The following is a 72,089-nucleotide window of genomic DNA, read 5'->3' on the forward strand; positions in this document are numbered from 1 at the left end:
CTTTTTCCCACACCCCTAAATCGTGAAAATAGATGATTAATAGTATTATTGAGCAAAATAGGTTCATTATTCATCAAATCCCTCTCAATAAAAATCCTAGGCTTCAACATTCAACTTTAAGAATCCCCAAATTCCACCATTCTTTTTCCAAGATAGTTCAAAATTAAAAGTTTCCAATTCAAGAATACCAAGAATCAATCCTCAATAGCACCAATAGGAACACAAAATCAAGCTTCTTCATTCTATTCATCAATTATGGTATGTGGGGTTTATTAACAAGGGTAATCCTTTTACCCTTGTGCTCAAAACTTGCTTTAAATTATGTTTTTACATGAATATACATGAATTTCAATTCATGGTTCATACCCAATGATTATTATTGAAGATTTTGCTATTACAAGAGATTTAAATGATGATTTGCATCTTTATTTTTACATGTCCATAAGTCTGGCTTGTTTGACATATATTGAGAATTTAATTCCATTATTATGACTTGAATTGTGCAAAGACTTTATGAATTTGACTATTGAGCATGTTTTGAGATACTTTGACATAAATTTGAAATATGGGTTATTAAGTCCTAGCTTTGATGCTGATAATCCAAAAAATTATGCTTTTAAGCATCCCATGATATTTTTACAATCAACTTTGAATAAAGGTTTGATTTTGATCTTTAGCTAAAGATATGGAATCCACTTATAGCTTAAATTCAGTTTTTAAACAAACAGATGCACAATTAGCTTTCGGTATGAATCATTATGTCATTTAAATCAGATTTCCTACAAAATGAGCATACAGATTAAAGGGAGTAGTATTTAGCACCAAGAGGGAAGTGTGGGTTTAGAGCATCCTACTTTCTAGAACTACGAGCCAACGTAGGTGCAGTTTTAGATTATTTCCATTTCTATATGGATGACAGTTACAGATATGATCACTTAGCTTAGGTTATACTTCCTGGCAAGAGTATGACACCTCTTCCCAACATGAGGTTTTTCCCTTAGGGGAACTAGATGTTAGACACCATGATAGCTCACATGGTGTATGTCGGTTAGAAGAACCTCCCTTACAATAAGCTTTTAAAAGAAACTCCCTATAGCCTAAGTCCTAAACAGAATAATAGTTCAGCTTTTAGAATCAAATGTGATGGCTCACCAGATTTTTATAGTATGTTTTATTATTCTTGTTTCATGATTTTCAGCTTGTGGTTATTCAAGCCAATGTGAGTCATTACATTTAGCATGCATCTTTTATGAATTTTGATAAGCATAAAGATATTGTTTTACTTATGCATTCACCCCCACATGCTTAGTACATTCTCAAAGTACTGATCCATATATACGTCTATGTGCTACATTATTTAATAATGTAGGTTCAGGTGCTCAGTCTCAGCAGCGTGAGTGATTTTGGGCATCTCTATCTACATCCTAATCGTTGGTGAGTCCTTATGGTTCGAGGACCCATTTATTCAGACATTCAGTTTTCACAGTATTTGATTAGTTGTTTTCAGTTCAGTTTGAGTCAGTTGGAGGTCTGTCCCAACAGATCTTTAGTTCTTGGTAGTAGAGGTTTGTCAGACTGCTAGCTAAAAATTTAAATTTCTAGTATTGGTTGTTCAGACATTATGTTCAGTTAATTTCAGCTCAGTTCAGATAATTCATTATTTCAGTATTTTTACTTGTTTATGTTACCTTGATATGAGTTGCAGACTTAGTAGAAGGCTTACAGGGTTAGCTTGAGGCTACTTGTAGTCTTGAGCATCACGTGACGTCTCGTGATCCGTTTTCGGGGCGTTACACATTAGTATTGACTTGGTCTTTATTTGAGTTATTAATATATGGACTATAAAACTTATTGGATCATTCAAAATTCTAAGTTTAAACTTGAAATAATATATTGAAATATTAAGAAAATAAAAAAGTTTAAGAAAGATTTATAAGTTACATAACAATAAACATTTTTATGTATTAAATATTTTTAAAAGTGGTATAAATGTAATATCGGATTGGTTCGGCTTCGTTTAGCATTTTTTTAGTTAAAACCAAATCAAACAACCTATAGTCAGATTTTTTCAACGCCAAATCAAGTCAAACCAAACCACTAGTCAGAGTTTTTGGGGGGATAATTTTAAATATATACAAAAAAATTGAATAGTTTACAACAAAAATAGTGAAGTTTATTGTTTACAAGAAAAATAATCATTATGCCATTTTCTTCCTTTTTTGAGTGTTAATTTTCTTTAAAAAAATTATCATTTTTTTTTTCTGTATTTTTTATTGAAATAATATTTTTTATTTTTTCAATCTTTTTCTGTACAACTTTTATTCATGTATCAAATATTGTATAAATGGTGTATAAACACACACACACACATTTATATATATATGATGTATAAATAGTTATATAATGCTTCAATATTATAAAAATAGTTATGTAGTATGTATGTAATTTATCAATATTGTATAAATAGTGTATAAATATGTATCAATATTGTATAATGGTGTATAAATATGTATATATAATGGATAAAAAGTTGTGTGGTGTATACTTAATGTATCGTTATTGTATAAATAGTGTATAAAAGTGTATCAATATTGTATAAATATGTATTGATCTTGTATAAATAGTTATATAAAGTGTGTGTGTGTGTGTGTGTATATAATGTATTGATGTCAAATAAATGGTGTATAAAATTTGTATAGATGATATATATTGCAGCAAAAAATTGACTCTTTTCTTCTCCACCTAGCAGTCAAACATACACCACCACCGAAGACAATAGCCACCAATTGTTCCACCGCCACAACCTCTTTCTCTATCTTCCTATTTTTCTTGAGTTCCACAATTAATTGTGAGCTCCAAGCTCCGACTACATTGAAGGCCAGCAAAAACAACAAACAACATAATCAATAATAAATAGTTTTCAATAACAAAGAAAACATCAATAAATCAAAAATAACCGTCGTCTCTACTGAGGTATTAATTATTACCCACGCCAGAGCTCTGACAAACTTTTGAGACAACTCTCAATACCAAAATGCTCAAGAAAAAGAGCTAACTTTTGCTACAAATCTCAATACCAAAACGCTCAGGGAAGAGTTACAGCTCGCCAACTCAAAAACCTCATTTGAATTGGAGCACATTTTGTCGAATTTAGAAATTAGGGTTCCCAATAGTAAAAAGAAATTCAAATTCAGGTGACAGAGCTTCCACCAACGAAATGCAAAACTTAGTCCTAACTTACTCAAGATGTAGATGGTAATGTTACCCTCAAATGAGCATTAACAACAGCAAATAATCAACCAAATACATATTTTAGTAACCTATATTGAAGTTCAAATCGAAGCGAAATGCACATAAAAACAACAAATGATCAACAAAAATGAAGAAATGTTCCTACTTTGAAGGTCAATCAAAGGAATTTACATAGAATTTGAGGGGGAAAAGAAACAAAAGGCAGAAATTAAATTAGGAAAGCTTAGAGAGAGATGGAGTAGTTGGTAAGAATGAATAGATAATAAATGTATGTTATTATAGAAAATATACAACATTAGCTATTTTGGGTAATCTTTACAAATTTAGGCCGTTTTACTTGTAAATAATTGCAGTGATTTAACATTCTGCATAATTTCCCTCCTTTTTTGATTTGATTCAATTTGTGATTTGATTCAGTTTATGGTTTGATTTTGTTCACCCTTAACGACAGATACATCATGCATCTCAAATAATAAATTTTATGGGAAAAGAACTATTCATGCAACATATATATGATAAACTATTCACTGTATAAATTAAAATAGAAGTCAAAGTGAATATCTAAAATCATAATTCCGTTGAACGAACGTGTAAAATTAGATGGAAAGTACCAGTTCTCCCTCCTTTCCACGTTCATTTTAATAGAAGCATTATCATACTAAAACAAAATTATGTTGATGAAGCTTTTGAAGATATCAGCGTACTCGAAACTGCTCAATTTTATGAAGGAGTGTGGAAAAGGGAAAATGAGATCCTTTAAGTAAAATCATTAATCTATGATTCACTATAGTATTGTAGAAAGTGTGTAACAAATAACTTGATGCGACAAGTTATTTTATATGCTCTGGGAAGAGGTTGGGGTAAAAACCTCATGCATAAGACGACCCAACTTTTATCAGCCTAGTAGAAGAAAAAAATGTATAATACTATCTAATATCTAATTTGAAAACTGGATATAAATTTTCTTTTGTTGTAATTTAAAGATAGAATAATAAAACTTATTACAAGGAACGAAAAGAGAAATAGAAAGAGATCTAAGCATATGTAAGCAAAAGAATAAGATGAGTAACTTAGTAGTAGTATTTTATTGATTGTATATATTTTTTACATGTGAAGTTGGGGGGATATATATATATATGTATAGGCATTATATACCTTGGAGGTATGGGTAAACATACGGTAAGTGATCCAACGTAGGCAATCACTTACTTATTTCACAACAAAGTTACTGATGGGCAATCACTTACTTGTTCAAAGTAAGTGATGGGCAACCACTTGTTCACAACACTCCCCCTTGGATGTCTATGTACAAGAAAGAAAAAATTAAAAAGAATAAGACGTAAATAAATGTTTGTAATACGCTTTGTTTGCTGTCTCATTAAAAACCCAATGGGATAAAAACCTTGGTTAAGGAAAAAAAAGTGCGGCGCATATTTACTCCCCCTGATAAAAACATCACTTAATATCTAGGAGACGACACATCCAATCTTGAATCTCAACTTCTCAAAGATTGATGTTGGCAATGCTTTAGTGAACATATCTGCTAGATTATCGCTTGAACAAACTTGCTGAATATTTATTTCACCCATCTTTTGAAGATCATGAGTAAAGAATAATTTTGATAAAATGTGTTTTATTTTATTTCCTTTGATGTATTCTCCTTTTAATTGAGCTATGCATGCGGCGTTGTCTTTATACAATATTGTCAGAATATTCTTTTTCAAAGTAAGGTCACATGTTTTCTGAATGTGTTGAGTTATTGACCTCAATCAGACATTCTCAACTTGCTTCATGAATGGCTATTATCTCTGCATGATTTGAAGATATAGCAATCATGGTTTGTTTTGTTGAATGTCATGATATAGTTGTACCTCCACATATAAACAAGTAACCTATCTGAGATCGACCTTTATGTAGGTCAGACAAATATCTTGCATCAGCGTAACCAATTAATTGTGAATCAGACTCATTCGAATAAAATAGTCTCATATCAATAGTTTCTCGGAGGTATCTGAATATATACTTAATACCATTTCAATATCTTCGTGTTAGGGAAAAACTAAATCTTGCTAATAAATTTACAACAAAAGATATATTTGGTTGTGAATTACTAGCAAAATACATTAATGCCTCAATTGCACTAAGATATGATATTTCAGCTCCAACAAGTTCATTATTTTTATGAAGTCGAAATGGATCTTTATTAATATCAAGTGATTACACAACCATCGAGGTACTTAATGAATGTATTTTATCCATATAAAATCTCTTTAAAACATTTTTATATGTGGATTGATGGACAAAGATTTCATTCATAAAATGTTCAATTTGTAGACCAAGACAAAATTTTGTCTTTCCGAGGTCTTTTATTTCAAAATCCCTTTTCAAACGTTTTACTGTCTTTGACAGCTCTTCAGGAGTTCTAATGATATTCAAGTCATCAACATATACAGCTGTTATGATAAATTCAAATCCAAACTTTTTAATAAAGACACAAGGACAGATTGGATCATTTTTATATCCTTCTTTCAATAAGTATTCACTAAGGCGATTATACCACATGTGGCCTGATTGTTTTAATCCGTATAAGGATTTCTGAAGCTTGATTGAACAATTTTCTCGAGAATTTTTATATGCATTAGGCATTTTGAATCCTACAATTTTTTTTTATATAAATAGCACTATCTAATGATCTATATAAATAAGTTGTGACAACGTCCATCAGATGCATATCAAGTTTTTCACAAACTGTCAAATTAATAAGGTACCTGAAGGTGATTGCATCCACCACTGGAGAATATGTCTCCATATAATCAATGTCAGGTCTCTGTGAAAAATCCTGTGCCACAAGTCGTGCTTTATATCTTACGGCTTCATTTTTCTCATTTTGTTTTCGCACAAAAACTCATTTGTACTCCACTGGCTTTATACCTTCAGGTGTTTGAATTATGGGTCAAAAAACTTCGTGTTTTTTCAAGCAAAGTCAATTCAATTTTGATTGCATCTTTTCATTTTGACCAATCATTTCTATGTCTACATTCTTCGATAGATTTTGGTTCAACATCCTTATCTTGTTGCATTATTTCATTAACAACATTATAAGCAAAAATATTGTCCACAATTATATCATTTCGATTCCATATTTCTCTTGATGAGAGATAACTGACTGAGATCTCTTTATTTTCATTATTTTCAAATATCTGAACCTCTTCTGAGGTTTTATCAATTGTTATGTCTTGTTCTTCTTCTTGAGCAGCTTCCTCCATATTACGATTATTTTGATTATTTGCTTTTTTTTTTAGGATTTTTAACTTTGGAATTGATTGGTCTACCACATTTTAAGGGTGGTTTAGACTCATTTGCATTAGTCGATTATCTTACCTGGACATCAACTCGAATGGGAGTATTAGCAACTGGAATGTGAGATTTTGTAACTCTTGATAGGTCAGTGAATGCATCTGGCAGTTGATTTACAATATTTTGTAAATGAATTATCTTTTGAACTTTCAGTTCACATTTTTTTGTACAAGGATATAAGTGAGATAATGTTAATGATAATGCATTCCAGTTTTTTTTTCAACTGCTTATTTTCTCCCCCTAATATTGGATATATTGTTTCATCAAAAATGACAATCAACAAATCTTGCCATAAATAAATCTCCAGTCATAGGTTTCAAATATTTTATAATAGAAGGAGATTCATATCCAACATATATCTTAACCTTCTTTAGGGGCACGTTTTTGTGCATTGTGATGGAGCAACTGGAACATATATCGCACATCAAAAAATTCTTATATGAAAAATATTCGTCTTTTGACCAAAAATCAACTGTAACGGAGAGACTTTATGATAACTTGTAGGCCTTATCCGCACAAGAGTTGTTGCATGCAAAATAGCATGACTCCATATCAAAATGGGAAGTTTTATTCTTATAAGCATTGGTCTAGCGATTAATTGGAGGCGCTTAATCAATGATCCTGCTAGACCATTTTGAGTATGAACATGGGAAATCAGATGTTTAATTGTTATTCCGGTTTATGTACAGTAATCATTAAAATCTAGGGATGTAAACTCAGCAGCATTATCAAGACGAATTATCTTTATTGTATAATCTGAAAATTGTGCCCTTAACTTTATTATTTGAGCAAGTAATCTTGCAAATGCCAAATTACGAGTTGATATACATGTGACCATCTTGTAGATGCATCTATTAAAACCATATAATACTTAAATGGTTCACATAGTGGATAAATGGGCCTATATATATCACCCTCTATACGTTTCAGAAATGCAGGGAATTCAATTCCCACTTTAATTGTTAATGATCTAGTAATTAATCTGCCTTGAGAACAAGTAGCACAAGAGAATTCTTTAAATTGAAGAATCTTCTAGTTCTTCAATGAGTGTCCATAGGAATTCTCAATTATTTTGCGCATCACATTAGAACCGGAATGGCTCAATCAGTCATGCCAAACAATAAATTATTTCAATTAGTACACTTCTGATTTACTATGGCATGTGTCTCAACAGTGCTAATACTTGTGTAGTATAAACCGGAAGAAAGAGCGGATAATTTTTCAAGTATATATTTGTTACCCGGCATTATTGTAGTAATGTAAAGATATTCAATCTTACCATCATTTGTAGTCTCAATATGATAGCCATTTTGGCGAATGTCTTTGAAACTTAATAAGTTTCTTTGAGACTTACTACAATATAATGCTTCATCAATTATCAAACTTGTTCTTCCGATAAGTAAAGTTAGCTTTTTCAGAGCCTTCAATTAATCTTGTACTACCAGATATAATATTAATATTAGCTTCTTTCATCACCAAATAAGAGAAATATTTCTTATCTTTTAAAATAATATGTGTGGTAGCACTATCTATAAGACATATATCATTGTAATTGATTTTGGATCCAACTGATGATTGGAGAATTTCCATATTCTTAAAACAAAAAGGCATACAATAAGAAATTTGAAAAAGCTAACATAAAAAATTGCGTTAGAAATGTAGAAATTAGATATACATAGTACTTTAATAAAATAGAAAAACATAATTGCAAACGAAAGAAAACAACTTCTTTCTTTATAACTTCAACTTCTTTCTTTATAACTTATTCTCCAATAAGGTAATCAGTTCTTCAATCAATATCCTCATAGAAATCTTCAACTCTCAAATGAGTAATATCTGAGAGGCCCTTAAAGTCATCACCTTTATAAGCAATGTTTGCCTCAATATTATTATATGTATTTGATGGAGCTGCTTCATCATCATCACTTTGAAAGGTGAAGTGCGCTTCCACATCATTTTCTTTTCTTTTAAGGGAAGCTTGATAAAGTTTGACAAAATGATCAGGTATACGACAAGCACATGCCCAATGACCTTTCATACCACATCAGTGACAAATATTAACTTTACTCTTTAAATGATTATTTTGAGAACCTTTATTGTTCTCATGTTTATTTTCACCATTATGACGATAATTATTTCGTCCTCTGTCACGTCCTCGCCCACATCCACGACCATGGCCTCGACCACAACCGCGATAATAATTTTGCCTTATTTCAGGCTGATCATGCACTGCCACAAGTAGGCATGTAATCAATTCAGAATATTTCTTAAATTCCTTTTCACGGTATTGTTGTTGTAGCAATACATTAGAAGCATGAAAAGTAAAAAAAAATTTCTCTAGCAAATCCTCATCAGTGATGGTTTCTCCACATGATCTTAATATTGAACTTACTTTATGAATAGCAAAATTATACTCAACTACGGTCTTAAAATTTTGAAACCAAAGGTGTATCCAATCGTATTTAGCTTTCGATAATACCATCGATTTTAGGTAGTGATATCGATCCTTCAAGTTGGTCCATAATTTAAATGGATCTTTCACAGTTAATACTTCGTGGAGGTGATGATGAAGAAAAATCGTAGCTTTTGCCTTATCTTGACTTAATGTGTTATTTTCTTGTTTAATAGTATCCCCAAGACCTCTAGCTTCCAGGTGAATTTCAGCATCAAGGACCCATGATAAATAATTCTTTCCGGTAATGTTGAGTGCAACAAACTCAAGTTTCGATAAGTTTGACATAGTAAAACTATCATAAAAAGATTAATAAGTTAGATACAATGATATTTTCAAAAATAAAATAATCATCTCAAATAAATTTAAATAGAATCATATATTGTTAATAAATTATTATCAAAAGTTGATTTCCTTTAGCAATTTATCTATACATTTTTTTTGTGTGCGTGTTTAGAATCTAAAAACAAATAATTACATAATAAATACGTACCTTATGAGGGATCTCGTGCTGACGTGTTGTAATTTAAAGATCGAATAATAAAACTTATTACAAGAAAAGAAAAAAAAAATAGAAAGAGATTTAAGTATATGTAAGCAAGAGAATAAGATGAGTAACTTAGTAGTAGTATTTTATTGATTGTAAATATTTTTTACATGTGAAGTAGGGGGATATATATATATATATATATAAGCATTATATATACCTTGGCAGTAAGGGTAAACTTACGGTAAGTGATGTGAAGTAGGGGGATATATATATATATATATATAAGCATTATATATACCTTGGCAGTAAGGGTAAACTTACGGTAAGTGATCCAACGTGGGCAATCACTTGTTTCACAGCAAAGTGATGGGCAATCACTTGTTCAAAGTAAGTGATGGGCAACTACTTGTTCACATCTTTCAAAATACTTCATATATCAAGGAAGTAATTTTCTCCAGCACTGGGGGATTCGTAATAATTTCTGCTATTTCAAGACTTACACTACTGAAATATGTCTACTTTAGAAACAGAACAAATGCAACAAACACAGGCATTTTGTATCAGAAGTGTTTTGGGTACAAAATTGAAGCCATTCTAGATAAAACTTCACAAGCCTCATGGTGGTTATAAGTTCTGACTTTTCTTTTCCACTGTGGGGGTAACTTGGGGCCTACAGAAGGACGTATAGGTTATATAGAGTTCTCTTGTCATATTTTGCCTTACTCTCCACAGTGTCCCAGCCTACAACTTCTCTACACTAAAGTGTACATTAATCAAGAAACACTGGCGGATTCATCACTTGAATTATCAGAATCTGACCCGTTCACCATCCTCTCAAGTGAATCCATGTTCCCAGCTTCTGGGATAGTATGTAACCGAAGCTTTTCAGCATCCTCACTGAGAAATATTAGGCAAGGAAAAGCAGAGACTGATTAGCTGAATTCTACTCTCATACAATGATTGGCTAAAATCTTGGAAAAGGTCACTTACTCAGCCACTCCAAATATTTCCTTAACAGTTAAGGAGCTATCCCTTGAGCAGAATTCTGGAAGCTGTTTCACAAATAGAGCAAGACAATCAATTGAGATCATAATGAAATCGGTTAGAATATGAGTAGGAATAGGAATAGCATATAGAATTCTACTTAAAAAAGAATTGTAATGTAGTATCCTATTAGGAAAAGGATTGGAACGTAGTGTCTAAAAATTATAAATAGAAAAAGGATTGGAACGTAGTGTCTATAAATTATAAATAAGGCTTCAATGTAATAATATAGTTATAACAATTCAATATTATTTTTTCTCCAATATTTCTCAAATGGCATCAGAGCCTACGGTTCAAAGCTCCAATGATTTGGTGAAACGAGATTAAAGACCAGTTCAAAGCGATTTCAAATTAATATGCAATCAATTTGATGATAATGAAGATTTTTGTCCAATTACATGTCCATATTTTCAACAATCTCATTGCTCTATCTTTAAAAAAAATCAATTTTCAACCCATTCTTATGAGCTCCAACTTTCAACTCCTGCTTACTTTTAACGTTTAGGCTCCTTTCAACTCGGGCATATACTTTTAACGCATGAGCTCCACTTTTAACCTGTGCTCCCTTTCAATGCACAAGGATCCACTTTCAATCCTGTTTACTTATAACACAGGGCTCCAATAATATCAACTCATGCTTTTATTTTTAACGCATAGGGCTTCAATTTTTAAGCCATATTAACTTTTAACCATGGTAAATAGTAGTGATATATGAAGAATATGTGAAGAACGAAGATCATGCATGTGAAGAAGGCGGATCAAGTCAAGAAAATCAAGCCAAACAAGGAGAGATTTGTTAGGGTTTCTGCCTTGATTTCTTACCGAATCTAAGTTTTACTTTTTTTTTTTAGAAGGAAAAGAAAAGTAATACCATAATTACTTTAATTTTCCTGAAAGAAAAATATAATTGTTTTTCATATTTGGCTAACCTCTTTTTTGAAAGAAAGATTTTGAAAACCTATAAATAGAATAACCCTTTCTCATACAACAACACAGTAGCATCACAATGTAGTCGTTTATGAGTCATGTTTAGGGGGAGATTTTCTCCTAATAGTTTTTATGTTTTTTTTAATATTAGTTTTCAATATTTAGGTCGCTTGACCAAATCACATCAATAATATGGTTTTTAGTATGTCTTTTCTTTATTGTCTAAATTATCGTCTCTATGATTTACAAACTATTATATTCCGCATGACGTCCTCTCGATTTATAACTCAACAAATGGTATCAGAGCCTCTACGATCTTGGTAGAGAATCAAAGAGCTTTCGTTGCCGGCAGGCGGTTGTTACAAATATGTCGCTCGTCTAGCCAATGATCATGTTAGCAAAAGTTGGGTCACCATGCTTTTCGGTTACTATTTTCTCATATTTGAGTTGCGTAGCACTGTGCATCTTTTCAGTGATTACTTTCTCATATCTGATTTGCGTGGCACCGCGCATCTCTCCGGACTACTTTTGATACTTAATTTATGGAGTAAAGTGCATCTTTCCGGACTACTTTCTCATATCTGAGTTGCATAGCACCGTGTGCCTTTCCGGTGACTCCTCAGATCTGATTTGCGTAGGGTTGTGTCATCATTCCGACCCTACCCATATAATCTCTCTTTTTCAGTAGGGTTATGCCATCATTCCGACCATACCCGTATAATTTTTTTTTCAGTAGGATCGTGCTTTCATTCCGACCCTGCTCATATAATTTTCTGATCCATATAATTTTTCCCCTGACTGTAGCAACTTTTCAGCCGTCAAATCTAATAATCTGGCATATGAGCATGTTTCGGACAGTTCTTCCATGACTTTTTTGTTCAAGATCCACTCATCTCTTGATTTCGAGATGACCCATATATTTTATATTAGTTTTGATAATTTCCAGCGACGATCGACTTTCCATCGATGTTTACTACTTTTTGGATGATTGTTTCAGTTTTTGGCTTTTCAATCGAGGTCTCACGAATGTCCAGAGAAGTCCTTATTAGTTTTCTTACAGATATTTATCACCAAGTCTCTCACCGATCGTCTTATTAATTACATCCATAACAAGCTTGGTACATATGTCTTGTATGCACCAGCTTGAGAGGGAGTGTTAGAATATGAGTAGTGATAAAGAAATGGACCTTGAGCCTAACTCAACCTCAAAAGCTAGCTCATGAGGGGAGGATTGCCCAAGACCATATAAGGAGATTAAGGACCCTTTAACCCACCGATGTGGGACTTCAACACCCCCTCCCCCAGTGCACGCCCAGGGCTGGACATCTGAAACATGGACAATATAAGACGGGGGGCTTAACATCAGAAACAATGAACTGGGTGGGCCCAGCTCTGATACCATGATAAAGAAATGGACCTTGGGCCTAACTCAACCTCAAAAGCTAGCTCATGAAGGGAGAATTGCCCAAGACCATATAAGGAGACCAAGGACCCTTTAACCCACCAATGTGGGACTCCAACACCCCTCCGCATGCCCAGGGCTGGACATCTGGTGCGTGGACAATATAAGACGGGTAGACCAACATCGGAAACAATAAACTGGGTAAGTGTGAGAAATATAGGAGAAAAAATTGTTGTCTCTAAATTATTACATTGAAACCCTATTTATAGACACTACATTCCAATCCTTTTCCAAGTAGAATTCAATATGTTATTCCTATTCTTATTCTAACACTCCCCCTCAAGCTGGTGCATACTGGTGAGGGACTTGGTGAAAATATCTGCAAGTTGATCACTTGACTTCACAAATTTTGTAATAATATCTCCCGAGAGTATCTTTTCTCTGACAAAGTGACAATCAATCTCTATGTGCTTGGTCCTCTCATGGAACACTGAATTAGATGCAATATGAAGGGCTACCTGATTATCACATACAAGTTCCATCTTACCAGTTTCTCCAAATTTTAATTCTCTCAGCAATTGCTTGATCCAAACCAGCTCGCAAGTTGCTACAGCCATTGCTCGATACTCTGCTTCGGCACTAAATCGAGCAACCACACTCTGTTTTTTACCCTTCCAGGATACCAAATTACCTCCTACTAAAACACAATATCCAGATGTAGAATGTCTATCAGAGAGTGATCCTGCCCAATCAGCATCTGTATATCCAATGATATGCTCATGACCTCGATCCTCGAAGAGTAGCCTTTACCTGGAGATGACTTTATATATCGCAAAATCCGAACTGTATCCCAATGACTATCACAGAGGAAAGTCATAAACTGGCTTACAACACTCACAGGAAAAGAGATGTCAGGTCTAGTCACTGTGAGATAATTCAACTTTTCAACCAACCGCCTATACCTTCCAGGATCACTGAGTGGCTCCCCCTGTCCTGGCAGAAGTTTAGCATTTGGATCCATAGGAGTGTCAATGGGTCGACATCCCATCATTCCTGTTTCCTCAAGAATGTCTAAAGCATACTTGCGTTGAGAAATAACAATACCTAAGCTGGACTGAGCAACCTCAATCCCTAGAAAGTATTTCAATCTGCAAAGGTCTTTAGTCTGAAAATGCTGAAAGAGATATTGCTTCAAGTTAGTGATACCATCTTGATCATTGCCGGTAATAACAACATCGTCAACATAAACCACCAAATAAATACACAGATTTGGTTCAGAATGACAATAAAACACTGAATGATCAGTTCCACTACGAATCATACCAAACTCCTGAATAACTATGCTAAACTTTCTGAACCAGGCTCAAGGGGATTGTTTCAAACAATAGAGTGACTTGCGCAATCGACATACAAGGCTACTAGACTCCTCCTGAGCAACAAAACCAGGTGGTTGCTCCATATAAACTTCTTCCAGAAGATCACCATGCAGAAAAACATTCTTAATGTCCAACTGATAAAGAGGCCAATGACGAACGGTAACATAGAGAGGAAAAGACGGACTGATGCTATTTTAGCCACGGGAGAAAAAATGTTATTATAATCAAGCCCAAATATCTGTGTATATACTTTGGCAACAAGGCGAGCCTTCAGCCGATCAACCTGACCATCTGAACCAACTTTGACAGTATAAACCCAACGACAACCAACAGTAGATTTACCTGCAGGAAGGGAAACAAACTCCCAAGTACCACTCGTATGTAAAGCAGACATCTCATCAATCATAGCCTGTTTCCATCCTGAATGGGGAAGTGCTTCACTTGTAGTCTTAGGAATGGATATAGAGGACAAAGATGATACAAAAGCATAATGGGGTGATGACAAACGATGATAATTCAAGAAAGTATAATGTGGGTTAGCATTACGAGTGGATCTTATACCTTTTTGAAGTGCAACTGATTGACTAGGAAGAGGCAGGTCCGCAGTAGGGGAAGCGTCAGGCGAGGAGATGATTACATGAATCATCTGGGAATGATACTGGACGTGGGCGCCGGTGATAAGTCAAAAGTGGTGGCACTGTGGCTGGAGATGGAGAAATAACCGTAGATTCCTCAAAGATTGGTGTAGGTAAGACTGGAGGTATGGGTAAAACCTCAGAGATATTAAGATGATCAAAAGATGTATAGTAAAGTTGAGATTCAAAGAATGTGACATCAGTGGACATAAGGTAGCGACCCAGATCAAGTGAATAGCATCGATACCCTTTTTGAACTCGAGAGTAACCAAGGAAGACACATTTGAGAGCACGAGGGGCTAATTTATCTTTTCCTGGGGCTAAGTTATGAACAAAACATGTGCTCCCAAAAACACAAGGGGGGATAGAGTAGAAATGTGACTGAGGAAATAGTATGGAATGGGGAACCTTATTCTGGATCGAAGATGATGGCATTCTGTTAATGAGATAGCAAGATGTAAGGACCGCATCGCCCCAAAAACGCAGTGGAACATGGGATTCAATGAGAAGAGTGCGAGCAGTCTCAATGAGATGCCTATTTTTTCTTTCTGCTATACCGTTCTGTTGAGGGGTGTATGGACATGATGTTTGGTGAATGATTCCTTGATGAGTCATAAACTCCTGAAACTAGGAGGATAAGTATTTTAAGGCATTATCACTACGAAAAGCACGAATAGAAACACCAAATTGATTTTGTATTTCAACACAAAAACTTTTGAATATAGAGAATAACTCGGAACGATCTTTCATTAAGTAAACCCAAGTACATCTTGAAAAATCATCGATGAAAGTAACAAAGTAACGAAATCCTAACGGTGAACTGACTCTACTAGGACCCCAAATATCGAAATGAACTAATGAGAAAATAGACTCTAAGCGACTCTCAACGTGAAAATGTAGCACGGGTGTGTTTCCCAAGTTGACACGACTCACAATCTAATGTGGATAGACTAGACAAACTAGGCACCATCTTTTGTAGCTTGGATAGACTAGGATGTCCCAAACGTTTGAGAATAAGGTTGGGAGGATCTGTAGTGAAGCATCCTGTGAAGGAATTTGAAGCGGTAAGATGGTAAAGGCCTTGTGATTCATGTCCTATGCCAATTGTTTGTCCCGCTTTGTGGTCCTACATTAGAAAAGAATCATCAAAAAAAGTTATATTACAATCAAGGGCACGTGTCAAACGACTAACAGATGCAAGATTAAAAGGACAACCAGGGACATAAAGAATAAAGTCTAGAGTGACAGAAAATAGGGGTTTGGCTTGTCCAACTCCTTTTGGCTCTGTTCGAATTCCATTAGCTAAAGTAATAGCTGGAAGAGATTGTGAATAAACAATATCTGACAAAAGTGAACAATATCTGACAAAAGTGATTTATCACCAGAAATAAGATCAGAAGCACCTAAGTCCACAACCCATGATCCAAAGGTAGGAGATTGTGCAGTTGAGGCTATTGGTAGAAATATATGCTTATTTGCTTGATACTGAAGATACTCATTATACTCCTTGTCAGATAAATACACCCGTTGATCACCTGTGGTGTTAGACTGAGCAATATGAGCATTTTTAGTTGGTCGACCATGCAAAGAATAGCATATTCCATGAGTATGTATAAGTCTATTACAATAACTATACTTAGGTCTAGAATAACATATGCCACGAGTATGTCCAAGCCTTTTACAATAACTACACCTAGGACGAGATCTTCCAAATCAACCTTCCCCTCGTCGATTCTTCATGGACTGTGACGTTTGATTTTCTGATCTTCTCATTAAGGGCTCAGATTTAATCATAAGACTTGAACTTCCAATTTCAATATTTTTGGAGCCCAAAAAAAATATCATGCCCAAAAGATATCTTGGTAATTTGACTTAAATCCCAAGAACAAGATCTGAATTTCTGAAAAAAAAAAAATCCCCAAAAAAAAAATTGATGTCGCCAGAATTAGGGTTCCGGCGGTCGGAATCTCAAAATAATTGTCGGAATCTGAAAAGGAGCAAGTGGTCGGAGTCCGAATAGACCGGCGACCCAACAGAAAAAGAAACAACTCAAAAATCGACCAGAGATAGGTTCACGCGCCGACGCGTGACGCAGATCTCGCCGGAATTTCTGGATTGCGGCTGGCGCGTGCAGGGTAATTTTCCGGCGGTTTTCGTCGGGTTTTTTGTCGCCTAATCTTTCCGATCCTTTTGGTGGTGGTGTATTTTTCACACAACCCACAAAATAAAAATTGACCCAAATCAGTCACCGGAATTGGCGCACGATGACTGAGTTATCTTGTCTGATACTTCTAACTTGCTCTGATACCATGTGAGAAATATAGGAGAAAAAATATTATTAAATTGTTGTCTCTAAATTATTACATTGAGACCCTATTTATAGACACTATATTCCAATCCCTTTCCAAGTAGAATTCAATATGTTATTCCTATTCTTATTCTAACAAGTAGGAATAGGAATAACATATAGAATCTTACTTGGATTGTAATATAGTGTCCTATCAGGAAAAGGATTGGAATGTAGTGTCTATAAATAGGACCTCAATGTAATAATGTAGTTACAATAATTCGATAATATTTTTTCTCCAATATTTCTCACAAAATCTAAAAAGTTCTATTGTACAAGAAAGCCTAGAGTGGGTTCATCTACAGTACCACATTCTACATCATTAACCAAGACAGAGTAGAGTAGGAATAACAATCTATCAAAACCCACGAAAATGCAGAGCCACTACAAAAATTGGACGCAAATATTCAATATTCCACAAATTACCAAAACAAGTAGTTCAGATAAGTCACTCTATCTGATTTTAGAATCCCCATTTGACCCATGACTGATGCTAATTAAATAGCTAAAAAAAAGTGAGTTGTTTAGTAATTCCAAGGGGAAATGCGAGAAACATACTTATTTTGAATTTAGGATAATAAAATAGAGTAAAAGTGGTATATTATAGAGTAGAAATGTATCTTAGGTACCTACGAGTTAAATAGCAAGCTTTTCTTTTTTAAGGGCAAAAATGAAAACCATTTTGTGACAAACCAAAAGGAAATGAGGACACTATTTGGATAGAGGGAGTACTTTTTTATCTGGGTCAGCAATTATCTGCCTTGAATTGAACCTGACCATGGATGCTAACAAGTTATATTATGTCTTTGTCCCAGAACAGAGGTTGTTCACACATCCTACTTAATCTTACACATTAAATGAAACAACTGAGCAAGCAAGTTGAAATGCAAATGCTATTGTCCCCAAAGTCACTAGTTCTCTACATCTCATTATGAAGTTAGATCATTCAGTAAAAGACAAAAGCAAGCTTGAAAAGGAACACATTTAACAAGCCAACTGACGGAAAGATACTTTAACATAGTCAATATAGTGAGAAAAATTATACGACAGATTTAAAAGGAAGGTATTAAATACGAGAAATTAGGAGAAGAAACTCTTCAAATTCAATATAGTAAAGAAAAAAGAATTACTAAGCACTGTTATTCAAGAATTAAGGGATCGAGTCATGAAATAATCAATTACAACCAGAGGTAACGAAACATCTGAAATCATTCTGAAGCAGAATATGTTACAAAGTAGGATGTGGTCCTCATTTGATAGAGAGACTTACCTCAGAAAGATAATAAATTTTCCCAAAAAGAGCTTGCACAGCAAGTTTTCTCTTCAAACCCTTCTCAGAATAGCCTGATATATGCATAACAACTGGACCTGAAAGTTGAGAGACTTGTTTACAACGAATAAACTGCTGCAGAGATACAAAATTTTAGTAGATTATGTACACTATGAAGTGCTTATGGGAAGGAAAAACTCAAAGAACAAAACAACTCAAGACTATCATATGAAGTCCTTTCGGCCAAATGGTAAAATAACTAATAAATGATGTCAATATTGAGTTGCTTGTTCAACAGATTTTAAACCCAACCTAAAGGAACGCCCACATTGCAATGAAAATCTTTGTTGGCTTTAGGTCATTAAAATAGTAATTTAAGTGTAGGGTTTTGGTCTAGCGGTAACTCAGGTAGGAGTGCAACACATAATGTGTGGGCTAGGGCGCACTTCACGGGTTCAAATCCTTCTGCAAACAAAGAAAATAATAGATCTTTTGTTGTTGGTGTTCATGTACTTTTGACCAATGCAAAGAACGCTAGATCATTGGAAGTGTAGGTTCTCAATAAAGAAGTCCAACCATAAGCCACAAGGTAGCTTCCTTGGCCATATAGAAACATGAGTTTCTTCTAGGTAAATGAGGAAGAATATTTTTGATACTTATTCCCCATAAGTGTGTAAATGTGTGAGAGGGTGCTATATACCTTTTCTTTTGAGAAGTGTAGATCAGACCTTATCTTCTAAACTAGAAGAACATACAACAGATCATTCAAGGAGAGAAACAATGAATGGTTTGCAAGAAATCCAGTAAAACCAATACCTTTGTCTTGAACAATTCGACGTGAAATTTCATTCAGTAGTCCAGCTACTTCAGAATCAGTCAGCAGTGATGCTTTCCTCAACTGAATTAAATATGCTATTAAATCCGGGGTAAATGGCTTCTCATTCAAGGAGTACCGAATATATTTTCGGAAAATCTCCTCCATAGCAAAGCCTGTCTGCAAATATTACACGGTTTAATTCAAGACTCAAATGTCTATAATGATCAAAGATATCAATAACAGGAAGATGACATTTTAGATTACATATATTAAAAGAAAAAGAAAAGAAGTGGCGATTAGAAAAGGATAAAAAGAAAAGAAGTGGCGATTAGAAAAGGATATGAAGAACCAATAAAAGCAGATGCCTAATTCAAACATCTTATACCCCTGCACACCAGTAAAGCCGAATATCTAATTCAAAAATTCAATTCAAGAAAAGACAAAGTACGCTGTGAAGATGCCAAGTTGTAGGCAGAAGTGGCAGTCACTTTAAAAGGGATGGAATATTTCTGAAGACATTGAAACAAAGTTATAGACGCGTTGCAACCAGAAAGAGTTGACCACAACCACTAATGGTAGGGAAAGGTAAAAGGGAGTGATTCTACTATATCATCCAGTCATACAAGCACGATCATGATCATGAACATTTTTTTTTTTGAGCATGTTGAATGCAACCGAGAGAGTGCACAAGTTTAAGTGTGAAGAAGGCTCACAAGCCGTCCAAAGGGTGCACTCCATGGGAGCTATTTTGGAGCCCTCATTAAAGGGCTCTTTTGTCATTTTATCTTTTATTTGTATTGTATTATACATAGAACATGTTAGGGTTTTTTCTCATTAGTTGTCTTATGATATTGAAAGAACACTTCTCTTGTGAGAGAGAGCTCCAAAACCGTAACTAGGGCTTAGACAAGTGAGGATTCACTTGTGTTTGCAATTGATTGGAAACGCTGGTGCTTGAGAGGTGGATTCCCCTCTTGTGTCTTCGTAAGAGATAGGTGATTGTTGTGTGTAGTGTTAAGGGTCCTAGAGTTATATATATTCTAGGTTTCTTAAGATTATACCATTATTTGTCTATCTATCTATCCCTTTATCTTGTTGTAATCTTATATTGTTTCTACTTGTTCTAGTGTAAGCCATGTGGGGCCTTGTGTTGTTGTTGTTCACCTTACTGTTGTTTCTTCTTGTTAATCTCCTTGCTAGTTTGTTGGTTCGCTGAAATAGGTGTCAATACACCTTGATATCGTGTTTTTTCTCTTGCTGTTGTTCAACCCGAGACTTGGTCTCATTTGGGTTCTCGGGTTTGGCTTGTTTGTGGATTGTTTTGTGCCACTTTCTTGTGTTCCTGGGTGATCTTGTATCATTTGGTATCAGAGTCATCATTGATTTTGTTCAAACAAGATCAATCTTGGGCTTAAGAGTTGAAAATCAAAAAAAAAAAAAGGAAGAAGTGTTCTTGTTGTTCTTGGCCAAGAACTTGTTGTTCTTGATTGTTGTTGTCTTGATCGAATGTTGTGTGTCTAGATCTAGGTGTCTTTACTTGTTTTGTTGTTTCTAGTGTTAGTATTGTTCTTCACCAACACCTTTGAGTCTAGATCTAAACTTGAGCTTATGTTGGTAATGTTGTTGTTGTGAACCAAAAGTGGCCGTGAGTTGTTGTTCTTGGCCGTGTGGTGACCTTTGTTGTGACTTGGTTGAACGTTGGTTGGTGTTATTGTAGATCTTGAAAGGTTGTTGTGTTCTTGGTGTTCATCACAACCTTCACACCTTGTTAAAACCGAAATACAACACTAAAGAGCCTTGGCCGTTTGTTGGTGATTTTATTGTTGGCCTTGTTGTGGAATTGTTGTTGTTCTTGAATATTGTTGTTGGTTGTTCTTGTTGTTGTTGTTGTGTTCTTGAAGTTCTTCACTATATTCCAAACCTTGTTAACGTTAAAGTGAACTTCAGATAAAAAAAAGATGAAAGACAAGGTGTAGTACATGTTAAATCTTGAAAGACTTACGACCATCAAAGACTTGTCAATCACATCTCACCTACTTTTCCATATTTCAAGGACCTTGTTTTGAGGAATAAGTACAAGTCAAGTCTCACCTTTATGAATTTGAATTGAAAGAGAGTTCAAGACATGTAGTTTCCCTCCATTAACCAAATTTCACCATTTCAAATTGTAAAGTGATCAAGACTTCAAATTGGTGAATAAAATTGTCCAAAGCCATGACCAATAATAGGCTGCCACGTCATCATTTTTACTGTTCATGCAACATTTTTAAGCTTAAATTTTGATCTCTTGGTTTCAATTTGTTGTTTTCTTAGTTTCGTTTGTTGATTCCAATACTAATTTACAAGCTAGTGACCATTTACTAGACTGTAAATTGGTTTTGAAATTGTCCTTCACGTTTACGTTCCTTTGTGTGCCTTATTCTTTTGAGTCGTTGTAACACTTGGTTCACCTCTCAACACCTCACGGGATACAATCGAACTTGCACCACTTGTGAGATTGAGTGTAAGGAATCCGAGAGACAAAGATATAAAGAAAGTGTGAGGACTTTTCTTTTACAACTAACTCGTTTGTTGTTTTGTAGGTAACTTCCTAAGTCCAATGGAATCCGAGGGAACAATCTCACAAACCGTGGATAATAATGTCCTTAGTACTATCTTGGCCGGGATTGAAACTCTAAACCGAAGCATGGTAAAGGTACAAACGGATGTGTCATCATTGGGTGAGAGGTTGGATCTTGTGGAGAGTCGGAGGAACTCTCGTGTTTCTACTCCTCAACACCATGTTTCCTTAAGTGGACATGACCAAAATGTTTCCACCACCATTACCCCCGAAGCTTTACATCAAATGCTCAATCCTCCAAGACCACCACAAAATGCCACAAGTCAAGTCCATCCCCCCAAACCCGAGACCATGATAGGCCAATCCAAAGTCCAACATGTCCAACATGAAGGATTTGGGAACCAAATACTACCAAACCTTGAACTAAAGGCCTTACTTTCCACCAAATCCAATCCCGCCGTTCCAAGCTCCACTTAACCCAAATAGACTCGTCCATGTAGGGGGATATGGTAGAGGAGAACAACATGAGGAATATGGGCTGTATGATGATGCCTACTTAAGGGACGAAAGGATGATGGGTAGACATGGTGATCTAGGCCAAGAGGTGAGGGATGGCCACCAAAACCGAGACTTGGGCATAAACTCCATCAAAGTTGGCCTTCCAATCTTCAAGGGTGAGAGTGATCCCGAGGCTTATCTTGCTTGGGATTCATCTTGTGATAAGATATTCCAACTTAATGATCTCACCGAAGAAAAGAATAGTTGCTACGCGATAGCTCACTTTGAAGGGTATGCTAATACGTGGTGGGAGTGTGTTAAACGATTTGGGAATGAGATGGTTGGGGGACAACCTCCTCATTGGTTTCGATTGAAGAACCTTATGCGGCAAAGGTACTTGCCCGAGACTTATAGACATGAGCTCCTTGCCAAATTGTACAATTTGAGGCGAGGTAGCAAGAGTGTCATGGCTTACTACGATGAATTTCAACAATTGATGTTGAAATTTGATCACCGAGGAGAACAAGTAAGTCATGACATTGTGAGCTTCAAAGTCGGGTTGAACAAGGACATCTCTACTCACATGACACTTCACAATTTCGACACTATAGATGGCATCTTCCAAGCGGCATTAGAGGTTGAAAGGGAGCTCAAAGAGAGCTCATTCATGGCTGTCCAACCCGAGACCACCAAGGCTGCCCAAAAACATCCTCCAAGGTATGAAGGTAAACTGAATTCCACTTCCAATTCCAAGGGATTTCAATGCTTCAAATGTCAAGAGTGGGGCACAAGGCTAGTGAGTGTCCAAACCGGAGGAATGTGATCCTAAGGGAGGGAAAATTGTACTATCTTGGAGAAGAGGTGGTAATTGAATTGGATAAGATTGATGGCAAGCCTCAAGATGGTGAGCAAAAAGAGGTTGAAATGCAAGGTGAGGACGATGGAGAAGATGTGTGGCCGAGTGATGGACCGTGTGAAGTGCCTCCCTTAAAGAGGTGAGGTCGTGAATTTGTGGTCAAATTCATCTCAAGATGGAGAGGATGATACAAGCACGATCATGAACATTTTTTTAGCATGTTGAATGCAACCGAGAGAGTGCACAAGTTTAAGTGTGAAAAGGCTCACAAGCCGTCCAAAGGGTGCACTCCATGGGCACTATTTTGGAGCCCTCATTAAAGGGCTCTTTTGTCGTTTTATCTTTTATTTGTATTGTATTATAAATAGAAAATGTTAGGGTTTTTGCTCATTATTTGTCGTATGATATTGAAAGAACACTTCTCTTGTGAGAGAGAGCTCCAAAACCGTAACTAGAGGTTAGACAAGTGAGGATTCACTTGTGTTTGCAATTGATTGGAGAAAACGTTAGTGCTTGAGAGGTGGATTCCCCTCTTGTGTCTTAGTAAGAGATAGGTGATTGTTGTGTGTAGTGTTAAGGGTCCTAGAGTTATATATATTCTAGGTTTCTTAAGATTAGGGTCCTAGAGTTATATATATTCTAGGTTTCTTAAGATTATACCATCATTTGCCTATCTATCTATCCCTTTTATCTTGTTGTAATCTTGTATTGTTTCTACTTGTTCTAGTGTAAGCCATGTGGGGCCTTGTGGTGTTGTTGTTCATCTTATTGTTGTTTCATCTTGTTAATCTCCTTGCTAGTTTGTAGGTTCCCTAAAATAGGTGTTAATACACCTTGATATCGTGTTGTTTCTCTTGTTGTTGTTCAACCCGAGACTTGGTCTCCTTTGGGTTCTCGGGTTTGGCTTGTTTCTGGACTGTTTTGTGCCACTTTCTTGTGTTCCTTGGTGATCTTGTATCATCGAGTTCAATAACTTCCCAGACAGAAATTTCCAGAATCCTTAAACTTCAAGTCAAAGAAATTAATAACCTCATCAAATAAAATTACTACACAACTATTGGCTTACTTTGTGTAGATTTTTGAATTGTAAATATGGCTCCAGCACAGCCTTTTTGCTGATTCCAACATACTGTTACCTTTTTCAGAAAAAAATAGAGTAGAAGCAATTGCAGATGATTAGCTCAACCAGTATCTATCACCTGTATGGATTTTTTTCCTTCATTGTGTCCTATCTTTAGCTAAGTCTATATTGATACTGTTAAAATATGACCAGGAATAGGAATAGGAATAGCATACAAAATCTTATCTGAAAAAGAATTGTAATATAGTGTCTATAAATAGGATCTCTATGTAATAATTTAGATACAATAATCCAATAATATTTTTTCCTCCAATATTTCTCACATGGTATTAGAGCATTGGTGAAAAACTTGGGGAAAAAAAAATTCAGTCACCATGCGTCAATTTCCGGTGACTGATTTGTGTCATTATCTATTTGTGGGCGGTGTACAAAATCCAAAACCACCAAGAGGATCGGAAAGCTCAGGCGACAAAAACCCGACCAAAACCACCGAAAAACTACAATTAACGCGCTCCCATGCGCCTGCTAGAGTTCAGGTTTTCCAGCGACATCTACGCCACGCGCTGGCGCGTGAGCTATTCTCTAATAGGCTTTTTAAGTTATTCCTTTTTCTGTTGGGGTCACCTAGCTATTCCGACCAGTTCTATTTCAGATTTTCCGTCAACTGTCAGATTTTCCAGCGACGGTAAAAAATTTTGGCGACTGTTATTTTTTTGGGTTGATTCAAACCTTTTCTTCCAAATTCATTTCTCTTGTTGCCTTCAAGTCAAACCATATTGTAAAATCAGAAATTCGTAACCTAAATTTTTCCAATATGATTTAAGTTTGGACCCTTAACGAGGAGATCAGAAAATCAAACATCACAGTCCATGAAGAATCGACGAGGAGGAGGCCGTTTTGGAAGATCTCGACCTAGGTGTAATTATTGTAAAAGGCTTGGACACACTCGTGACGTGTGCTATTCTAAGTGTAGTTATTGTAATAGGCTAGCACATACTCTTGAAATATGTTATTCTTTGCATGGTCGACCACCTAAAAATGCTCATATTGCTCGATCTAACATCACAGGTGATCAACGGGTGTATTAATCTTACAAGGAATATCATGAATATCTTCAGTATCGAGCAAGCAAGCATACATTTCTACCAATAGTCCCAACTGCACAATCTCCTACCTTTGGATCATGGGGTCGTGGACTCAGGTGCTTTTGATCATATTTCTGGTAACAAATCACTTTTGTCTGATATTGTTCATTCACAGTGTCTTCCAGCTATTACTTAGCCAATGGGATCCGAACAAAACCAGAAGGAGTTGGACAAGACAAATCCCTATCTAATGTCACTCTAGACTCTGTTCTTGTGTCCCTGGTTGTCCTTTTAATCTTGCATCTGTTAGTCGTTTGACACATGCCCTTAATTGTAGTATAACTTGTTTTGATGATTGTTTTCTAATGTAGGATCGTAGTACGGGACAGACGATTGGCACAGGACATGAATCACAAGGCCTTTACCATCTTACCTCTTCAAATTCCTTCACATTATGCTCCATTACAGACCTTCCAAACCTTATTCACAAACGTTTCAGACATCTAAGTCTATCCAAGCTACAAAAGATGGTGCCTAGTTTGTCTAGTTTATCCACATTAGATTGTGAGTCGTATCAACTTGGGAAACACACCCGTGCTACATTTTCATTTAGTACTGAGAGTCGTTCAGAGTCTATTTTCTCATTACTTCATTATGATATTTAGGGTCCTAGTAGAGTCAATTCACCCCTAGGATTTCATTACTTTGTGTTTCATTAATGATTTTTCACGATGCACTTGGGTTTTCCCAATGAAAGATCGTTCTGAGTTATTTTCTATATTCAAAAGTTTTTGTGCTGAAATACAAAATCAATTTGGTGTCTCTATTCGTACTTTTCGTAGTGATAATGCCTTAGAATACTTATCCTCCCAATTTCAGGAGTTTATGACTCCCCAAAGAATTATTCACCAAACATCATGTCTATACACCCCTCAACAAAACAGTATAGCAGGAAAAAAATAGGAATCCCATTGAGACTGATCGCACTCTTCTCATTAAATTCCATATTGCACTGTGTTTTTGGGGTGATGCAATTCTCGCATCTTACTATCTCATTAATAGAATGCTATCAACTTCGATTTTTAGAATCAAGTTCCCCGTTCCATACTATTTCCTCAGTCACAGCTCTACTCTATCCCCCCTCGTGTTTTTGGGAGCACGTGTTTTGTTCATAACTTAGCCTCTTGTGCTCTTAAATGTGTCTTCCTTGGTTACTCTTGAGTTCAAAAAGGGTATCGGTGCTATTCACCTGACCTGGGTCGCTACTTTATGTCCGTCGATGTCACATCCTTTTAAGTCTCAACCTTACTATACATCTTCTAATCATCTTGATATCTCTGAAGTCTTACACATACTTCCAGTCTTACCCACACCAACCTTTACAGAATCTACAGTTACTTCAACATCATCGCCGCCCACATCCATCATTAGTTCCGGGTGATTCATGTCATGCACCTAAAGCTTCCCCTACTGCGGACTTGCCTCCTCCTGGCCAATCAGTTGTACTTCAAAAAGGTATAAGATCCACTCGTAATGCTAACCCACATTATACTTTCTTGAGTTATCATCATCTATCATCACTCCATTATGTTTTTGTATCATCTTTGTCCTCTATTTCCATCCCTAAAACTACAGGTGAAGCACTTTCCTATTCAGGATGAAAACAGGCTATAATTGATGAGATGTCTGCTTCACATACGAGTGGTACTTAGGAGATTGTTTCCCTTCCTACAGGAAAAACTATTGTTGCTTGTTGTTGGGTTTATGCAGTCAAAGTTGGTCCAGATGTTCAGGTTGATCGGCTTAAGGCTCGCCTTGTTGCCAAAGGATATGCACAGATATTTGGGCTTAATTGTAATGACACTTTCTCTCCCGTGGCTAAAATAGCATCAATCTGTCTTTTTTCATTGGCCTCTTTATCAGTTGGACATTAAGAATGTTTTTCTGCATGGTGATCTTGAGGAAGAAGTCTATATGGAGCAACCGCCTAGTTTTGTTGCTCAGGGGAGTCTAGTAGCCTTATATGTTGATTGCACAAGTCACTCTATGGTTTGAAACAGTCCCATCGAGCCTGGTTCGGGAAGTTTAACACAGTAATTCAGGAGTTTGGCATGATTCTTTGTGAAGTTGATCATCCAGTGTTTTATCGCTATTTTGAATCAAATCTGTGCATTTATTTAGTCATTTATGTTGACGATATCATTATCACCGGCAATGATCAAGATGGTATCACTAATTTAAAGCAACATCTCTTTCAGCATTTCCAAACTAAAGACCTCGACAAACTGAAATACTTTCTAGGTATTGAGGTTGCTCAGTCCAGGTATCGTTATTTCTCAATGCAAGTATGCCTTAGACATTCTTAAGGAGACAGGAATGATGGGATGTAAACTATTGACACTCCTATGGATCCAAATGCTAAACTTCTACGAGAACAAGGGGAGCCACTCAGTGATCCTGGAAGGTATAGGCGGTTGGTTAGAAAGTTGAACTATCTCACAATGACTAGACCTGACATATCCTTTCCGGTGAGTGTTGTAAGTCAGTTTATGACTTCCCCCAGTGATAAGTCATTGGGATACAGTTGTGTATTCTACGGTATATAAAGTCAGCTCCAGGTAAAGGACTACTCTTTGAGGATCCAGGTCACGAGCATATCATTGGATACAAAGAAGCTGATTAGGCAGGATCAACCACTGATAGACATTCTACCTCCGGTTGTTGTGTTTTAGTAGGAGGTAATTTGGTGTCTTGGAAGAGTAAGAAACAGAGTATGGTTGCTCAATCTAGTGCGGAAGCATAATATCAAGCAATGGCTATAGCAACTTGTGAGCTAGTTTGGATCAAATAGCTGCTGAGAGAATTAAAATTTCGGAGAGACCGGTAAGATGGAACTTGTGAGTGATAATCAAGCAACCCTTCATATTGTATCTAATCTAGTGTTCCACGAGAGGACTAAGCACATAGAGATCGATTGTCACTTTGTCAGAGAAAAGATACTCTCAGGAGATATTGTTACAAAATTTATGAAGTCAAGTGATCAACTTGCAGATATCTTCACCAAGTCCCTCACTAGTCCTCATATTAATTATATTTGTAACAAGTTAGGTACATATGACTTGTATGCACCAGCTTGAGAAGAGTGTTAAAATATGAGTAGAAATAGAAATAGGAATAGTATACTGTTAGAATATGAGTAGACATAAGAATAGTATATAAAAATCCCACTTGGAAAAGGATTGTACTATAGTGTCTATAAATAGGGTCTCGATGTAATTACGTAAACACACAATTCAATAATATTTTTCTCCATTAATTCTCACATGGTATCAGAGAGTTGGTGAGAAACTTCAGAAAAGAAAACTCATGGAAAAGGATTGTACTATAGTGTCTATAAATAGGGTCTCGATGCAATTATGTAAACACACAATTCAATACTATTTTTCTCCATTAATTCTCACATGGTATCAGAGAGTTGGTGAGAAACTTCAAAAAAGAAAACTCAATCACCGTGAGTCAATTCCGATGACTGATTTGTGTCATTTTTTATTTTGTGGGTTGTGTGAAAAATACACCACCAACAACAGGATCGGAAAGCTCAGGCAACAAAAACCTAACCCAAACCACTGGAAAATCACCATCCACGCGCCCCACGCGCCTGCTGAAAATCCGGCGAGATCAATCACGCGCCGGCGCGTGAGTCTTCTCTGGTAGAATTTTTTGAGTGGTTCCTTTTTTGTTGGGGTCACTGTTCTATTTCGATTTCGGCTAGTTACTTTCTTTCAGATTCCAGCTTTTATACCTGAAAGTTTTCAGACATCCAGATTTGTTTCTTGGTATTTTCAAGTTACAATTTCTAAGATGCCTTTTGGGTATGATGTTTTTGGCCCCAAAACTACTGGAATTGGAAGTTCAAGTCCTATGATCACTTCTGAACCATTAATGCGAAGTTCAAATTATTTAGCCTGGGCTTCCTCGGTTGAGTTGTGGTGCAAAGGTCAAGGTGTCCCAGATCACTTAACGAAAAGGCTAGTATGGTAGATGAAAAGGCAAAATATAGCGCGGAAGATGCAAAACCTAAAGAATAATTGGAGAAAGTTGGCGCTCAATTATGTAGTCTCTTATGGCGATCTATTGATTCCAAATTGATGCCCTCGTTTCGTCCATTCCATACGTGTTATTTAGTTTGGGAAAAGGCTCGTGCTTTATACACTAATGACATATCTCATTTTTATGATGTGACATCTCGAATGACCAACTTGAAAAAAACAAGAATCCGATATGTCTACTTACTTGGGACAAGTACAAGCAGTCATGGAAGAATTTGATACATTGATACTCGTCACTGCAGATGTGGAAAAACAACAAGAGCACAGACAGATATTGTTTTTAGTTCTTACATTTGCTGGACTTTCTACTGACCATGATGTCGTACATGATCAGATTTTAGCTAGTCCTACGGTTTCTACAATTGATGAGTTATTCTCTCGTCTGCTTCATCTTGCCGCACCTCCCAAGTAACAAAGTAATTTCATTACCCACTATTGACTCTTCTATTCTTGCATCTCAAACCATAGAAAAACAAACATATCAGCCTATGGAAAATTGGCGAGGAGGTTGTTCTGGAAAATCTTGATCGAAGTGTAGTTATTGTCATAAAGTTGGACACACACAAGAAATATGTCATAGTTTGCATGGTCCACCACCCAGTCATGATCCTATTGCTGTAAAGGAATATAATGAGTTCCTTCGGAATTGAGCAAGTAAACAGATATCTCCACCGCCTAATCGACCATCCAATAATGCTCATATTGCCCAAACAGAATATGATGAGTTCCTTCAGTATCGAGCAAGTAAGCGGACATCTCCACAAGTAGCCTCGGTTGCCCAACCTCATGCTTCTGTTCCTGGTAATCCTTTTGCTTGTGTTTCACAGTTTAGTACTCTTGGATCATGGGTTGTGAACTCAGGTGCTGCTGATCATATTTCTGGTAACAAATCACTTTTGTCTGATATTGTTTATTCACAATCTCTACCTGCTATTACTTTAGCCAATGGGATCCGAACAAAACCAAAAGGAATTGGACAAGCCAAACCCCTATCTTCTGTCACTCTACTCTGTTCTTTGTCCCTGATTATCCTTTTAATCTTGCATCCATTAGTCGTTTGACACATGCCCTTAATTGTAGCATAACTTTTTCTGATGACTCTTTTCTAATGCAGGATCGCAATATGGGACGGACGATTGGCGCAGGACATAAATCACAAGGCCTTAACCATCTTACCTCTTCAAATTCCTTCACAGCATGCTCCATTACAGACCCTCCAGACCTAATTCACAAACGTTTGAGACATTCAAGTCTATTCAAGCTACAAAAGATGGTGCCTAGTTTTAGTTTATCCACATTAGATTGTGAATCATGTCAACTTGGGAAACACACCCGTGTTACTTTCTCAAATAGTGTTGAGAGTCGTTCAGAGTCTATTTTCTCATTAGTTCATTTGATGTTTGGGGTCCGAGTAGAGTCTGTTCACCTTTAGATTTTAGCTATTTTGTTAGTTTCATTGATGATTTTTTAAGATGTACTTAGGTTTTCTTAATGAAAGATCATTCTGAGATATTTTGTATATTCAAAAGTTTTTGTGCTGAAATACAAACTCAATTTGGTGTTTCTATTCGTACTTTCATAGTGATAATGTCTTCGAATACTTATCCTCTCAGTTTCAGCAACGAATTATTCATTAGACATCTTGTCCCTACACCCCTCAGCAAAATGGAAAAATAGGCATTTTTTTTAGACTGCTCGCACTCTTCTCATTGAATCCCGTGTTCCGCTGCATTTTTGAGGCGATACAGACCTCACATCTTGCTATCTAATTAATAAAATGCCATCATCTAAGGTTCCCCATTCTATATTGTTTCCACAGTCACATCTCTACTCTATCCCCCCTCGTGTCTTTGGGAGCACATGCTTTATTCATAATTTAGCCCCTGGAAAAGAAAAATTAACCCCTCGTGCTCTCAAATGTGTCTTCCTTAGTTACTCTCGATTTCAAAAAAGGTATCATTGTTATTCACCGGATCTTCGTCGTGACATTATGTCCGCCGATGTCACTTTTTTTGAATCTCAACCTTACTATATATCTTCTGATCATCCTGATATCTCTGAGATTTTACCCGTATCTCCAATCTTACCCGCACCATCCTTAGTCTTACTCGTCTCTCCAGACTTACCCGAACCAACCTTTACGGAATCAACGGTTACTTCTACGTCTCCAGCTGCAGTGCCACCACTTCTGACTTATTATCGTCGTCTGCGTCCACCATTAGTCCCATATGATTCATGTCATGCGCCAGACAGTGCTCCTACTGCGGACTTACCTTCTCCTAGACAATCAATTGCACTTCAAAAAGGTATGCATTCCACTCGTAATGCTAACCCACACTACACTTTCTTGAGTTATCATCATTTATCATCACCCCATTATGCTTTTGTATCATCTTTGTCCTTTATTTCCATCCCTAAGACTATAGGTGAAGCACTTTCTCATTCAGGATGGAAGCAGGCTATGATAGATAAGATGTCTATTTTACATGCAAGTGGTACTTGGGAGCTTGTTTCCCTTCCTGCAGGTAAATTTACTGGTGGTTGCCATTGGGTTTATGCAGTCAAAGTTGGTCCAGACGATCAGGTTGATCGACTTAAGGCTCGCCTTGTTGCCAAAGGATACACGCAAATATTTGAGCTTGATTATAGTGACACTTTCTCTCTATTGGCTAAAATAGCATCTGTCCATCTTTTCCTATCCATTGTTGTCGTTCGTCATTGGCCTTTTTATCAGTTGGATATTAAGTATGTTTTTCTGCATGGTGATTTTGAGGAAGAAGTCTATATAGAGCAACCACCTGGTTTTGTTGCTAGGGGGAGTCTATTAGCCTTGTATGTCGATTGCACAGGTCACTCTATGGTCTGAAACAGTCCTCTCAAGCTTGGTTTGGGAAATTCAGCACAGTAATTCAGCAGTTTGGCATGATTCATAGTGGAGCTGATCACTCAGTGTTTTATCGACATTCTCAACCAAATCTATGTATTTATCTGGTGGTTTATGGTAATGATATCGTTATCACCGGCAATGATGAAGATGGTATCACTAAATTGAAGCAACATCTCTTTCATCATTTTCAAACCAAAGATCTCGGCAGACTAAAATATTTTCTAGGTATTGAGGTTGCTCAGTCCAGATCAGGTATTGTTATTTCTCAACGGAAGTATGCCTTAGACATTCTTAAGGAGACGGGAATGATGGGATGTAGACCCATTGACGCTTCTATGGATCCAAATGCTAAACTTCTACCAGGACAGGGGGAGCCACTCAGTGATCCTGAAAGGTATAGGTGGTTAGTTGGAAAGTTGAATTATCTCACAGTGACTAGACCTGACATATCCTTTCCTATGAGTGTTGTAAGTCAGTTTATGACTTCCCCCTGTGATAAGTCATTGGGATGCAGTTGTTCGTATTCTACGATATATAAAGTCAGCTCCAGGTAAAGGACTACTCTTTGAGGATCGGGGTCACGAGCATACCATTGGATACATAGAAGTTGATTGGGCAGGATCACCCTCTGATAGACGTTCTACCTCCGGATATTGTGTTTTAGTAGGAGGTAATTTGGTGTCTTGGAAGAGTAAGAAACAGAGTAAGGTTGCTCGATCTAATGCGGAAGCATAATATCGAGCAATTGCTATAGCAACTTGTGAGCTAGTTTGGATCAAATAGTTGCTGAGAGAATTAAAATTCGAAGAAACCGGTAAGATAGAACTTGTGTGTTATAATCAAGCAGCCCTTCATATTGCATCAAATCCAGTGTTTCATGAGAGGACTAAACACATAGAGATTAATTGTCATTTTGAGAGAGAAAAGATACTCTCAGGAGATATTTTTACAAAATTTGTGAAGTCATGTGATCAACTTGCATATATCTTCACCAAGTCCCTCACCGGTCGTTGTATTAATAACATTTATAACAATCTAGGTACATATGATTTGTATGCACCAGTTTGAGGGGGAGTGTTAGAATATGAGTAGAAATAGGAATATATAAAAATCCTACTTGAAAAAGGACTGTACTAGTTTCTATAAATAGGGTCTCACTGTAATTATGTAAACACACAATTCAATGATATTTTTCTCCATTAATTCTCACATATACAAATAATGTCGTGTCTATAAATAGTCTCCATGTAATAATTTAGATATAATAATCCAATAATATTTTTTTCTCCAATATTTCTCATAGATGCCAAGCAATTGCAGTTCTCTGGAGATCAGTTCCTTCCATGTAATATTAGGTTTAACCCGACCCATTTTAATACCTTTACTTACCATAGTTTCACCTACGGACTGTTACATTCCAAATCATCTCAACAGACCTTCCTTTGTTTTATTCTCGATGTGTGCTACATGCACTTTCCATAGAATGTGGGCATTTCAAACACTATCTAATATGGTATGACCGCACATCCATCTTAGCATCGGCATCTCTGCATCATTCATCTTTTCTTGTGGATATGTTGGAGTTTAGTAGCCAAACATTCACTACAGTACAACATAGCCGGTCTTGTAGCTGTTCTATATAACTACCTTTCACTTTGGTACGTATCCTTCTCTCACATAACACCCTGGTAGCACTTCTCCATTTCAACCATCCAATTTTAATCTTATGAATAACATGTTAATCATCATTCCATAGAAATAACGAGCCTAAATATCTAAATTGTTTCCTTTTGGCATGCAATCCCATCTAGTCTCAACTCAACTTCTCTCTCATGACTAAACAGGTAATGCATGTACTTAGCAAATAACATACACCATGGAACCTCCTTTTGTATTGTCGTGGTTATCTTATCCATAACTAGGGTAAACAAGTAGGAACTCAATATACATCACAGATGTAAACCCACTATTATGGGTAACTTCTTTATATCGCCTACCACTAAATATGAATTCATTTATTCTACATCACCTACCAAAGGACCTTGCATGGTACTTTATCATATCCTTTCTGTAGATAATAAACACTATGGGTAAGTCTTTCTTTTTTTTCCTGTGAAAGATTTCAATCAATCTTCTTAGTAAGAATATAGCCTCCATGTTCAATCCACCAGGCATAATCCAAATTGGTTCTCTTTTACTCTTGTTGCGCTTCTAAGTCTATATACTATAACACTTTCCCAGTGTTTCATCGTATGACTCGTGAGTCTAATGCCGCAACAATTTGCAAAACTTTGAATATCTCCTTTATTCTTATAAATCGGAACCATGGTGCTCTTTCTCCACTCAATGTGCATCCTACCACTTCTTAGTATAGCATTGAATAGCTTGGTGAGCCATTCCAGTCTTACACCTCCAAGGCACTTTCATACCTCTATAGTAATACTATCTGGGCCAAGAGCTTTCTAATTCACATATTTTTTATGGCATCCTTTACTTATGATGTCCTAATTCTAAGAGTATAACTACAATTTCTATCATTCACAAATATGTATAGATCCAAAATGTTATTCTCCTGGCTTGTGTTGAACAATTGGTCAAAGTAGGTGGTAGTAAAGGAGAATCGTCTACCATTTATCTAGGCATGCCCCTAGGAGCTTAGACCAAACCAAAGGGCATATAGAATTCGATGATGGAAAAATGTGAGAGGAAGTTTGTCATTAGAAGAGCCAATATTTATCTTTAGGCGGGAGGGTGACACTCATTAACAGTGCACTTGATTCCCTACCAACTTATATGATGTCCCAATATCCCATGTTAGACAATGTTCAGAGCAAACTGGATGCTATCAGAAGAAATTTCCTTTGGCAAGGAAACTGTGATAACAACAAGCACTTAGTAAAAAAATGGGATGCAGTAATAGCTAGCAAGAAGGGAGGTGGCCTGGGGATTAGGAACTTGAAAGTACACAACCATAGTCTCTGGTTTGAATGGATATGGAGATTTGTTTTTGATGAGCAACCATGTGGAAAGAAATTAACAAAACAGCATATGAGGTGGAGAACTTCTGGAAAGAAGAAAGGATACATCCATATGGAACTAGCTTATGGAGATTTATCAGGAATTTGTGGCCCAAGATCATAGTAATTCTATAATTAAAGTAGGCAATGGAAGGAAGACCTTATTCTGGGAAAATAACTGGATTGGTCAACAAATTTTGAAGGCTAGATTTCCTGTGTTATACAATTTGAACTTACAGAAAAGATCTACAATCATGGAGGTAAGGGACAATCCAGCGTGAAAGTTTAGATTTAGAAGACTCCTAAACAACTGGGAGGTGGACAAATTGTTGCACCCTTGAGCAGTATCAAGATTTTAATACAAGGGGGGACAGCTTAGTCTGGACTAAAGACAGGCAGGACAGATTTTCTGCCAAATCAGTATAGGACTGCTTACTTCTTAGTTCACACATACAACCTGGAGGCTGGCCTGGGAAGATGATATGGGAAGTAAAAATCTCATTAAAGGTAGCATGCTTTACATGGCGTTTGGCAAAACAGGCTTCTTTGACTCAAGATAATCTTATGAAAAGGGGCATTGATCTGTGCTCCAGATGCCTTTTTTTGTGGAGTCGAGGCTGAGATGATAAATCATCTTTTCTTACACTGTAAAGTGGCTATAAACGGTTATCTCAAAAAACAAAATGGCTGATAAACAATGGCAGATTTTCATCAATCTAAGGGGTATCAGGTGAACTATGCCAAGGAACATACATGAAGTCTTCGCTTGCTAGACACAAGAAGTGTCCTCAACTTCTAAAGGATATTCATGTTTACACCAAAAGTAAAAGTGCACTAAACAGTTCATCCTTAGCTTCTGGAAAGTACAGGATTTATCTTCAGAACACCCCTGGTTCCTCTTCCTCCAAGTGGTCCACCATATGCTTGCCGGGACAATTTTCCAGCTCTCCCTGATTGGAGCAAAGTGTTGGCCAGTCAAGAACTCCCACATTTAGAAAATGAAGGTGGCAGAAATGAGAATGTTGCGTTGGATGTGTGGTCTTACTAGAGGGGATAGAGTTAGGAATGAGACTGTCCGAGAGAAGGTGGGAGTGGCTTCCATGGAGGATAAAATGCGGGAAGGAAGGTTGAGATGGTTTGGGCATGTGATGAGGAGGGATATGGATGCCCCAGTCCGCAGGTGTGAGAGGATAGTGTTGGAGGGTTTCAGGAGGAGGAGAGGTAGGCTGAAGAAGTACTAGAGGGAAGTGATTAGACACGATATGGAGCAGCTGCAGCTTACCGAGAACATGACCCTAGATAGGAAGGCGTGGAGGTTGCGGATAAGGGTAGAAGGCTAGGATGAGTACATGAGTTGTAGCAAGTAGGTAGGAGCCACTAGTCAGGAGGCCCAGGTGTCCCTGGTCTATGAATGTTTGTTACTACTAGGGGAGTGTCGTATTCTGGATGCCCTATAGCTTATCTCTTATTTATTGCGCCTATTTATCTTATTTAGTATTGCTCGGATTTTTACTTTATTTTATTTTTATTTTAGTATGTCTTAGTCCTTTTTATGTTATGCCATCCATCATGCTTCACTACGCTTTGGTTACTATTCACTACCTGGAGCCGGGGGTCTATCGGAAACAGTCTCTCTACTTCTTTGGAGGTAGCGGTATGGACTACGTACATTTTACCCTCCCCAGACCCCACTTTATGGGAATACACTGGGTTTGTTGTTGTTGTCCCTGGTTGATTACCCTCTCTGCTCCTATACTTCTTATGAGTAGATAGGTAGTAGGTCTTGCATTTCTGACTACTATTTGTAATGATTACTGGAATACACCTCTGATGTAGTTCCACAAAAAAAATTGATCAAAGTTGTCTCTCCATGACCATGTAGAGAGGCAAACTAGCTACAAGTTTATGACCTAGAAGCATCTAATTGACAATAGTACATTAGTTAAAATGTAATATTCTTATGCTTAAACCAAAATAATGTTCTAAACCAGCTCAGGCAGTATCTGTGTGAGATCTGTATTTCACAGTAGATAAGACATAACTCCGAATCCTAAACATACAAGGAAGAAACGAAATTTTAAAAGCCTAATGCTAAAACCAAGGAAAGCTAAATGTTGTACCAAGGAGAAGGAGAATTCGCTTGATGACAAGTCAAATTAAACTAAAGATAGCATTACGGACAACACATCATACCTTTTGGGCCAGTTCCTTCAAAGTTGCAGGCTCAACATTGTCTTTTCCTTTCTCAAAAAACTCATCAATTGTCTTGCATAGCTCAGCATTTTTGTTAACCTAAAAGATTGTACTTGTCAGGCTGTTCATCAAGAAACGCATAATACTTCCCCTTCTACAAAATGACCATGTTCGACAATAAGACAAGTTGTTCATATTCACACATTACATTCTTAAACCATGATATTAGGGCACACACAGATATCTGCACAGCAGGTAAACTGCTAATAAGAAACTTCAGATTTGCAGTACTATATTCAACAAGTTCAATAAACTTCAAGAAAATACAAAGAATCTATGTTGCTCGGACTATTCAAAAATGTCGACAAATGTCGACCACTGTGTGTCGGATACGCAGAAAGTAGTGCATTTTGGAGAATCTGACAACGGTGGGGCAACAATTTTGGAGAGTCCGAGCAACATAGCTAAGAATATATGTGCATCAGAATAGCCTAGCATTTCATTTCTGTCATCAACACTGGAAAAGGACATATAGACCAGTTTCGTCAGGTAGATATGGAGCAAAATAACTAGATGGATATGAACATCTTCCTTTCTTTTCAGAAAATGTTTGTATATAATTTTTCTATTCCTTACAATAGCTTCAAATTTAGTCCTTTCTATTACAATCAACATTTTGCTTTCAAGGACACTCATCAAGAGTTTGACCATAAATGTCCATTTTTAATTGAATGAAGTAGGTGATAGAGCTATTGTGCCGGGAAATTTGGAACGCTCTGAGAGACATGGGGATTTTGGATATTGTGGTTGTATTACGGTTGATGAAGCCATGCGCGCTATTAGTAAGATGAGTAGGGGAGAGCGACTGGACCTGATGAGATCCCGGTGGAGTTTTGGAAGAGCTTAGTAGGGCAGATATGGAGTGGTTGACTGAGTTGTTCAAGGTCATTTTTAAGATGGCTAAGATGCCCGAAGAATAGAAGCGGAGTACAATGATTCCGTTGTACAACGATAAGGGCCAAATCCAGAATTGTAACAATTACAAGTGTATCACGTTGTAAAGTCACACTGTGAAAATTTAGGAGCAAGTGATGTAGATGAGGATGAGGAGGGGTGTGTCCATATCCGAGAACCAGTTTGAATTTATGTCGGGCGATCTACTACGGAAGCTATCCATCTGGTGAGGAGACAGATGGAGCAACACCGGGAAAAGAAGCGGGATTTGCATATGGTGTTCATTGACATTGAGAAGGCATGTGACAAAGTTTCGAGGAAAGTTTTTGGAGATGCCTGGAGACTAGAGGTGTACCAATTTGGAGATGCCTGGAGGCTAAAGGTGTACCAATGGCTTACATTTGGACGATAAGAACATGTATGATGGAGCTAAGACACGGGTTAGCACGGTAGGAGTAGACTCGAAACATTTTGCACCAAGGATCACCCCTTAGTCCTTTCCTCTTCGCTGCAGTAATGGGTGTATTGACATGGTACATCCAAGATAAAGTGTCGTGGTGTATGTTATTTGCAGATGACATAGCACTGATTGATGAGACGCGTAGAGGCGTGAATGATAGGTTAGAGGTATGGAGACAAACTCGGGAAGCTAAAGGATTTTAGTTGAGCAGGACCAAACCAGATAATTTGGAGCTAAGTTGCTCGGACTCTCCAAAAATGTTACCACACCTGTGTCGGATCTTTCAAAAATGCACTACTTTTGAAAGATTTGGGACACACCCAATAACTTTCTTGAAAGTCCGAGCAACATAGATTTGGAGTGCAATTTCAGTGAAGGGTTGGGTTGCATGAGGAAGGCGTGGAAGTACATCTGGGCACACATGCTCTCCCCAAGAGCAATTGTTTCAAATATTTGGCTCTATTATACAGGGTAGTGGGGTCATAGAAGGTGACGTCACTCATCATATTGGTGCGGCATGGATGAAGTGGAGGATGGCTTCCGAAGTCTTGTGTGATAAAAAGATACCACCGAACCTTAAAGGTAAGTTTTATAAAATGGTGGGTTAGATTGACGTTGCTATATAGGACGGAGTATTGACCAGGCAAAAATTCTCATGCTCAGAAAATGCATGTCGCTGAAATGAGGATGTTGAGATGAATGTGTGGACATACTAGGTGTGATACAACCAAGAATGAGGTTATTCGAGATAAGGTGGGAGTGACCTCCGTGGTAGATAAGATGAGAGAAGCGAGATTGAGATGGTTTGGACATATGATGAGGTGAGGTTCAGACACCTCGGTGAGGAGGTGCAAGAGGCGAGGTGATTAGATAGAAAATGGCGCATATTCAGGTTACTAAGAACATCACCTTAGATAGGGGATGTGGAGGACATGTATTAGAGTAGAAGGTAAGTCGGGTAAGAGTTTTGTCATGCATCATAGCATGTTAGCTTAGAGTCTAGCCGTATATATCTATCATTGTTATTGTTTATTGTGTTTTGATTATCGCATTGTTTTATGGCCGATTATTGTTTGTCCGGTAGATTTTATACTAGTCCCTTGTTAGTTGCCATATTTTCTTTACTGTTTTCCTCTTCTTTGTATCTAGATTTGCTACACTTGAGCCTAGGGTCTTTCGGAAACAGTCTCTCTACCTCCCCGAGGTAGTGGTAAGGTCTACGTACACTTTACCCTCGCCAAAGCTCACTTGTGGGACCCATGGTATGTTGTTGTTGTCGTAGTACTAATTTTCCAAAAACCAAGCAGTTAAAACTCATGAGTATGGAGAGGACAGTAAGAGGTAATTTAAAATGTGAAGGGCAAATGGTGGAAATGCACGTCTATGTATCTTAACAAATATTGAATGCCTCCAAGAGGTTCTAAAATGCTTCCCCAAACATTATATACATATGCACATCCAGGTAGAATTGAACTAACGATAGCCAGTATTGTAAAATAAAAAAGAAGTGATAATTGGATGACTAAATCTTGTAAAGAAGGAGAGAGTCTGAGGTGGAAAGTGGGACCAATTTTCGACGCTTCTCCCGGGGTGAATTGAACTTGCGGACGGTTTTAACAAAGGCGATGACAAAAGTGAAGCCAAAGTAAGTCAAGGGCACCGCAAGAATCCATGGGAAGGAGCTACGGCCAACCCTGGGACCAGGAATCGCCTGAGTCACAGAACCAGTAAATTCAACCAGGTCCAATGCTTTCTCTTGTATCCATGGCAGCTCCTCTTCAACCTCCTCTTCTTCTTCTTCCAACACTTGCTGCTTCTCTTCTTTCCTTTTATCACTACTGTCACTCTTTGCTGCTCTCGTCGAAAATGGCGAGAAGGTGACTTTGGAAGTAGCAGTGTTGCTTCTGTATCTTGTACTTAGGGGAAAACTGATAGTTTTATTGTTGGGTAGAGAGAGAGTTGGGACACATTGGGATGTGGAGGCTACACGGGGTCGGGACAAACTGTGAACTGTACAAGCCGCCGCCGCCGCCATGGGAGACACCCGTTAGTCTGACCAGTGATTTTTGAGAAGATAGTGACGCCACCAAACAACAGTATAAAACGGCAGGATTAGAGATGTCTTAACATTCTTTTTTTTTTTTTTTAACAACGTCTTAACATTCAAAAACAACTTTTTATGGATGACCCGGCCGGCAGGAACGAGAAAGACGGAGAAATTACATTAATAGCCCAAAATAAGTAGCTTTCAAGATTTGATCTCAAATAAAAAAAAAATCATAAAAATAGCTTTTAACTGTTAAGAGTCGGTTTGGATAGAATTAAAATATGATCAAATCAGCTTTTAATTTTTTTTTAACTTTTTAAGGTGTTTGATAAAATTATAAAGTGTTTAAAAAAAAGCTAAAAATTGATTAAAAAAAATTAAAAGTGAGAAGTTGGGTATCCCAACTTTTTGTTTTTTAGATTAAAATTCTTTTAGGTTTGACCAAAATATTTTTCTTTTTATCCCTTATATTTTCCTTCAATTCCAATAATATCCTAAACGTGTAGCCTTAAATCTATAGTTTTTTTTTCTTTTTCTCTTTGTCGCTTCGCTTCATTTGTTCCCTATAATTTCCTCTTCATCTTTCTTCTTTGTTTTCATCGAATCCATTATTACATCGGAGGTTTGTTCAAAAAATTTATTTTAGAATTAAAAATTATAAATAATTCACCTCACTTTAAGGACATTTAAGTCATTTTAACAATAAAAAAGTGTTTAACATCACTTGTTTACCAAACACATCAAAAAAAAATTTCAGTTTCAGCACTTTTATCCAAGCACTTATTATCTGCTTAATTTATAAGCACTTATTTTAAGCTTTTAACCACTTAAGTTGAAAAATTATTTTTTTAATCCTATCCAAACAAACTCTAAGTGATATATTTTCACACAAAATTATTCATAATTAATGGAGTAAATTATATAAATATTACCATAATGGATGATAATTTCATACTTATTCATCTTTCAATTTTTATTTTTTTCTCTTTTTAATTTTATTTTGATATTTATTTCTTTTCTTTTTTTTTTATTTTTGATTTTTTCTCAACCATTACTTTTTTCTCCTTTCTCCTTTCAATGTTTTTTATTTTTTATTATACTTTAATTTTTTATTTCCTCTTTTTTAAAAAAAAAATTCAACCCTTATTTTTTTTTCTTTAATCCTCTCAACGTCTAATTTTATAAAAGAATTTTTTTTATTTGATTTTTATTTTTTATTTTTTATTTCCTTTTTTCTTTTAAAAATTTTCTCGGTCTTTATCTTTATTTTTTTCTCCTTCTCTCTCAACTTCTATATTTTCTTTAATTTTAATTTTTTAATTTTTTTTCTCAATTTTTATTATTTTTGTTCTTTTCTTTGATTTCTTTCAATCAAGTTACATCTCATGAGTAAAAGTTGACACTATCACATTATAAAGGTAAGACTTATAACTTTCAAATAACAAGATACCTTTTATGGGTAAAAGTTGACACTACCACATTGTAGATGCAAGACTTATGATATTCAAGCAACAAGTTATGTTTCATACGCAAGAGTTGACACTATCACATTGTGTTTTGATTTATGAGATGTTCTATAACTCTTACCTTAGAGGCAAGACTTAGCTCAGGGATTTTCAAATAACAATTTATGTCGCACGGGCAAAAGTTGACTCTACCACGTTATGTTTTATTTATGAGATGTCCTACAACTATTGTCTTAGAGGCAAGACTTAGCTCAAGGACTTTCAAACTAAAAATTATGCCCAACGGGCAAGAGTTGACACTACCACTTTATGTCTTGATTTAAGAGACAACTCTTGCCTTAGAGGCAAGACTTATCTTAAAGACCTTCAAACTACAAATCATGCCTCACGGGAAAGAGTTGAAACTACCATATTATGTCTTTATTTATGAGATATTATACAACTCTTGCCTTAAAGGTAAGAATTAGCTCAAGGACTTTCAAATAACAAATTACGCTCCACGGACAAGAGTTGACACTACCACGTTATGTCTTTATTTATGAGATGTTCTACAACTCTCGCCTTAGAGACATGACTAATCCCAAGAATTGTCAATATTGGGCAAGAGTCAACACTAACACATTGTATTTTTTACTTATAAAATGCTCTATAACTCTTGTCTTTGAGGTAAGACTCAGCCTAAGGACCATAAAACAACAAGTCATGCTCTATGGGGCAAGAGTTGATACCACCACATTATGTATTGATTTATGAGATGTTTTATAACTCTTCCCTTAAAGGCAAAACTTAGACCAAGGACTTTCAAGTAACAAGTTGCGCCCCAGCAAGAGTTGACATTACCACATTGTGTTTTCATTTATGAGATATTCTATAACTCTTGCCTTAGAGGCAAGACTTAATCCAGGGACTTTCAAATAATAAGTTACGCTTCATGGGTAAGAATTAACACTATTACATTATGTTTTGATTTATGAGATGTCCTATAATTCTTACTTTAGAGGCAAGACTTAGCCCAAGGACTTTTAAACAACAAGTTACGCTCCACGGATAAGATTTAACACTACCACTCTATGTCTTGATTTATGAGATATTTTATAAATCAAGGACTTTTAAACAACAAGTTATGCCCCATGGGTAAGAGTTGATACTACCACATTATGTCTTGATTTGTGAGATGTTTTATAACTCTTGTCTTAGAAGCTCGAATTAGTCCAAGGACTTTCAAACAGCAAGTTGTTCCCCGTAGACAGGAGTTGACACTACCATATCATGTCTTGATTTATGGGATATTCTATAACTCTTACCTTAGAGGCAAGACTTAGCCGAGAAGTTACGCCCCATGAAAAAGAGTGGACACTATCATATTATGCCTTGATTTATATGATGCTCTATTAGCCTTGCCTCTAAGACAAAACTTGGCCCAAGAATTTCCCAAAAGAATAAGTTACGTTCATTGGACAAGTATTGACACTACAATATTATTTTTTGATTTATGAGATATTCTATAACTCTTGCCTTAGAAGCAAAACTTTACTCAAGGATTTTCAAACAAGTTATGATCCACAAGAAAGACTTGATACTACTACATTGTGCCTTGATTTATGAGTTGTTCTATAATTTTTTCTTAGAGGAAAAACTTATCCGAAAGAATTTTGTAACAATAATTCATGCCCTTAAATTTGCTTTGATGTCAAAAAAAGAAAATCTCTTTGCGAATTATCCAATTTTTATGTATTAGCAAAATATAATAGAAGTTGAGAAAGAAAAGAGATCAAGCAAAATAGAGAAATAAAAAAAAGATATTGAGAAAAAAAGACAAGAAAAAAATAAAGATTAAGAAAAAAGCAAAACAATTAAAAAAATTGAGAAAAACAAAATGAGAGAAAAAATAAAAATGAAGTTTGAGAAAAATGAGAAAAAAAAAAAAGAATTGATAAAAAAAGAAAAATAAAGCTTGAGACAAATGAATTAAAAAAAATGAAGAAATAGATAATGTTTGAGAAAAAGAAAAAGTAGAAAAAATAAAGGTTGAGACAAATTAATTAAAATATGAAAAAAATAAAAAATAAAAAAGTGAAAATAATAAAAATAAAAATAGAATTTAAGAGATAAATAAGTATGAAAAATTTTAAAATATTTGTAGTGTAGAGAGGCAAAGTTGTACTTATACTATACTTAAAAAGGAAGAAAGACCAGTATTTAAAGACTTTTCTTAATAGGTCAAAAATTCAAAACCACCCACTATTGGAATTATACCGTGTAATTTTCTGGAGAAATACACCTATAGATTTGGGCCCTTTCGGAGTCTATGGGGTGGGCTAATCTTTTATAGAAAATTACTAGTGCCCCTTTTTTTTTTGTTTAAATAAAGAGGCCCAATGGGCCATTTATTGAACGAAAAAAAAGAAAAATTAGTATCATACCACAATTTAACTTACCATAGCGATTTAAAATTTTAATCCTTTTAATAATTACATAAATCTCTTTTTTATTTAAAAATTTGGATACATCACAGAAGAATGTGATGTATCCATGTAACATTATGTGATGTATCTTGAAGAATGTGATGTATCTATGTGGAATAAATCAGAAATTTTTAGTAATTTTGAAAAAAGTTAAGATAGAGAGTTATTACCTTTTAAAGGATTAAGATTTATTTAACCTTTACAAAAAAAAATCTATATAAAATAGGGTAGGCCTAACAAGGTTAAGTCCAAAAAACAATATAAAGAAAAAAGGGAAAGTATACTAATTAAGAAACTCAAAAAATGAATCGACAAAGAAGAAAAATATCAGGAGATTTTAGATAACTCCATTGCCTGAATTCTAGAAAGCTCCATCTCCGGTGGAATTGACAGCTAGGAGCTATAACAACATCTGATAACAAATATGTGTTGAGAAATGTAACCTTGATCCAAAACTATGTTTCTTTATCCTTGTAGGTAAGGCTTCTTATCTTAGATCCAAAAATCAACAGGTTGAACCCCATAGAAATTGTATCACCATTGAGGATTAGATCCTTGAATAGGTCATTAATTTAACCTTTTCGACGCTAATAGGTATGAAGCCGACACTTTGGGAACACAATGTAGATCTGAGCAATGACCACATAGCCTTAAGCATAAAGAACCTAGTAAACCTAAATAAAGTAAATTTATTTGCTATAATAATCACTTGGTTGAATCCAACAAACCAACACTAATTTTATTGTAGACGACAAATTTTTCTAAGTCAAGAAAATAATAATCGAGACAAAAAAAATTGAAGTAACAAAATATAATATTTGATTTCGAATATAGTAAGTGTTACACTCTCTAAGATAATTCTCTGATTCTTCAAAGTAATATGAACTTAGACTTGAACGTGATTTGAATTCAAGGGCTTGAGTAGCTTGATCTTGAATCTTCGTCTTTTGACTTGAATTTGGATATTAGTTCGTCACAAACACTTGGATGATTGCCCCGAACAATGAATAAGTAACTTGATCTTGAACAAAATTTCCTTCATTCTTGATCTTGATTGTTTGAAACTTGTAACTTGCAGAGAAATTATAGTTTTTGATCCACGAGCTCTCTTCTTGCTTTTTGTATCTCCAAAAATCTTCTCCTTTGTGAGTCATGGGGACCCCTATTTATAGTTGGAGGGGCAAGACAATTGTGTGATTTGATTGGTTGGTTTGAAATTGGCCAATCATATTCTTTTGGTGAAAAGCTATAATTTGATTAACTAGAACATGTCATTTGCACACGTGGCATGATTTTAGTGGCTCATTTCATTTAACTTGGATTGCCACATAATATCAACACAGGTCATGTTTTTAGTGTCTCTTTCATTTAACTTGTATTGCCACAAAATATTAACACGACATGCTTTTTGTGACTCATTTCACTTAAGTTGGATTGCCACATAATATTAACACATGCCATGCTTTTAGTGGTTCATTTCATTTATCATGAATTGCCACATAACATTGCCACATGATATGCTTTTAGTGGCTAATTTTATTTAATGTGGATTACCGCATAACATTGACAAGATGCATGAGTTTGGACTTTAAGCTGGGCTAGCACCTATTTGGGCTTTGGGTTAATAAATATGGGCTCATCATTTCAATTGAATTAGCCTAATAAACTTGGGATTAGATGATTAATCCAATCATACTAGTCATATTATTTGAACTATTTTTCTTGAATTTAATATAGTCCAAATAAATATATGAATTTAAAGTTAATAAAATTTCAATACTCACAAATGCCCCCTACTTCAAAACTTGTCAAATTTGAATTTTTCTAAAAGTCGATGGACTAGACTTGAAGTACAATTGAGACAATAATATTTTTTTTGCTGTCTTGTATGTAGTACATACTTGTTTATTTGGTTTCAAGTAGTTACAAAAATTCTACAAGGATATTTTTTAAACTCCGTGTCCGGTCAAAATTTATCACATAAAATGAAATGGAGAGAATAAACAAATATCCATGTTGAAAATTTTCATGTACAAAATTTTCACTACTAGTGAAATGATAATTCATTGCTTGTTAACTGGGGTCCACATTTTAGGACCATTATCTTTAAAATTCTTCATAAACTTTTTGAGAGTTTTGATAGGAAAAAAATATTTTTGTCTTTATTTCAAAAATATTTGATTTATAAAGACTGAATTTGTATTGTATTAGGAGACTATTATATTTCTCTTCCCTTCTATAAATAGCAGCCCATTGTATTGAGTTTTTATAAAAAAAAAATCAACTCAATCACAGAGCATATCAAAGAGAGATATCATATTTAACAAGTGAATTTGTGCATTTTTTTTTACTCTACAACTGTGTGCTAAAAAAGAGTTAAGCAGCACATTTAGTTTCTAGGTTGACACGCAGAAGCCACCACGTTTGAAAAAAAAATCAAAAGACAAAAGACACTGTTTCTTATTTTTTTTAGTAGCCCCTTTTTGTTTCTATTATTATCATTACTTTTTTTGAACTTTCGTTGGCAGAGCAGCCTTATGTTTCTTTCTTTTTTTTCATTAATTTTTTCTGTTTTTTTTTTTGGCTTTACACGACTAACAATATTTTGTTTGCAGTTCCATTTAAAATAGGACTTTCAGACATAGTCACTCACTACACTGTATATCAGTTATCAGTAAACTCAGTATTCAGAATCCTTATGACTTCAGTTACAGCTATGTATTCATGCTTGTATTCTCATGCAGTCATGTTCATGTTATTCAATCAGTTATAGTTCATGCATATGAACCCTTGCATTTAGCCTTGCCTTACTTTGCGTACTAGTACATTCAGACATACTGACGCATACTTTTCTTTGCGCTATGGTGTTTTATACCATAGGTTCAGATGTATGGGCTCTAAAGCATTCTTAGCGGTTCAAACATTCAACCAGCAACATTAGACTAGCAGTGAGTCCTCATCATTTGAGAATATTCTTTTACTTTATCATCTTATTAGATTTAGCATGTCAGTAGATGGAGTTAGTTGGGGGATTGTCCCATTAACTTCTTATTCAGACCATTCAGTTTAAAGGTTTTTCAGACTAGATGTTCAGACAATATTCAGTATTTCTAATTCTAATGTTTTATTAGACTTTATCATTTTCTTTTCATCAGTATTACAGTTTTGAACCTTATGGCATTTCAGCCCATTATTCCACATTATACCATATTATTATCTAGTTATTGCAAAAAGTACCAATCTTGGGTTAGCTTATGGTCCTTCGAGATTATGAGCACCGTGTAGCGTCAGGGGTATAGACTCGGGGCGTTACAAACTTGATATTAGAGCCTAAGATTCAATAGTGTCCTAGGAAGTCTGAAAGCTGCTTCTAGTAGAGTCTTAGGCATGGGTGTGTAGCACGCCACACGTATGGACAAGAGGCTACGAGATGTTTTAGGAATAATTTCTTTTTTTTTCAGTATTCATCTCGTGCGAATGAGAATGAGCTCCAGATAAACTCTCTTTTAATTTAAGTTTCTCTTCTATCTATAGAAAATGCCTCCAAAGAGGACTTAGGGAAAAGAAACGGGAGATTAGCCAGCCCCTCAGCCCGACCAGCCCAATTCTTTAGGTGAACATGTCTCCCACGTGGAGTTCAGAGCAGAATTCACCACCCTAGCTCATTTTGTGGCAGCCCAGAATGAATGCCCATCTACCATTCTGGCCAATCCAGTGGCAATACTGCTACTACCAGGATTCGGGATTTTACCCGAATAAACCCTCCATTTTTTTCTAGGTCTAAGTCAGACCAGGACCCTTAGGAGTATCTTGTTTAGGTGCAAAAGATTACTGATATTATGGGGGTAACAACTAGTGAGGGTGTTGAGCTAGCTGTATATCAGTTGCAGGATATGGCTCACACTTGGTTCAAACAGTGAAAGGCAGAAAGGGTCGTAGATGCAGGGCCCATTCAATGGGAGAAGTTTGCCACTACTTTTCTAGATAGATTCTTTCCCCTAGAGCTGACAGAAGCTAAGGTGTTAGAGTTTATTAATCTGAAGCAGGGTAATATGACAGTGAAAGAGTATTCTCTCAAGTTTACTAAATTAGTTAGATACGCTCCTCATGTGGTGGCAGATAGCAGATCCCAAATGAGTAAGTTTGTGTCTGGGGTGAATGATAGTGTGGTCAAAGAGTGCAGGACCACAATGTTGATTAGTGAGATGGACTTGGCTTGGCTGATGATCCATCCATGCTCAGCAGATAGAGAATCAGAAGAATAAGAAGAAAGAGAAACAAAATAAGAGAGATAGAATAGGTAGTTTTAACTTTGCTCAGCCTAAGTCAGAGGGTGGGAAACATTCTCAGTTCCTCCTAAAATCTTTAGTTCCAGCTCCATCCTCAGCTAGTGCTCTATTGCCAAAATTCAGAGACGGTAATAGAGATGGGCATCAGGCCTTAAACCTCAGGGTAGTGTCAGCAGTGCCCGAACCAATCCTCTTTGTCAAACTTGTAGCAAGAACTATCAGGGTATATGCAGAGCTTACAGTGATATTTATGTCGGATATGGCAAACCAGTCCACAGAGTCAAATATTGTCCCTAGTTAAGTTCTCAGGGTCAGGAAAATCGTCCTCCAGCTTAATCCGATCGCCCGAATCAGCAGGGTGCCTCATCCAGTGCCACCAGTGGGCAACGTATAAATAGAATCTATGCTCTTCAGTCCTGACAGGATCAAAATAATTCTCCTGATGTGGTCACTGGTACGTTATAGATCTTTTATATATATGTTTATGCATTGCTAGATCCAGGAGCTTCTTTGTCTTTTATTACTCCTTATATAACAGTTGATTTTGGAGTCAGTCCTAAAATTCTAGTAGAGCCTTTCCCTAAAATTCTAGTAGAGCCATTCTCAGTCTCTACCCTAGTGGGTAAATCCATCATAGCCCGATGGGTGTACAAGAACTGTCCGATTATGGTATCTCAGAAAATAACTTCAGTAGACTTAGTCAAATTAGAGATGACTAATTTTGATGTTATTATTGTTATGGATTGACTTCATTCCTGCTATGACTCAGTCAACTGCAGAAACGAAATTGTCCAATTCTAGTTCCCAAATAAACCCATCCTAGAATGGAGGGGTAGTACTTCAGCGTTTAGGGGTCAGCTTATTTCTTACCTTCGAGTGAGAAAAATGATATCTAAGGGATGTGTCTATCACCTTGTACGAGTCAAGAACTCTAGTTCAGAAACCCCTACTCTTGAATCAGTGTCAGTAGCATGTGAATTCCCAAATATATTTCCCAAAAATTTTCCCAGAATTCCTCCTGAAAGGGAAATTGATTTTGGAATTGATCTTCTCGTAGATACTCAGACCATATCTATTTCTCCATACAGAATGCCACTTGCAGAACTTAGAGAATTAAAAAAATAGTTGAAGGATCTCTTATATAAGGGATTCATCAGACCCAATGTGTCCCCGTAGGGTGCACCAATTTTATTCATACGTAAGAAAAATGGTTCTCTTAGAATGTGCATAGACTATCGTTAGCTCAATAAGGTCATGGTAAAAAACAAGTATCCCTTTCCCAGAATCGATGACTTATTTGACCAAATTTAAGGTGCTAGTTAATTTTCTAAGATAAACCTCAGATCAGGCTATTATTAACTCAGAGACAGAGAATGTGACATCCCGAAGATAGATTTCAGAACTCGGTATGGTCACTTCAAATTCTTAGTCATGTCCTTTGGTCTTACCAATTCCCCAGTATCTTTCATGGACTTGATGAACCGTGTGTTCAAGCAGTACTTGGACATATTTATCATAGTTTTCATAGATGACATCCTGGTTTACTCCCGCAGTGAACAAGATCATGCAGACCATCTCAGAATAATATTACAGACTCTCAGAAATCATCAGTTATTCGCCAAATTTAGTAAGTGCAAATTTTAGCTAAGGTCACTAGCATTCCTTGGACATATTATTTCCGATGATGGCATTAGGGTGGATCTCTAAAAGACCAAAGCGGTGAGAAACTGGCCCAGACCTATCTCTCCATCAGATATGAGGACTTTCTTGGGTTTGGATGGCTATTACAGGCAGTTTGTTAAGGAATTTTTATCTATTACATCCCCTATGTCTATATTGACTCAGAAGAAAGTCAAATTTTAGTGGTCAGATTCTTGCGAGAAGAGTTTTCAGGAGTTGAAGACTTGACTCACCTCAGCTCCAGTTTTGACTCTTCCATATGGTTTAGATGAGTTTGTGGTATACTGTGATGCATCCAGAGTAGGTTTGGGTTATGTTCTCATGCATCATGGTAAGGTCATAGCCTACGCCTCCAGACAGCTTAAACCCCATGAGAAGAATTATCCGACTCATGATCTCGAGTTAGCAGCAGTATTGTTTCCTTAAATATTTGGAGGCACTACTTATATGGGGTGCATGTAGATGTGTTCACAGATCACAAAATCCTTCAGTATGTGCTTTCTTAAAAATAATTAAACCTCCATTAGAGAAGGTAGTTAAAGTTATTGAAAGACTATGATTTGAGCATTCTGTATCACCCGGGCAAGGCCAATATAGTGGCTGATGCTCTCAGTAGACTGTTTATGGGTAGTGTTGCTCATTTTGAGGACAATAAGAAAAAATTAGTTCAGGAAGTTCATCATCTTTCCCGACTAAGTGTCCGCTTAGTCGATTCAGCAGAAGGTAGTGTGTGGGTTCAGAACAGTTCAGAATCATCTCTAGTTTTTAAAGTAAAGGAAAAGCAGGATAGAGATCCCAGTTTAGTCAAGTTAAAAAAGTCAGTTAGAGATCAAAAGGTGAAGGTTTTCTCCCAAGGGTGAGATGGTGTTTTGTATTGTCAGGGTCGTTTATGTGTGCCAGGTGTGGATAACTTGAGGCAGCGAATTCTTACAGAGGCGTATGGTACGTGTTACTCTATTCATCTAGGGGCCATTAAGATGTACTGAGATTTATGGAAGATCTATTGGTAGAGTGGGATGAAGAGAGATATTCCAAAATTTGTGGCTAAGTGCTCGATATGTTAGGAGGTTAAGATTGAGAATCAGAAGCCAAGTAGGTCCATGTAGGAGTTCAGTATCCTTACTTGGAAATGGGAATAAGTGAACATGGACTTTGTGATGGGTTTATCTCATACTTGTTGTCAGCATGGTTTAGTTTGGGTCATTATAGACAGGGTGACCAAATCAGCTCACTTCCTTCCAATCCATACCTTGTATTCAGCCGAGGATTATGCCAAACACTATATCAGAGAGTTGGTTATATTACACAGTATTTCGTTGTCCATTGTCTCAGATAGAGATACCCAGTTCACCTCTCATTTCTGGAAGACATTCTAAAAGGGTCTTGGCAGCTAAGTTCACCTCAGTATAACCTTTCATCCCCAGACAGATAGTCAAGAAGAAAGGACCATTCAGACTTTGGAAGATATGCTACGATCGTGTACGATAGATTTTAAAGGTAGTTGGGATGACTACTTACCTTTGATTGAGTTTACATACAACAACAACTATCATTCCAGCATTCAAATGGCTCCGTTTGAAGCTTTCTATGATAGGAGATGCAGATGTCCAATCACTTAGTTCAAGGTGGGTGAGGCCGCAGTTGTAGGGCCTGACCTAGTATTCGATACCTTAGAGAAAGTTTAGTTGATCAGAGAGAGGTTCAAGACTGCTCAAAGCCGACAGAAATCATTTGTTGATGTGCGTAGAAAGGATCTTGAGTTCGAGATTGGCAATTATATGTATTTGAAAATATCTCCCCTGAAGGGAGTGAAGAGGTTCGGCAAGAAGAGAAAGCTCAGTCCCCGATATAGCGGTCCCTTCAAAATTCTCAGTCGCTTCGGCAAAGTAGCTTACGAGCTTGAATTGCCTTGAGATTTATCTTCAGTCCATCTAGTGTTCCATATCTTCTTGCTAAAGAAGTGCATAGGTGACCCAGCAGTTGTAGTCTCTATAGAGGGCATAGATGTTAACAACCTCTCTTTCAAAGAGATTCCAGTCAAAATCCTTGACTATCAGACTCGCAAATTGAGGAATAAAAAATTCCTTCTAGTCAAAGTTCTTTAGCGGAATCAATCCGTTGAGGGAGCTACTTGGGAAGTAGAAGCATACATGCGGACCAAGTATCCTCACCCCTTCTCCGCTAATCCAAACTCAGCCCAAGGTAATGGCTTTTCTCAAGATTATTCAGTTTCATGCTCAGATTTCCATTACAAACTTGGTATCATTTACCTTTGCATATTCAGTGATATGTTCATGAGTCATTTCAGCCATGTATTCTTACATCAGATATGTATGATCAGTATGAGAAACTTAGCTTATCAGTACTCCCAGTTATGTATTCATGAACCTGCTTAGTTATGTACTCATGCATCAGATATGCATGTTCAACGTAATAATTTAGTATATCAGTAATATCAGTCCTATAGTCATATCCCAGATGTTCATGTTCAGTGAGTAGATTTAACCTACTAGTACTCTTAGTTCAGTCAGTCACATTCGAGGACGAATGTTCCTAAGGGGGGGATATTGTAAGACTCCACAAAATTCCTAGCTTAATTTAGTCCTTTAAGCTTGTTAAGGGGTCCCAGACTTAGAAAATTCTATCTAAGTATTAAGACTTAGTTTATTTTAGGCCTTCAAAAGTTGGCAATCTCATTTTGCGACCTTAAAGTCCTTTAAATATCTATATTTTAGTTAATTCATGACCAGGAAGGTCAATAGATGTTCCCGGACAATTTCAAATTTTTCAGACTTCGTTTGAAGCTCCTTTGGAATCCCAAAATAGTGTACCAATGCGATCTTGGAGTACCGCGTGGCCTATCGTGTTGGTTAATAGTTTTCCCAGCTACCAGCATCAAATTCCAGTGACTCGGCGTGATCTTGGCGCGATGTGTTGGATTTTGCATCGGTGCCATCAATGCAACACATCAACCTACGCGTTGGCAATATAGTCTTCACTCATTAAAAAACGGTGTTCTTGGGGGTATTTGGGTCTTTTTCCCCTGACTCTCAGCCCTCAAAACATGAAATTTAATACCCTAGGAAGCAAATAAACCTATTCTGTTTTAATTTCTCTTAAGAACAAGCCTTATGGTTTTTAAAGTTCAAATCAATAACTCATAATTCCACCATTAATCTCCAGAAATTCTTCAACAAGGTATGTAAAGTGTTCATACAAGGGTCCCTTACACCCCTGGAGTTCAAGAAACTACTTTTAAAAACATGAATTGTGATTTCCATATTATGGGTTTGAATGTAATCATGTTGATGTGGTGGAATGTGTTCCAAGTTGAAATCTTTATGTGTTTATTGATATTATGATAGCATGTAAGTTGAATTTTGTTTACCTTATATTAAAACACTTGATGTATGATACCCAAGTATAAAGCTACACCTATCATGTGTTTGATAAAATGCAAAATTGAGACTATGGTGCTTTTGTGATCCTTTGGTAGTCTAAATGATGAACTTATGCTAGACCCACATGTTCACAATGTTTTCCATGTTAAAGCTATATTTTGTATGTGTTTGATGGAATGCTCATGAGATTGGTTTAATGAAATTATGATGTGTTAGTATGCTTTCCTATTTATGTGTAAGTTCATGACTTTTAAGTGATTGATGAAATGCCTCATAGATCGTATTGTGAGTTGTTGACTATTGTCAAGCATTCAAGAATTGTCATGTCTTATTATTTTCATGCCATCGAGTCCTGGAGGTATTTAATACCCTTCAATTTAGCTGTGTGCCTAGACCCAATGTCAGTTACAGTATAGTCTCATTTATGTCACGATCAGTAGTACTCTAATTCAGTTATAGAACTCAGGAAAATTCAGTTCAATTCAGTTAATCGGTATAATTAGTAATAGATCAGTTCAGACTAGTATGAATTAGGAAATTAGTTTAGTGTCTATTTAGTTGGGAGTAGGATTCAGCACCGAGTGAACCCAAGGATGGGGACTCACCTGCTAGTAGAGGGTGTGATCCTTAGAAGCAGTCCTTGCATTCCAGAAATACGTAGCCAGCATATGTTGAGACATCAAAACCTCTTAGTTGAGGTTTGATGAGGTGGCTTAACCTGACAGTTGAGGGTCCCACCATTCTCATTTGAGAACCTGCCAGATAAGGGTATCTCTTTAGTGTCTTTACCCGTGGCACGATACTGACACCCTTCAAACTGGGGTTACATGTTGGACCCCAAATTTATTCAGAAAAGGGGCATATTAGTTAGATGATTACCTCCCACAGTCTCAGTCTCAGTTTTCAATAAAGAACTCAGATAGTTCTATAGATTTCAGGCCTGTCAGATACAATCACTCAGCTCAGTATGAAACTCAGCTAGTTCCATTTAAAATAGGATTGTCAGACACAGTCACTCAGTAAATAGTATATCAGTTATCAATTATATCAGTTATCAGTAATCTATGTTATCAGTAAACTCAGTATTCAAAATCCTTATGACTTCAATTACAGTTATGTACTCATACTTATATTATCACGCAGTCATGTTCATGTTATTCAGTCAGTTATAGTTCATGCATATGAACCCTTGCATTCAGCCTTACCTCATTTTGCTTACCAGTACATTCACTCGTACTGACGCATACTTTTCTTTATGCTATGGTGTTTTATACCATAGGTTCAAACGTACGGGCCTTAGAGCATTCTTAGCGGTTCAGATGTTCAGCCAGCAGCAGTAGACTAACAGTGAGTCCTCATCATTCGAGGATATTCTTTTATTTCATTATTTCATTAGATTTAGCATTTTAGTAGATGGAGTTAGTTGGGGTATTGTCCCATCAACTCCTTATTCAGACAGTTTAGTTTAGAGGTTTTTTAGACTAGATGTTCAGACAGTATTCAGTATGTCAGATTCTGATGTTTTATCAGACTTTATCATTTTCTTTTCATCAGTATTATAATTTTGAATGTTATGGCATTTCAGCCCATTATTCCGCATTATACCATATTATTATTCAGTTATTGCAGTAGGTACCAGTCATGGGTTAGCTTGTGGTCCTTCGAGATTATGAGCACTGTGAAGCATCCAGGGTACAGACTCGAGGCGTTACATCAACATAGCACTAAACATTCTTATGAAGCATATCATCAAAAATATTCTACATAGCTCGTTGGTAAGTAACACCAATATTCTTTAAACCAAAAGGCATCACCTTGTAGCAATATATTTCTTTAGGAGTGCAGAAGGCCGTGAGTTCTTCATCTCTTAGTGCCATACGAATCTAATTATACCCAGATGAACCATCCGTGAAAGATATTGCTTCACATCCAGTTGTGGCATCAATCTTATGCTTGGGTATCGTAAGAGTAAATTTATCTTTAAGACACGCATTATTAAGATCCTTAAAGTCAAAACAAACTCGAATTTGACCATTCTTCTTTCTTACAGGTACTATGCTTGAAATCCACGTGGGATACTTAACTTCTCGAATGAAACCTACTTTGATGAGCTTGTTAACTTCAGTTTCAATCAAAGGGACTAATTTAGGTCTAAACTGACGTTGAGCCTACTTAATAGGGCAAGCACCTTTCTTCACAGCAAGGTGATGAACTGCAATATTAGGATCTAATCTTGGCATTTCTTTGTAGCTCCAAGCAAATAGATCTTTATACTCGATAAGCATCTCAATATACTTGTTTTCTTCATCTTCATCTAGTAAGTTTCTTACATACGTAGGCCTTCGATCTTCATGAGTCGCAAGATTGTTTTCCTTCAATACATCAACAGTATTTTTCACCCCTTCCTCAAGTTCAGGTGGTGCATCTTTAGCGTCTTCAACTTTTTGAGGATCGCCATCTTTGAAAGATATGTGATGACATGTGTTGATATTAACGAACTTATCTTCGATTTTCACATGTGGAAGAGTACCCTTTTTATCGCACATTGTGATGAGAAATAATGATCCTACACTTTCTACATTTTCTTCACATTACTTAGTATGAACTATAGTATGAGTTCATGCTTTGAGGACATCTCCACATAAAACTAAGACTTTTGTTTCTCGGCTCATTCTAGAAGGAATCAAACTGGAGCAACTTTTGTGAAAATTAGGCTCTTTAGCATAAACATGTTCTTCCATCCTTCTATTATTTCTTTGGCGTTTGTATTTCTTCTTCATTGGCCCCAACCAATCAAATACCTATGTTCTTGTACTTGGGTCAGTGAGCCAATCAAACACAGAAACCCTTTTGTTAGATGTTACAGAATCATTCTTAGGGGTAATGTAGTTGATCCATGCCTTATTTATAGATATACGGATCGGTGATGGTTGTTTGTAACCCAAACCTTTACGCAATTGTTTGACAGCATAACCTTTATCTATCATCATCCTCTGAGTAGGATTTCGACCATGGTTTGGCCCTCCTTGTGCTTCAAGTGGGAGTTTTCCTAGCTTAGAGGATTTATCAGGATTATATCCAGCTTTTGCCAATAACTTATAGGTGTTTAGGTCAAAACCCTCATTCATACGCTTTTCAAGAAATACTTTATGTGGATCAAGATTAGATAACTCAACAAAACCTTCCACTGATTTTGAAGGTGACTTGATTACATTAATTTGCTTAATAGGAAAGTTTAACTCTCCTAATGCATTTTTCTGCAATTCAGATGATTGTACTTCAACCTTTTTTTTCTTTGGGACATAATAGATAATTGGAGTCACATTCTTACTTGACAATGCTGCATTAATCTTGGGTACCTTATTCGCATTAGAAAATGTTGGACATTTTTCACCACCAACTTTTCCTTTCCCGTTACCTCATCATTCTTCTTTGCAATGTTAACATTCCTTATAGGAACCACATCACCAAATTTTACCTCCTTTTGGATGTGTTTCTTCAAGTAAATTTTGCATGAGCAAAATGGGTTTTTGCTTTAGTAAAAGGCATATCATCAATAACTCCCTTCTTTTGTACTCCATTTTTAAAGTACTTAAAGCATTGATGGTAAGTGGACGTGATCACTTTGTTATCATGTATCCATGGCCTTCCCAATAAGATGTTATATTAAGTCTTTGCGTCAATCATATACATTAATATGCTTGAACACATATCTCCCACGTGACTTCCAGTTTGATAGAACCTATGGATCTTTCCCCCTTGATTGAATCCCTGAATCATTAGATGATATTCAGACAATTCATCCATCGAGATTCCAAGCTTGTTTACAGTGTGAATTGGGAGAATATTAACTCCAGAACCATCATCAGTCATAATTCTTTTCACTTTGTGCTCATGCACGTAGACAGCCATATACAAAGGATGATTATGTGATGTCTCAACCAATAAGAGGTCATCATTAGTGAATGTGATATTTGCATCACAAGTGTTCACTTTTTTAGAAAGAGGATTAACAGGTTCTTCATCTGAAAGTATTAAAGGCAATCCCGAGTCTCCCGTTGGTGTCTCTTCTTTATTAATATTTCAACATGAGGCCTTGATGCCAATATAAGATATTTCTTCATGAAACCAACTCGGCAAGAATTCCTCTAATGTGACTGGGTAACGGGGCTTTGGACGATAATTCTTCTCAATTTTCATCTTTCTCGCATTCTTCTCCGCCATTTTCCTTTGTGGTCTTTTGACCATCATTACTCTTGTTGCTTGTTTGCTCATCTCCTTTTATGAGCATATCTTACAATGTCTCCATCGAGTCACCAGGATCCATCTTTCATCATCAGTGTGCTCAATAAGGGGTTGACTTTCTTTTAATGATTCCTCCTTTACTATTACTCCATTTATCATAGGATGAGGCAATGGCCTACTAACATTGATGGGTTCAAAGTCACCAAATTTAATCATCTTTTATGTGTTGGAATTAGGACATCATCACATTTATGCACTTCAACCAAGTTGCAAAAAAATATGGGATCAAGTGAACCAAAAGTGACCAATACTTGATTTAAACTTTCCTTCTCATCTTTGAGCAATATATTTCCTTCGCGGGCCAAGTCCATGACCTTTTCCTTGAAGATAAAACATTTTTCTATGGGATGACCCAACAACCAATGATATTTGCAGTAGTTTGGATCACTAGTCCTTCCAGCTTTATTTGGATGCTTCATTTCAGGTAAATCAAAGAGTTTATATGAAAGGAGTTCTTCAAAAATTATTGGGAAATCCAAGTCCAAAAATGGATACTCTTTTGCTTGTATCTCCTTTAAAGTCAACTTTTTGTTGGCATTATTCTGGAAAGATGTGGTTTTCACAATTTTCTTTTTACTTAGCTTTGTGGTGACCCTCAATGGTGCGACATTAACATCGATCACCTCTTTACTTTTAGATTTTGGCACAAACTTGCCCCCTTTCTTCACTTCTAGTTTATCTTTTCCTTTTTGGGGCTCGTAACTAGGTGGTCCTTAATTTTCACTTGAGGACATGCTTAACTCCATATCATGAGAGCGTGTAGCAAGTTCTTCAAATTACTTGGCTTTGATGCCCTTTAGGATGTAACAAAGTCCCCAATGCATTCCTTGAATACATATTTCTTTCCCAGAAGCTTCACTAAGTCTGTCTTTACAATTAAGACTCCCGGTCCTCCATCGATTGATGAACTAAATAATTCGTTCATCTTCTCGTTGGATCATATTAGTAAGTTCAACCATACTTACAGTATGTCTCGTGCTATAGAAATGATTGATAAATTCATGTTCAAGTTGTTCCCAACTATTAATAGAACCAGACTCGTGGTTAGTAAACCAATCAAACGCATTTCCTTGTAAAGAGCACACAAACTGTTTAACAAGATAATCTCCATAAGTTCCAGCACTATTGCATATTTCAATAAAGTGTGCAACATGTTACTTTGGGTTTCCCTTACCATCAAACTATTGAAATTTTAGAGTTTGATAACCTGCAGGCATCTTTAATCCATTAATTCTTAAAGTATATGGCTTAGCATATGTAAGAGATGGTTTGGAAGCAATATCATACTTGTCTTTAATGGTTCCAACAATAAAGTCCTTCAGTTGGTGAATTGGGATTAACCTCTCAGTAGATACTTGTAGTTCATTAACAATATGCATTTGCTTCGCAGATGAGTCTCCTTTGTCTTGTTCCATCGGACGCTTCCCAGATGCTTGGCTTGAGCCTCCCTCCATAACATTTCAACCCTGTCTGTAACTTGACAATCCGATTATCCTGATCTTGCACATATTTTGTTAGGCCTTCAATCGCCTTAGTCAAACTTGCAAGTTGTTCTTCCACAATTGAGGTATAAGTCACCATTGCTTAGATAGCCACTGAAGCTGAAAGATTAAAGCATGGATTTTCCCTCAAATTGAAATATGAGTAAAACAGTTTATGTGGAGTAATTAGAGCAAACTTAGTGATCAAAGCCTGATCATCATCATTCATGGTGTGGTCCTTAGTCTTAAATGGGCCGAGTGAAGCTAAAGTCTTCTCAACGATCTCAGTGATATTTTCTCCTTTTCCAACTCATTGGGAAAAAATCTTGCCCCCTTTGAAGACTAAAGATCAAATACAGGAGCTAATATAACTTATGTTTGATGAGCAACGTAGCTACGTTTTAACTTTTCCTTATAAAGCAGAACTTCTGGATCATTATGTAGTAGTTGTCTTGAAATATCTATTTTCTAAGTAAAAGTTAGAACGACTATCTTATGGATAAAATTTGTTAAGTTAGGCCCATAAATTAGAGGTCATTTTTGCAAGACTTTTCTTATGGGAGACAAAATATAAAGACCAACCCATTTTAGGATCATTTCTGAACTTGAACAAATCATTTAAACATATTAGTGCGCCTTAATGTACCTCCCTTAAAAAAGAGAAAAAGATTCCCTTACGTACAAAATTAGAGCCATTTTTATCGATGGTAGTAATACTTTCTAGTTTATCAAACTTATACAAACATGGTAAAAAAACTATTAATGGATGAGACCAGGCTTATAGCAAATTTTGTATCATCTTTCTGCCTAAAACTAGGTTATCATCTTTCCTATTTTTTTCTATTTATTCCACAATTTCAATCTCAATAAAGTTGCATCTTAATCAATTTTCATACACTATCAAAATCTTTTATTTACACCATTAAAATTTCAATTGGATTCTAGGTAACATCTTCTTTTACTAACAAAGATTGAAAAGATAATTAAAAAATATACGTTGATAAACTAGGCAGTTCTAAATATTATATGTAAGTTGTTATTGTAAGAAAACTCTACCAAAGGTAGATATTGTCCTAATTACCACCAAAATCAAGAACACAATACCTCAATATGTCTTCTAATGTCTAATGGTTTATCTGGGTATCTGTCCATCTGCGGGTGAAATGTAGTACTCAAATCCACTCGTGTTTGCAATATTTCTTGGAATGGTTCTAGAAGTTCTTGGTGAACTAATGTTCCCTATATGACAGAATAGATACTGGAACCTTGAAGCTTGATAATTTTAGTTATATAAAAATGTGCATTGGGTGCACCAATATAGGCAGTTTTGGGGTATGAAGTGCGTCGACTTTGTCAATCGATCAACACTACCCATATAGAATCAAACACTTAAAAATTTATAGGAATCTCGTTACAACATCCATGGTGATCTTCTCTCACTTCTATCCTTGTCATGTTTAGGATAATTTTGCTCATCCTTTTTTGTCTCAAAGGCAAAAGTTATGAATTGTCTATATTTAATAAGAACATATTCATATCCCACTTGAGAGGCATCATAATAAATTGTAAATTCTATAATTATCGATGGAAGTACTAACATTGGGGTTTTTTTTCAAATGTTCCTTGAGTTGTTAAAAACTCTATCTGTATGCCTCTAACCATTGGAATTTCACATTCATTTATATTAGCTTTGTCGAAGGTGAAACTATCTTGGAGAATCCCACATGTAACAACTATAATAGCCAATGAGGCTTAATAATTTACATATGAACCACAATTGTTGGCTTTTTCCATTTCTTTACTGCTTCCACTTTCTTTGAGTCTACTAAGAAAACTTCTTAAGATAAAATATGTCCTAGGAAGTCAATTTGGTTAAACAAAGTTCACCATTAGAGGTCTTAGTATATAACATACATTCTCAAAGTGTTTGTAATATCATCCTCAAGTGTTGTCAAAGATCTTCCTATATCTTTGTATACATAAGGATATCATTGATATACCGACTCATGAAAGTACATTTTACATCTTCGTAGATGGATAATTGCATGCTTTTCAACAACCTTTAGTGTTTTTAATGTGTTTTGTGTGTGTTCTCAGGAATTAAACTCAAAGGCAACAAAAATCGTAACTTTAAGCTTATGACACCTACGATGTGGTGCTTGAAGGACCCTCAGTATCATGAAGAACCATAGATCTTTCCATTACTATGAATAAGAAAATTAGGAAAACAAAAGTTGGGTGATAGTCCAGCTGATGGGTCATCAAAGTTGTGATAGATCGTCACCCAAGGTGTCATAGTGAAACAGAATCCATAAAGATTATAAGCCAAGAAACAACTAGGGAGATAAGCCATCAGATGAGTGACAGACCATCATTGAAGCTGGCGTGACTCATATAGAACAGATCCATTCTAGAAGTAAGTAAGGTTCATCCCACAAACCATAACCCATCTGATAGACCATTTCTTCAGCCAACAATCATAACGCGATAGTCTAGATTTGAAATTCAAATCCCCATTTTCTTGGAGCCTATAAATACCTAGTTTAGGGTCTAGAATAGCCATATTTTACCTGGAGCTGACTTTTGTAATGTATTTGTTCTTGAGAAATAAGTTTTGGAGTTTGAAATACAACAATTCTTGGTTTGAACTTGGATTCAAATCTGAATTTGAACATTGTAAGTTCTACTCTTCAAGTTATAAAATCAAGATTTTTTATCTATCTTCTTATCATGAGTGGCTAAAACTCCATAACTAGGATTACGGGATCCTTGGTAAAATTTCACTTCTAGGGTTATGGGTTCTTGAATTTGTACTATTCTTATGATTATATTGCTTTTCTATTTATTTTAATGGGTTCTCTGGGTTGCAAAATTTAGAACATGTCCTAAAACTTAGCTTGCTTGAGTAAAGATGTTAGTAGGCGGTTGGCCATAAAAACTAAATTTTTTTGGTGTTGGAATTGAAATTGAAGTTGAAATTGGAGTTGGAGTTGTGTTTGGCCATGTATTTCAAAATTCTTTTGACTTTTGGAATGAATTTTTTAAATATAATTTTATTTTACCCAATTTTTATAAATTATCAAAATTACCAATCTTAACTAATTTACCTACAAGATAATCAAATGTGAGAGAAGACAATAATGTTGTCTTTATTGTTGGTGTTGCATAAAGAGTCACAAGAATGGACAGATAAAGGTCCTATTGTATTATGAGGAAGAAGAAAAAAATTAAGTTGCCTTTAACTTTGAGGTCTTTTATCAATAGAAGTAGGAAGAAGTGGTTAATATTGTAGCTAGCCATTTAACTTCGGTTGTTGGTTGAAATTAATAAGGTGTTTTTATAAAAGTAAATAGTATGGGGTCATTTGTAACAATAAATAAACCTATAATTGATGTTGGAAAAAAGCAAAAACAAGTCAAACTTGTTTTCACTTTTTAAAAAAATTATTTTGGAATCGGATTTGGAATTCTCATGGCAAAACACCCCAATTTTCATAACGTGAAATAATTTTTCGAAAAAAAATAAAAAATTCTTGTGTCCAAATGGATCCTTAATGTGGGAAAAAGATTAGTAAGAAGAATTTAGAGTTTCCAACCTCTAAATAAAGATTAATGCTTTAATCGAATTAATCTCTTGGGGAACATATTGCATCATTATTTCATCACCTTAAGTTTGAAAGAATTACAACGAAAATCATCTTTGAAAGTTGGGAAATACTTCGATCAAAAATTGATCTCAATGTCCCTATAATTGCATTTATTGGTATAATTCATATACCCTATAATTCGAAAGTGATCAAATACTGAGGTGAACATAATCCTAGTTCACTCTTTCTTGATTTATAATACATTATAGATACCACCCCAGGCTTTGTCCTTATTCCCATCTAAGGTTGAATAAGATTAGATTAGTCTCGATAAATTCGTTCTCAATAATACATCGACTTTTTGACATACCACAATTACTTATTCAATTTTGTAACAAAACCCCTACTTTGTGGAAACTAATGATTAATTGTCAACTAATCTATATATAACTTAATTAGAATCCTATTCCCTGTGGGATTCGACCCCAACCTTTGTTGGGTTATATATTTGACAACGACTGCTTACACTTCTTAAAAGATAGTTGTAGTTTGGGCATATCAAATTTTGGTACAGTTGTTGGGGAATACAGTTGTCAATTAAGTATATTTGTGTTCACTGACTTTTAGTGTAGTTTCCTAATTTTACTTTTATTTGTTATTTTTGTGTTGCAAGTTATTGATTGTGCATACCACAAACTCATCGTTCCAGAAAACCTCTACTACCTTTTGATCCTGAACTCCCTAGAATTCTAAGGAGGAAAATAAAAGAACAATAAGAGGCAGAATGATTGGCTGCATTTTCCACCACCAGTTAAACTAATAGAATATTGATACACCTGTTCATATGTGAAATGGTGATGATGAGAACCTGAGAGATGATGAGTTGGTTGAACCATTAAATAAGTGGCGAGTAAACAATATCACACCAGCCAACTATTATCAGTAAGCATGGGGCATAGGACGCCAACAACCCATGACTCAGTTTACCTTGGATGATGATGATGTTGATTTGGATGGAGCTAGTGCTATCGGAGCAATTATGATACCCTCATTGGATTTGGAGTTAAAGTTTAATATTAGTAAGTATAATGGTATAATTTCTTAATCTGAAAGGGTTGTTCAATGGACTGCCTTGTTATGATCCGAACATGCACATAGTGAAATTTGTCAATATCTGTAAATTTTTTGACTAGCCTAGAGTTAGACAAAATGTTATTCAATTGAGGTTGCTCCCATTATCTTTATCTGGGAGGCAACTTTGTGGTTAACTAAGTTGGTACCTAATTCTATAAAAAACTAGAGGCAACTGAAAGGAGCTTTCCTTGAAAGGTTCTTTTCACCTTCCAAGATATTACAGTTGAGAGATGAGATCAATAGTTTTAGGTAATTGCCCAATGAGGATCTTTATAAAACTTTGCTAAGGTTCAACAAAAACTGGAATTAGTGTCCAAATCACAATATGAAAAATAAATACTTGATAAAGATATTCTATAGAGCACTGAATTCAAATACAAAGCCAACATTGGATAATGCAATAATTGGTTCTTTTATTGATTATGCTTTTACAAAGGTGATAGAGATTTTGAATAGGTTAACGAAAATAAGTAGATCTTGGAATACCAGGGACTCTGAGGTATAAAGCAACACTTATTCAATTGGCAGGTGGCAAAATAACGCCGAAGAAAAGAAGAACATGACCAATACATGGCTCATATAAATACACAAATAGACTTTCTCACCAAACACTTATTATTTGGATACATTGAGAAGGTTAAGGCAGTTGGATCTCATAGTAGCACAACCGAATCTGATTCCAAAACAGAGGCTAACTATTTGAATAACCAGGGGGTTTTAGGCTAATGACCAAGAAAATCAAGGTCAGAACTATCATGGGATAACTATTATGACAAGGCTGGTTATAAAGACTATAAACAAGGGAACTTGAAAAGCAAAGACGACCAAAGTAGGTTGTATTTACTACATGGGAGTCATGATAATGCTTCTAATGATTCAGGGAAGATTTTTACGGAAGCTATGATGGCTAAATTGCTAAAAGGGGTAGAGTCTACTGATATAGATGTAAAGGAGATGAGAAGCAACTTATCAACTATGAGACAACTGGTTGATTCCCATTCCACTTTAATTAAGCAGTTGGATCACCAAATAAATCAATTGTCCATAGCTTTTAATCAAAGTAAGAGTGGAACTTTGCTGAGTGATATAGTGTAAAACTCGAGAAATAATCGTACTTTTCTAGCTATTACCACAAAAAGTGGTAGAATGCAGCCTAAGCCACATCCGGTGGCTTATTTGCAAATGAATAATGCTGTACCTAAAGACGAGGTTATGGTTAATGAGGGTGAGCAAAAATGTAATTCATTAAAGTTTGTAAAGCTATAAGATTTAGACCAAAGAAATCTACTGTAGAAAAACCACCTAGATTGAGGGATAAAGATAAGTTTGGTGAAAATAAAGAGAAGTAGATGGAAACCCCTATAACTAAAATTTCTAGGCCTTCTTCTCCATTCCCACATAGGATGAAAAATAAGGTAGAAGATGGATAATTTAGTAATTTTATGTCCATGATGAAGCAATTATCAATAAATGTTCCATTGATTGAGGCTTTAGAATAAATGCTAGGGTATGCAAAGTTTTTGAAAGACTCGGTCACCAAGAAGAAAATAGTGAGCTACGAACCAGTAGACAATCTTCATCATTACAGTGCTATTTCCATAAAATCACTGGATCAATAAAAATTTGATTTGAGAGCATTCATTATTCCGTGTACAATTAGCGCCTTTAGTTTTTTAAAGGCATTTTATGATCTTGGAGAGTGTATCAACTTGGTGCCTTTATCCATATATAAGTAGTTGGGTTTGGGAAATCCCAAGCTTATATCTATGCGGTTGTTTATGGTTGAGTGTTCGGTTAAGAGGCCTATAGGTATCATTTATAATGTATTGGTAAGGTGGTAAATTTAATATTTCTGGTAGATTTCATAATTCTTTATTGCGAGGTTGATTTTGAGGTGCCCATAATACTGGGTAGACTATTCCTGGCCAACAAAAGAGCATTGGTGGATATAGATTAGAATAAACTAAAATTCAAGCTTAATGAATAAGGAGTAAATGACATTTTTCAGTTAGTGAAGCAGCCTAAAGAGATGAATATGGTGTCAGTTATTGATGTTGTAGAGGATAATGATATAGTGGTGCCTATTAAAGAGTGACTCCTTATTAAGACTTTGGCAGCAATATTGATAAATTTTGCTAGTGAGTACTACACAAAGGGCAAGCCTATGGTTCATCTTGTGTAACTTATGAATTCTTTGTGAGAGTGAGCATAATTTGATTCTTATACCCATTCTTGTAATAATGGCATCTTTATGAGTAAATATGGGTAACTCTCTGGTGGTATGGACACATGTTTGATGATAGTTAGGTGATTTATTTGATTTCTATGATTGAGTAATATACATGAGTTTGCCAACCATATCTTGAGGCTAGGATATTTTGAAGTAGTATTCTTGAGTTCTCAATTGTACAAGACATGCTTGTGTGTGAAACTTTCTATCTATGTAGTCATTATAGTGCTAGCTTGACGTGTCTTACTTGTAGTATAGTTTTGGAGTCCTTATTGATTTTGATGATTATGTGAAGAGTTGTTCGAGGAGGAATAAGGGTTTAAGTGTGGGGTGATGTTCTTAGGTGGATTTATGCACCTAGCCTTGTTTTGAGGACTACTCTCGTGCGTAATGATATAATATTTGTATAAATGAGTATCTAGTGTTTAGTTATGTGTTTATAGTCTTTAATGGGTGTTCATAATGGGTTTTGAGTTAAAACACTATGTTAAATTTCAAACGCGAAAACTAGTATGCGTAGCTTGAGCTATGTTCCTTTCTAGTTCATCGTGTTAGATTCTATGTTATTTTGAGCTATAATTTGTGGTGTTTGATGTTATAGGATGATTAGTGAGTTGACCAATATGATAAATGGATGATAAAAAATCTTGAAATAAAGAGGAAACACTACCACAAAGCTTGGATTTAAGGGACAAATGCATGGAACAAACATTGTTCAAATTTGAAAAATTTGAACTTGTTGGCATGCCACACTGACTAGATGCTATGATAAGGGTGTGGAATGACCTTGTTTGCATTGTGGAATGACAATTACATTAGTTTGGCATGATAGTGGCGTTCAACGGACCCTAGGAAACGCGATAAGGGTGTGGCATGCCACTATGTTAAAAATGAAAAATCTTGTTCTAGTATAAATAAAACACTCCAACATTTGTGTATTAACCTTGGAAGACTTGAGGGATTGGAAACACTATTGAGAAGGCTGAAAATAGGATTTTCCAAGGAATTTATATAGCTTAGTATGATTGTTCGTAGTGAATTAGCCCTAGGTTTCTCCCCGTAAGTGTTCAAGAACCTTTATTTTACAACATTATTTAATTTACGTGTAGGTATAACTCTCAAACTCTCGTGGTTACTATTGTACTTGTTTAATCTTAATAATTGAACTGGATTTAGATAGTTGTTAATAATAGTCTCTATGGGATCGATACTTGTCTGTTTTTGAGGCCACTATATTACTTGGGTGGACTACATACACTTGAGTATGCACTTGGTTGCAACATTAAGCGACCCGGTGATCGCGTATGCGATGCCTAGATATAATAAATACCCATGTTTCACCATTTTGAGACTTGGAACTTAGGGTTTCATGATTTTGAGCAACTTTTTCCATCTCTAAGCTTGGGTAAGATCCAAAACACCTATTTCAACTACTTTTCTCTAATTTTATCATTTAATTCTTGTTTAAATGCAGATTTTAATGTGGAAATTTGGGGATTTTGGCCCGGAAGACCTAAGAATTGTATTTCTATCACTTTTCTCTTAGTTTCATTTTTTAAACAACTCTAATTCTGAATTTTAAAATGGATTTTAGAGGTTTTTTTGGTAAAGCTTAAAAAATGGTTTTTCATCAATTTGGACCTCATTTCTAACTTATTTTTGCTTGAGTTTTCAGCTGTAGATTCCTAAGAGTATGGGGAGCATGTTTTAAAATAAAATTATGATTTTACCTTTTTCTTGAAAACCCATTTCAAGGATCCATTTTGACCCCGACAAAAAAATAGGCTATATGGGTATCGTTGGCTTTCTTTTTATACATAGATTCTATATTTCTATGTCTTAGTTGATTTAGAGTCCATTCATGGGAGTAAGGCTTTGCATTGATTGCTTGTGAATTGATTTTCGACATTCGAGATAGGTTATGGCTTAATTTTCTTTAGACTAGTTTGGATAGTTAATGTCAATACAAAATCATGTTAAGGTTGTGGGAGCTAATCATGAAAACGACTATATTATTATGTTTTGTCTGTGTGGAGGCCTATATATTGATGTTATTTGGCGGTTTTTGGAATATTATTAGCTATGTGTGACTGTGTGGGGTCCTTTATGATATTATTGGTCTTGTGTACATGGATATTTATTGTAATCTTATTTTTTGAAAAAGCCTAATGTTTTATAATGATGAATTTTAAACTTATTTCATTCTATTAGCATATGGATTTTGTTGGATTCATAGATGGTTGGATAAATAAGTGGATTTTGGCTCATTTGTTTGGTATATTTGGTGGATATGGAATTTTTCATTTTGGTTGGTTATGAGAATTACATCCTAATATTATTCATTCATGAAACATTGGTACCACCATGGAAATACTAGAAATACTAGAAACACTAGCTTTTTCTGAAAGAAAATGTGACATCTTTAAAACCCTCTATCGATGGGTGAGCCGGAGAGGAGTTATGGATATGGGTTATATACGGGTTGATGAACCCCTCATGGGTCCTATATCGGGAGACTTAGCTCCATAGGTGTATACGGAGGTTGTGCGACAACCTCCGGCATCATCATCATCATCATTTATCATCATTATCCCTATTGCATTGTATTTACTTTGTTCTTTTCTGTGATGTATTATTTTTGGACGTGATACCAGTCTATGTGTTATTCTTCCTTTGTTTTCATATGTGTGATATCTCAATACTTGTATTTCTCTCTTATATTGCTATGGTGTATGTGAATATTATAAAACTATTAGTGGAGACGGTGTGGGCTATAATTTGGGACATTTTTTTGGTTGCAGGTGACGTGCCCTTAGTGTGTATTTTGTATGCTTTATTTTCTACTTTGGTCAGTCAATCTATGATACCTACTGAGTATAATTGGATCATACTCACCCCTACTACAGCCTTTTGATGCTAATCTAGGTTTGAGCGCGTCTCATAATGGTTGATTCGGGAAACATTTGGAGCTTTCGAGGTAGCCGGTGATTCTATGCGTCCGAAGTGGACTACTGCCATTCCTCATTTAGACTTTGTCTTTATTTGTATTCTGAGACAGAATTATTCCTATTTGGATACCATATGTAGTTTGATCTCGAGTGGAACTTTTTATGTTTTTACACTGTGACACCAGGTACGGGATTTGGCTTGGGATCATGGACTATGTATTTTTCGCTTTTACTATATATGTGTGAGGTTTGACTTCACTCTAGGAGTCTTGCCTTGGGTTTTGGTATTGAATCTTTCATTTCCTACTATATATGTATTTACTTCTCAAGGCTTGCCACGACAAGTGCCATCATGACCCTTGTTTTTTAGGTCGTGATAAAATGGGTAGAATCAGTGGTATTGGCAGACAATAAAGGTAAGAGAGCGGTGTCATTCTTGAATAAGAATATATTATCATATTTTGGTACTCCACATATAATCATAAGTGATGGGGTCTCCCACCTTTGTAATTAAGTGTTTAGGGCTGCCTTTGTGAAATATGGTGTGAAGCAATACTAGGTGGCTACTCCTTATCACCCCAAATGAGAGGGCAAGTAGAAGTGTCAAACATGGAGATTAAGATGATTTTGGCTAAGTCTGTGAATGAAAATCGAAGTCATTGGTCACAGAAGCATGATGATACCCTTTGGTCCTGCCGTACTGCCTTTAAAACACCAATAGGTATGTAACCTTAACAATTGGTGTTCAACAAGGCTTGTCAATTACCGGTAGATCTTGAACATGAAGCTTTGTCAGTGCTCAAAAGGATGAACTTAAGTTGGAAAGATGCAAATGATTTGAGATTGGACCAACTGAATGAGATGAATGAATTTCGTCTCCATGCATATTAAAGGTCTAACTATTATAAGGAGAGGGTGAAGACGTACTATGACCAAATGATCAAAAATAGAGAGTTTCACGTGGGGAATTTGTATTGTTATTTAATTCAAGGTTTACATTATTCCCCGAGAAATTAAAGTCAAAGTGGTCCAATCTTTTAAAGGTGACTCAAGTCTTTACATCTGACACGCTAGAACTAGTAAACAAAGATGAGAAGCCATTCAAATTGAATGGGCAACGTATCAAGCATTATATTGGCCAACATAAAGAGGTAAAGCTGGAAATATTGGTGTATCTTGATGAAGTCTAAGTAATTAAGATATCTGAGCTGTGCTGCAATATTAAATCAGGTGGTAGTGGAAGGCAACCCACAATGTGCTGTAAAATTGTATAGTTTAGATCTTTTTTGTTGTTAAGTCTACTTAATCTGTGAGGTAAGTGTGTAGGACTAAGGATAACAAAAAGAGATAGACACAGATCATCCTCGATAACTGGACTGATGGACTGTCGTAAGACTGATAGTTTGTTAATCCTAAATCATCAAAGGAAGCCTGAAATCCCTACATTTTGAATAAGGGTTGATGGACGTTGTGATAGGCCAGATAGTTGACGGACCATTAATATAATCCCAACCAAGCTAAAATCTGTGTATTCTTGGTAAGCAGTAACGAGGAGCATGACAGACTATCGCTCGAGTGAAGGCCCGTCAACCAAACCGTTGCAAGGTCAGATAAAAGCCATCATTCTAGAATATAGTAAAGACCAAGATGACTAACCATCAATACATCAATGGAACGTCACTTGGACCATCGTAGGTAAGTCGATTTAAAATTAAATTGACCTAGATAATGTGCTATTCTTATCAATAATTACCTTTATATGGGCCCAAATACCCAATCCATGGAAACCCAGGTCTGAATAAGAATTAATACCTACGTTCACCTCAACCTTTCTATTTCATATTCCCAATGATTGAAATTCCCCACATTCGTAAGTCTTAGATTATACCCATTCCACATTACCCGCTCTTTTTATTTTTCTCTACTATTTAAACCACCCCCTACACCTCAACTCACTCCATCACTTAAACTAAATCACTGTGCCTTCA

General features: G+C 36.0%; 1 protein-coding gene across 1 annotated transcript; it reads right to left on the reverse strand.

Annotated features, from left to right (window-relative positions):
* Nucleotides 1–10,087: 10,087 nt before the first annotated feature.
* On the reverse strand, nt 10,088–41,332 carry LOC107857626. Its single transcript, XM_016702481.2, has 6 exons — nt 40,637–41,332; nt 37,656–37,754; nt 19,369–19,546; nt 18,553–18,650; nt 10,542–10,603; nt 10,088–10,448 (listed from the first exon to the last, which is right to left on the reverse strand). The coding sequence occupies exons 1-6, from the start codon at nt 41,102–41,104 to the stop codon at nt 10,325–10,327; spliced, it is 1,029 nt and encodes a 342-aa protein (XP_016557967.1). The 5' UTR covers nt 41,105–41,332; the 3' UTR covers nt 10,088–10,324.
* Between the last annotated feature and the right edge of the window lie 30,757 nt (nt 41,333–72,089).

The sequence above is a fragment of the Capsicum annuum genome, chromosome 2, assembly GCF_002878395.1.
Source record: "Capsicum annuum cultivar UCD-10X-F1 chromosome 2, UCD10Xv1.1, whole genome shotgun sequence".
NCBI classification, from domain to species: Eukaryota; Viridiplantae; Streptophyta; class Magnoliopsida; order Solanales; family Solanaceae; genus Capsicum; species Capsicum annuum.

What these genes read in the sequence shown, in the direction of transcription:
- LOC107857626 (XM_016702481.2), bottom strand. Translation starts at nt 41,104, where the DNA reads ATGGCGGCGGCGGCGGCTTGTACAGTTCACAGTTTGTCCCGACCCCGT. An exon ending in GGGAGAAGCGTCGAAAATTG is followed by an intron (nt 37,755 to 40,636) that starts GTCCCACTTTCC and finishes ACAATCTTTTAG; the next exon opens with GTTAACAAAAATGCTGAGCT. An exon ending in AAATTTATTATCTTTCTGAG is followed by an intron (nt 10,604 to 18,552) that starts GTAAGTCTCTCT and finishes TTTGTGAAACAG; the next exon opens with CTTCCAGAATTCTGCTCAAG.